The sequence below is a fragment of the Lepisma saccharinum genome, chromosome 11, assembly GCF_977018435.1.
Source record: "Lepisma saccharinum chromosome 11, izLepSacc3.1, whole genome shotgun sequence".
Classification (NCBI taxonomy): domain Eukaryota; kingdom Metazoa; phylum Arthropoda; class Insecta; order Zygentoma; family Lepismatidae; genus Lepisma; species Lepisma saccharinum.
This window is the reverse complement of record NC_139239.1, coordinates 75,812,816-75,884,904: the sequence shown is the minus strand read 5'-3', so window position 1 is coordinate 75,884,904 and position 72,089 is coordinate 75,812,816. Positions and strand designations below refer to the sequence as shown.

Sequence of the window (72,089 nt, the reverse complement as noted above, 5' to 3'; positions counted from 1 at the left end):
AACAACAACAACAAGATTCAACAACTACATCAAAACAAAAACAACAACAATAATAATAATACTAATAATAATAGTAATAATAAAGTTTGTGGGTACAGTTTTACTTAAAAGTACTTCTTCCTTAGTGATTAGAGAAATTTTTTAAATAAAGAACAAAACTCAAAGTTAAGAATTAATAAATATAAGATACAAAAGGCAATAAATAGAAAAATTAATAAAAGAAGTTGAAAAAATTATCTTTGCAAGTCTAAACTGGAATAAACACTCCTGCCAGAATAGATGAAATTGTGATATTAGAGTAAAAATGGAAATAAACTTTTAAAATAACAAGTTAAAAGTTGAAAAATGTCTTTGTGAGTCCAAAATTTAATAAAAAATGTTGCCTGAATAGAAGAAATTGTGATATTAGAGTAAAAAATGGAAATAAACTTTTAAAATAACAAGTTAAAAGTTGAAAAATGTCTTTGTGAGTCCAAAATTTAATAAAAAATGTTGTCTGAATAGAAGAAATTGTGATATTAGAGTAAAAAATGGAAATAAACTTTTAAAATAACAAGTTAAAAGTTGAAAAATGTCTTTGTGAGTCCAAAATTTAATAAAAAATGTTGTCTGAATAGAAGAAATTGTGATATTAGAGTAAAAAATAAACCTAAATTTCAGCTAAAGTTGAAGAAACACAGTTTGTGTGTCTAAATTGCCATGCGAACTCTTGCTTGAATCGTTCAAATAGCGTTTTCTGAGTAAAAATACACAAAAAATGCGAAATATTGTCCCTAACAGTAAAAACATCTGGTCAATTTTACGTGAATCCTGATGTATATAACCCAATAATCAAAAGGGCAGTGGTTCGCAACCCAGAAATAAGGGCAAATAGTGGATGCCATCCACTTTAACTTGTAGATACTGGAACTGAATGTTCCTAGTTCAGCCAAATTCCTTACGGTTTTGGTCAAATAGTCTTTGCAATGTTACGAAAGGCGGCAGAAATACCGCGTAGATTACTTCCACCAAATAAAATTGGAACCTCAAAGAAAATCAATACTCGTGTGTAAAAATTTGGCGACACTTGCCTTCCATTCAACTTCGGAAGAAGACCAAGCGAAGGGGACCGTAACAATGGCGACCCTTTCTTCCCCACGCGTATCCATGAACGCGCGCGGTTTGGGGGTGCCGATCAATGCAAGCACATAACAGGTTCTTCCGTAACAGGTTAATATTATTAACATGGATTCCGCTCGCATACTTCGTTTGCATATAGGATACATCGTTCAATTTCTTCGCCTTTAAAGCGAACATGTGTTATAATATCTTCTACCTCCGATCGAACGCGTCGGCACCGGTTGAATACGGGTAAATCCGGATCCTTAATTATACCAAATATGACTCACCACCGACGCCAAAATGGCCGGAATAGACCGAAAATGTCTTTTGTACCTTAATGGAAAAACCATTAATTCCAAGTTCCCACGTGTGCATAAAGCACCCCTGACTCATATCCGGCAGAAACGCATTAATAAAATACAACAAAAGTGTTAGAATAGTCCGAAAACGAACTCCACAATAGTGTCTTTTGTACCTTAATGGAAAAACCATTAATTCCAAACTCCAACGTCTGTATAAATCATCTGTGACTCATATCCGGCAGAAACGCATATATAATATACAACAAAAGGTTAGCTTAGGTCAAAAACGGAATACATAATAGTATCTTTTGTGCACTAATGGAAAACCATTAATTTCAAACTCACACGTGTGCATGAGTCATCGATGACTCATCTCCTCCTCCACCCCCGACACGTGTCGCCACGTGGCGCTAGATTAAATAACAATAGCGTCACCCCTCGAAAATGAATAAAAAAGCCATTAATGTCAATTAAAATGATGATTTATTGCTTTCATCTCGGATACCATCTACTATCACATATTTGTGAAATCGATGGTTTATTTTCCACACAGCTGTTTGCCCTTTAACAGTTAAATTACGTGTGAATAACAGACATTGGTACATATTCGTCTTAGCCTATTTCTTCCCTTCTCTCGGAATCGTTGGTAACGTATGTTAACCCCCAGAGCCATGAGTTACGCCATGGGGGTGCGAAGGGGTGCTCGCAAATCCCTTGATTTTCTTCCGCACCCCCTTCAGCACCCCTTTTTCGTAACCAATTTTTAGCTAAAAATACTGTGAAGTCTGCACAGAAAAGTTTGGAATAACAAAATAAATATATAAATATATAAATAGGTTCTAGAAAACAAACATGTGTTTCGGCCCACGTAGCGGAGTGGTTAGCACATCGGCTTCGACGCCATGGGTCCCGGGATCGAATCCCGGCCTGGGCACGGATGTTTTTAAGTATCCATTCGTCAATTTCATCACATGATCACTCATCGCATCTTCGCAAATTAGCCAAAAGTGGCATAAGAAGTTAAGCAAAATGAAGCAAATCAACCAATCAATCAAACCAAACATTTGTTTAAACAGATGATAAATAAATGGCATAATTATTCCAGTACTAAATGCTCTTTAGTATAGTGCATATTTGCTTTTTGCTTTGAGTTACCAAAGAATTTGTTCAGAATTAGCAAATTTAGTAAATGCTATTATTTTCTTCCGTTTAGTTACCATAAAGTGTTTTGTTAAGTCAACCGAAAATACTCAAGTCGTTTACAGTGTCATGTTACACTATGACTTGCAAATACCATATCGTCATACAAAACGCAGAATGTTAGGACTGAAGAAAGACAACCATTATTGTACACTACAGAAAGCCTATTTACAAGCAGGGAAGAAAGATGAAAATCGTTTCTGGTGAATTTGGCAAATTTTCATAGAAACCTACTGAAAGTTCATTGGTATTTAATGTAGTGGCTAAAGCATATATGCGCTCCATTTTTACATTGTTGTAAAGGGCCTACACAAACATCCATGGACAGAATAACCCAAGCTCCTGCCGCACAGAGGATTATACTGGGAAAAAAATCGGTGGAATCTATCAGAAAAACAGTAGTGCAATTGAATCGTTTATTTCCAAAAATAACGTTTGTGAGAAAACAATAAAAAACATGTGGTTTTCAGCGCAGTATAGCCCAGTCAATGAAGGACAAAAAAGGCCAATGTTGGGAATAATTCCATAAAAGCTTAATTTTGTTAAGTTCTTAGAACACTATTGGTAGTGTAAAATTCCAATGTTCGCGATGTTTCCTTCCAGCAACCCCCCCCAAGAAAACATCAATTTCGCAGACTCTCAGTTATTGGCCAATATCTCCGTAACCAATCGTCCAATCGTCGTAGGCAGGTCATCGTTTTTTAGTCTTAATCCTCACTAGATGAGCTACAAAAAGAAGTGTGATTAGTTTTTCGGAGGTTTTGCTGTAATTTAAAATAATCTTAAAAGAGTGAAAATTTTCTAGTACTTTTCAAAGTTTTTGCCTTATAACTTTTGAAGAAAGTAAATAACAATAAATAGTTCGAATAAAAGTTGCACCCTATTTTATAAGCTTTAAAATGATATACATTTTAAATAAGAGTACACCATAAAATGTGTCTCCGAATGGAGGATAGTACCAAAACAAGTGATTATCACAGCCCGGCGGTAAAGTCCGGAATCATTGACTTTTCACTAATAACGAAAAAAATTGGTAGAATTAGTTGCTGTACCGCATAATATATGTTCAGTCAAGTAGCCAATCGCCACTTGCGTTCTGACGGCAGCCATCTTGAAAAGAGTCCACCATATTGGATATTTTTGATTTGATAGAGCTATCTCTGGAACGGTGGCACATATCAACTTCCGTTGTTTTGTTCTTTTCAGAAATATTACAAATAGTGCAAATTATCATAATATATCAGTAGCCCTAAATGTTTTTCTAAAAATAAAAATTGTAGTTTTGTAGAAAAACTCACTACTATTTATAATACTTTATGTGAATAACGGCAAGTTGAAAGTCTTAATAATTCTCGAACTAAACAATAGTATTTTATATCTTGTAAGGTTACGAGATGTTTGTTATGTAGAAGACTTTAGACGAACTGAACTCCTAACATACGATTTTTATATTTAAATATTTATATTTAATAACATTTTAAAGAGAAATACAATTTATATACAACCGAATTTGATTTCTAGAAATAGATTGAAATAAATTCTCCATTAGAAATCAGCAGGTCAGGGTTGACGACAAGGCCACTTACAACAAAGATAACAGCCCTATGGTTATAAGTGCTGGAGGTTCTTTCATGATACAGAAATTTTATTATTCGAACATTCTCATGTTGACAAAAGTGGATCAAAATAGCCCATTCTAACCGTCAAAACGAGTACCCTAGATTGGGATGTTTCCCAATACCTATACATTTCCGGAAAGCCTTAAGATCAGAACACTATTCTCTTCATAAACTTTTATTCTCTCGTATAATATTTAAGATACTAAAAGTTAAAATATACAAAACAGTAAGTTTGCCTATAGTATAATGGATGTTAAACGTGGTCCCTTACATTAAAAGAGGAACATAAATTAAGAGTCTTTGAAAATAAAACCCTTAGAACAATATTTGGACCTAAAAGGAACGAGGAGACAAGTGAATAACATGCATTCATGTTCAGATGTTATTAGAATAATTAAATGAAGAAGATTTAGGTGGGCAGACCATGTGGCACGAGTGGGAGAGGAAAGAAAAGTTTCCTGTTGAGAAACCTGAGTGTAAGAGACCTGTAAGAAATCGGTAAGGATGGGAAAGATTGATCTTGCCCAGGATAGGGACAGATTGAAGGCTTGTGTTGCTGCAGCCATAAACTTTCGGGTTTAAGAATGCTAGAGAGTGACTGAGTGACTTAAGCTCAGAACATTTCAGCCTTCAAGATCGGATGAGTTAAGATCTTGAAAGCAAAAAAAAAAAAACGCCTGGTGTTGCCATGTTATGTAAAAGCAGTAAAACTGAAATCAGAACAGTTCCAATTAATGAATGCGATCAACAAAATATTTAAAATATCGAACTGGATTCATTGGTTCTAGGCTGACTACAACTATATGGAGACGATGAGAGAGCCATCATATTGGGAGGCTCCACGTCGAATTTGATTTTGAATTTAATTTGAATTTAAAATTTTGGGTGCGTCAGCACTAAGGCTATTTTGCATCCGTCACATTATACGGGGTCCAGCCCCTTATCGTTACACAGAACAACTCTAACGTTGCATACCTAAAATCATAAAATATTAAAATCTTCTGATTTTCGTTAAAAGCTGAGGCTGTAAAGGAGCACTCAGCACAAATAAGGACAAAACACAGGACAACACAAACAAAATTATACTGGCTATGGGGCCAGTCGCCAGAGCCTCGTTAGTCCAGTCCAGGGTGTACTACGTGGAAGTGAGGTTGACGATTGGGTGCACTACATGGAAGGAGCACCCCTTACACCCAAGCTCCACTTTGAAGTGGCCGTGTTAAAATGAATGGTGGTGTTCTTTCTTGCTGGAAGAAGCTAGATATAAACCAAAATACTTCTGACAAGGGTTTCATTTCGTAAAGCTTGACTTGTGAGAAACTACAGCAAGTACTCATCAGACTTCAACCTGTGCACTCTACCAACTGCATAAGGATGTATACCTTGTCAATTGTAACGCAGAAGCTGACTCAAGATAGTGCAAGTAAGGAATTAAAAGAGCCCAAAACTCTCAGTGTGACAACTTAAATGAGACAGAACCTCACACTCTTCACCTTCATGAAATAAATCAATCTTTATACCTCAAATCTCTGTGCAATTCCCAGTTCGTTTTTCACGCTCAAGACCATTATAACCAAGCACGAGGTACTCTATTCTGTCCCAGGAATCTATGGAGCAAGCGAACGAACGAAGGTAAGTCTCTGCGCAAGTAGTAACTCGAGAGGGTTCGACCAATGAAAACTTGCGAAAAACGGAATTGCGTGGAGGGGGGAAATGGACTGCATTTACCAGCTGTTTGCATCGGCGTGTACTGCTTTGCTTCGTCTTTTCGTTTCGCTTTCTCCCCTTCTCTGCCGTTATGCGTGGCCTTGCTCCAGAGATTCCCAGGATAGAGTATAGGGGATTGGTGTTGAATGGGAAATCTTGTCTGTACTACTACATTATCCAAAAGTAGGATTTAAATTGAAGACCTGATTAAAAAGGGAACCGATGTAATGAGAAATTTATAAAAACGTCGAAATTCGATTGTCGGGGTTTTATCGTTTCACTGGAACCCGGTACTTTGGTATACGATATCTGGTATAAGGAACTTGGTACGAAACGAAATTTTTGTGGTACATTTCGGTACAAAACGAGTACTATTCGGTGGCAGTATCAGAACCTCAATTTTCGAATTTCGAAAATTCCATTTCACTGGAACCCGGTATTTTGGTATACGATATCTGGTACAGGATTTTGGTACAAAACGAAATTTTTGTGGTACATTTCGGTACAAAATGAGTACAATTCGATGACATCATAAAAACGTCGAATTTCGATTGTCGGGGTTATATCGTTTCACTGGAACCCGGTATTTTGGTATACGATATCTGGTATAAGGAACTTTATACAAAACGAAATTTTTGTGGTACATTTCGGTACAAAACGAGTACTGTTCGGTGGCAGTAACAGAAACTCAATTTTCGAATTTCGAAAATACCATTTCACTGGAACCCGGTACTTTGGTATACGATATCTGGTACAAGGATTTTGGTACAAAACGAAATTTTTGTGGTACATTTCTGTACAAAACGAGTACTGTTCGGTGGCATCATCAAAACGTCGAAATTCGTTTGTCGGGATTTTATCGTTTCACTGGAACCCGGTATTTTGGTACACGATATCTGGTATAAGGAACTTGGTACAAAACGAAATTTTTGTGGTACATTTCGGTACAAAACGAGTACTGTTCGGTGGCAGTAACAGAAACTCAATTTTCGAATTTCGAAAATACCATTTCACTGGAACCCGGAATTTTGGTATACGATATCTGGTATAAGGAACTTGGTACAAAACGAAATTTTTTTGGTACATTTCGGTACAAAACGAGTACTATTCGGTGGCAGTATCAGAACCTCAATTTTCGAATTTCGAAAATACCATTTCACTGGAACCCGGTATTTGGTATACGATATCTGGTATAAGGAACTTGGTACAAAACGAAATTTTTGTGGCACATTTCGGTACAAAACGAGTACTATTCGGTGGCAGTATCAGAACCTCAATTTACGAATTTCGAAAATACCACTTCACTGGAACCCGGTATTTTCGTATACGATATCTGGTACAGGGATTTTGGTACAAAACGAAATTTTTGTGGTACATTTCTGTACAAAACGAGTACTGTTCGGTGGCATCATCAAAACGTCGAAATTCGTTTGTCGGGGTTTTATCGTTTCACTGGAACCCGGTATTTTGGTATACGATATCTGGTATAAGGAACTTGGTACAAAACGAAATTTTTGTGGTACATTTCGGTACAAAATGAGTACTGTTCGGTGGCAGTATCAGAACCTCAATTTTCGAATTTCGAAAATACCACTTCACTGGAACCCGGTATTTTGGTATACGATATCTGGTACAGGGATTTTGGTACAAAACGAAATTTTTGTGGTACATTTCGGTACAAAACGAGTACAATTCGATGACATCATAAAAACGTCGAAATTCGATTGTCGGGGTTTTATCGTTTCACTGGAACCCGGTATTTTGGTATACGATATCTGGTATAAGGAACTTGGTACAAAACGAAATTTTTGTGGTACATTTCGGTACAAAACGAGTACTATTCGGTGGCAGTATCACAACCTCAATTTTCGAATTTCGAAAATACCATTTCACTGGAACCCGGTATTTTGGTATACGATATCTGGTACAAGGATTTTGGTACAAAACGAAATTTTTGTGGTACATTTCGGTACAAAATGAGTACAATTCGATGACATCATAAAAACGTCGAATTTCGATTGTCGGGGTTATATCGTTTCACTGGAACCCGGTATTTTGGTATACGATATCTGGTATAAGGAACTTGGTACAAAACGAAATTTTTGTGGTACATTTCGGTACAAAATGAGTACTGTTCTGTGGCAGTAACAGAAACTCAATTTTCGAATTTCGAAAATACCATTTCACTGGAACCCGGTATTTTGGTATACGATATCTGGTACAAGGATTTTGGTACAAAACGAAATTTTTGTTGTACATTTCGGTACAAAATGAGTACAATTCGATGACATCATAAAAACGTCGAATTACGATTGTCGGGGTTTTATCGTTTCACTGGAACCCGGTATTTTGGTATACGATATCTGGTATAAGGAACATGGTACAAAACGAAATTTTTGTGGTACATTTCACTACAAAACGAGTACTGTTCGGTGGCAATATCAGAATTTCAATTTTCGAATTTCGAAAATACCATTTCACTGGAAATCCGTATTTTGGTATACGATATCTGGTATAAGGAACTTGGTACAAAACGAAATTTTTGTGGTACATTTCGGTACAAAACGAGTACAATTCGATGACATCATAAAAACGTCGAAATTCGATAGTCGGGGTTTTATCGTTTCACTGGAACCCGGTATTTTGGTATACGATATCTGGTATAAGGAACTTGGTACAAAACGAAATTTTTGTGGTACATTTCACTACAAAACGAGTACTATTCGGTGGCAGTATCAGAATTTCAAATTTCGAATTTCGAAAATACCATTTCACTGGAAATCCGTATTTTGATATACGATATCTGGTATAAGGATTTTGGTACAAATCGAAATTTTTGTGGTACATTTCGGTACAAAACGAATGCAATTCGATGGCAATATCAGAAACTCGATTTTCGAATTTCGAAAATACCATTTCACTGGAACCCGATATTTTGGTATACGATATCTGGTATAAGGAACTTGGTACAAAACGAAATTTTTGTGGCACATTTCGGTACAAAACGAGTACTATTCGGTGGCAGTATCAGAACCTCAATTTTCGAATTTCGAAAATACCACTTCACTGGAACCCGGTATTTTGGTATACGATATCTGGTATAAGGATTTTGGTACAAAACGAAATTTTTGTGGTACATTTCGGTACAAAACGAGTACAATTCGATGACATCATAAAAACGTCGAAATTCGATTGTCGGGGTTTTATCGTTTCACTGGAACCCGGTATTTTGGTATACGATATCTGGTATAAGGAACTTGGTACAAAACGAAATTTTTGTGGTACATTTCGGTACAAAACGAGTACTATTCGGTGGCAGTATCACAACCGCAATTTTCGAATTTCGAAAATACCATTTCACTGGAACCCGGTATTTTGGTATACGATATCTGGTACAAGGATTTTGGTACAAAACGAAATTTTTGTGGTACATTTCGGTACAAAATGAGTACAATTCGATGACATCATAAAAACGTCGAAATTCGATTGTCGGGGTTTTATCGTTTCACTGGAACCCGGTATTTTGGTATACGATATCTGGTATAAGGAACTTGGTACAAAACGAAATTTTTGTGGTACATTTCGGTACAAAACGAGTACTGTTCGGTGGCAGTAACAGAAACTCAATTTTCGAATTTCGAAGAAACCATTTCACTGGAACCCGGTACTTTGGTATACGATATCTGGTACAAGGATTTTGGTACAAAACGAAATTTTTGTGGTACATTTCTGTACAAAACGAGTACTGTTCGGTGGCATCATCAAAACGTCGAAATTCGTTTGTCGGGATTTTATCGTTTCACTGGAAACCGGTATTTTGGTACACGATATCTGGTATAAGGAACTTGGTACAAAACGAAATTTTTGTGGTACATTTCGGTACAAAACGAGTACTGTTCGGTGGCAGTAACAGAAACTCAATTTTCGAATTTCGAAAATACCATTTCACTGGAACCCGGTACTTTGGTATACGATATCTGGTACAAGGATTTTGGTACAAAACGAAATTTTTGTGGTACATTTCGGTACAAAACGAGTACTATTCGGTGGCAGTATCAGAACCTCAATTTTCGAATTTCGAAAATACCATTTCACTGGAACCCGGTATTTTGGTATACGATATCTGGTATAAGGAACTTGGTACAAAACGAAATTTTTGTAGTACATTTCGGTACAAAACGAGTACTGTTCGGTGGCAGTAACAGAAACTCAATTTTCGAATTTCGAAAATACCATTTCACTGGAACCCGGTATTTTGGTATACGATATCTGGTATAAGGAACTTGGTACAAAACGAAATTTTTGTGGTACATTTCGGTACAAAACGAGTACTGTTCGGTGGCAGTAACAGAACCTCAATTTTCGAATTTCGAAAATACCATTTCACTGGAACCCGGTATTTGGTATACGATATCTGGTATAAGGAACTTGGTACAAAACCAAATTTTTGTGGTACATTTCGGTACAAAACGAGTACTATTCGGTGGCAGTATCAGAACCTCAATTTTCGAATTTCGAAAATACCATTTCACTGGAACCCGGTATTTGGTATACTATATCTGGTATAAGGAACTTGGTACAAAACGAAATTTTTGTGGTACATTTCGGTACAAAACGAGTACTATTCGGTGGCAGTATCAGAACCTCAATTTTCGAATTTCGAAAATATCACTTCACTGGAACCCGGTATTTTGGTATACGATATCTGGTACAGGGATTTTGGTACAAAACGAAATTTTTGTGGTACATTTCGGTACAAAAGGAGTACAATTCGATGACATCATAAAAACGTCGAAATTCGATTGTCGGGGTTTTATCGTTTCACTGGAACCCGGTATTTTGGTATACGATATCTGGTATAAGGAACTTGGTACAAAACGAAATTTTTGTGGTACATTTCGGTACAAAACGAGTACTATTCGGTGGCAGTATCAGAACCTCAATTTTCGAATTTCGAAAATACCATTTCACTGGAACCCGGTATTTTGGTACACGATATCTGGTACAAGGATTTTGGTACAAAACGAAATTTTTGTAGTACATTTCGGTACAAAACGAGTACAATTCGCTGACATCATAAAAACGTCGAAATTCGATTGTCGGGGTTTTATCGTTTCACTGGAACCCGGTATTTTGGTATACGATATCTGGTATAAGGAACTTGGTACAAAACGAAATTTTTGTGGTACATTTCGGTACAAAACGAGTACTATTCGGTGGCAGTATCAGAACCTCAATTTTCGAATTTCGAAAATTCCATTTCACTGGAACCCGGTATTTTGGTATACGATATCTGGTACAAGGATTTTGGTACAAAACGAAATTTTTGTGGTACATTTCGGTACAAAAGGAGTACAATTCGATGACATCATAAAAACGTCGAAATTCGATTGTCGGGGTTTTATCGTTTCACTGGAACCCGGTATTTTGGTATACGATATCTGGTATAAGGAACTTGGTACAAAACGAAATTTTTGTGGTACATTTCGGTACAAAACGAGTACTATTCGGTGGCAGTATCAGAACCTCAATTTTCGAATTTCGAAAATACCATTTCACTGGAACCCGGTATTTTGGTACACGATATCTGGTACAAGGATTTTGGTACAAAACGAAATTTTTGTAGTACATTTCGGTACAAAACGAGTACAATTCGCTGACATCATAAAAACGTCGAAATTCGATTGTCGGGGTTTTATCGTTTCACTGGAACCCGGTATTTTGGTATACGATATCTGGTATAAGGAACTTGGTACAAAACGAAATTTTTGTGGTACATTTCGGTACAAAACGAGTACTATTCGGTGGCAGTATCAGAACCTCAATTTTCGAATTTCGAAAATTCCATTTCACTGGAACCCGGTATTTTGGTATACGATATCTGGTACAAGGATTTTGGTACAAAACGAAATTTTTGTGGTACATTTCGGTACAAAACGAGTACAATTCGATGACATCATAAAGACGTCGAATTTCGATTGTCGGGGTTATATCGTTTCACTGGAACCCGGTATTTTGGTATACGATATCTGGTATAAGGAACTTGGTACAAAACGAAATTTTTGTGGTACATTTCGGTACAAAACGAGTACAATTCGTGTATATATTTTATTTCGAGTTTCGTTACTGTCGGGTTCCAGTGAAATGATCCCTCCTACAAGCCTCTGTAAGGTTCATATTGCCCTATAAATTGTCACTATACGTGTTAAATGGCCCCTTTAGAGCCTAAGCTTTAATCTTCAGTCAGTGGAATTTAGTCATAATTGTAGTAAAAATAAAACTCGCATAATATAACAGATACAAATAACCCCTGATATTAAGTCTATCACTCAAAAAGTCAGTAATACTTGAAAATTACCCTGAATAAATAAGGCTAAATAGCATGGTAAAAAAAGTTTGGCAGGTGGACTTAAAAGCCACATAGTCATCTGCTAGCATCGTCTTGTCCTGTGATTTGTCATTATATTGTTATATTTAAGGGGGAAAATAAACGTCCAGTTATAGTCCCCTTGATAAAATTAGAGAATAATCCTGTAAACTTGGAAAAAATCTCTGTGTGTGAGTGTGAGTGTGTGTGTGTGTGTGTGTGTGTGTGTGTGTGTGTGTGTGTCTCTTTGCGAGTCTAAAATGTAATAAAAAATGTTGCCTGAATAGATGAAATTGTGTTATTAGAGTAAAAAATAAGCCTGAACTTGTAAATAATAAGTTAAAAATTGAAAATCTCTCTTTGTAAATGCACAATGAAATAAACACTTCTGTCTGAATAGTTAAATTGTGTTATTGGGTTCAGGGGGAAGAAGGCCCTCATTTATCATATGAGGGCCGCTCACCGCCTTCTGCCGGTGCCCCCTCCCTCGTCGCGCCGGAGGCGAAAAGAGGGAACGAAAATGTAACTACAAGTCTTTCCTGAACAGATTGAATTGTGTTATTTTGGTAATAATAACCCTAGACTTGTGAAATAAACAGATAGAAGTTGAGAACACACACTTTGTGTGTCGAAAATGTAACTAAAAGTCTTTCCTGAACAGATTGAATTGTATTATTTTGGTAATAATAAGCCTAAACTTGTGAAATAAACAGATAGAAGTTGAGAACACACACTTTGTGTGTCGAAAATGTAACTAAAAGTCTTTCCTGAACAGATTGAATTGTGTTATTTTGGTAAAATAATAAGTTAAAAGTTGACAAAACACACTTTGTGTGTCCAAAACTTGAAAAATAAACAATTAAAAATTGAAGAACGTAGTTTGTATGTTGAAAATATAATAAAAACTCTTGCTAGAATCGTTTAAATTGTGTTATTTGAATAAAAATAAAAATAAGCTGGGAAAATGTTTGACATAAAGTCAAAGTTTGGTAAAAAAATAAACTCAATATTATGTTAAATAGCACACAGTAACATACATTTACTACCTAAATCAATAATCAAAGGGTCCTAGTTTCGTTACCCCGTGATAAAAGCAAATGGTGAAAACTGTAGGCCCCGTCCCTGATAGCTCTCCCTTCTTCATAGTACAGATAAAAAAACCCTTACGCTTCTTTCTCCTTGTTCAAGGTAAAATTCTCGCTCCAATCTAATTGGGTATCCAAAAATCCTTTTTTTCTTGTGTTCTCGGTAACCTTGGCTTACTTAGACAGAAACCTGTTCTGACATGCAAGCGTTCTAGCTCAAAACCCGTGCTAAAGCGTCCTGAGCCTTGGGGCAACCCTGAGCGGAATATTAATTGGCGGCGGAAACCGGTTCTACAAGCGACGCATAGCTTCAGAGATTTGACCTACATCGCGCATTCTCAGACATCCTTTGTTCTAGTGTTCTAGAAAACCTTGGCCTACTTAGACAGAAACATGTTCTAGCACGCAAGCGACGCACAGTTTCAAAAAATTGACCCTTGCTGCGCATTCCCAGACTTCCTTTGTTGTCTGGATCAAACCCTTCCCATGCCCTACGGCGTTGCATACCTTTCACCTGTTCTTGCATTGTAATTAACCTTGAGAAAACCGGTTCTGACTGGTCAATCGGGTTCTTTCTTTGTTCTGGCGTTCTGACATCATTTGACCTTGACCGCACATCCCCCAAATTTCTTTCTCCTCTACCCTCAGCGCGGAGGTCACCGTCTCCTGTTTCAAACCATCGTCTTTCATAACATAATAACATACATTATTACATACGTAGTATACACTATAGGCCTAACCATTTATTACCGTTACATATCGCGGGTTCGAGTACCGGGACCGTCCTAAATCGTACCATTAACACCTTTCATAGCGGTTCATAAACCGTAAACTCTTATTTTCAATATTATAAACATTAATATTAACATTTTATACATTACATACTTTGCAGTAATGTATATAAAACCATATGCATAGCGTTTAGTACCTCTAATTACCTTTTATATACATATTTTTCATAAAATAAATAATTATATATTCATAAAAAGTTATAAACATGCAAATACATAAATGTAAAGTATTCTAAGTACTTGCAAATGAATTATAAGTACATGCAAATTAATTAAAACCCGTGCAAATTAGTTCTAAGTATGTGCAAATTAATTGTGAATATTAAATAGCGACAGACGTTATCGCGTTTCTATACTACTCAAATGAAATGGTTATTAATCTTTACCTTTTGTTATATGTAATGATCAGAATATTCTTGTAGTTTTTACACAAAATAACGAACTATATCGGACGATATTTTTGGGAAGGAAACTTGAAGGCAAAGTATTACAATTTTTAATAAATTCAATGACGTATTTTTTCCTAATGAAAGAAAAGACATAAAACCATAAAGTACTTCAATTGTTGGATGAATGTTTTGGACCCACTCATTTTCAAATTTAACCCAATTTACTCATAACTAGATTAATAAAATGTGAACAATTATTTTAGAAATGTGTAGGCCTATAGCCCTATAGCCTAGGATTTATTACGAAAATGTTCATTTCTTTGTTTCAGGGAGCGGCCTCATCCCAAAGGAAGAAGTGGAGCCCAGAAAGCATGATAAGGGCTGTAAATTATGTTCGAAGTGGCGAAATGGGTTATATCAAAGCTGCCCGTTATTTCTGCGTCCCCAAAGGAACACTAGAATGTTACATGAAAGACAAAGGGAAGGCACCTGAGGCATTAGTGAGTGTTCGCTTAGGGAGAAAACCAATGCTCACAAACGACCTTGAAGAATTGTTGGTGTAATATTGTGTAGTAATGGACGCTGCAGCAGGTTGTGCCAACTTGAACAGGAACAGGAGCTTGAAAGCAGTCCTATTCAGGCTATGCAGTCTTCAAACAGTACCACCCCTGATGACGATGCCATTGTAATACCAGAAGACATTGAGCCACTTGCACACAATTCGAAGAAATGTAAGAAGGAAGTGAAGAAGAACCTGTTTGGTAGGGATGTTACAGGCACTCACAGTAGGAAGCCTACTGAGGTCCACAAAAAGCAGCAATCAGATTACTCGCGTTCTATCAAAGAAATGTGAAGAATCCACAGACGAGTCGGAAGAATCTTTCTCATTAGCAGAATCGTCTCACAGTTTAGAATTAGATGAAGATGAATGAATATGATACAGAATGTGTATTTTGTGGTTCATCGTATTCCAAAGATCAATGTGGTGAAGAGTGGGTAAAGTACACATGTTGTTAGAAGTGGGTTCATGCTCATTGTGGTGGAGATGACACATTTGTGTGTCCGATGTGCAAAACTCAAAAGTAAACGCATTATGAACTTCGTTTCTACCAGGTAGCTACTTCATGTGTAACACAATGTAGGTCTTTTGACAGTTTCATTTGAAGTGAACCAATTTTGGTGACAACAGGACAGCTACTAGGATAGCGTAGAAGGAATATTTTGTTTTGTATTTTTAACATGGTGAAAATAGTCAGTTTCTTTTCTTAGAATAGCCTAATCATGGTGTAAAAATAATTTCGTTTCACTTATAGTTGGGTAAGAAAATCATTTAGTTCATTTAGTTCAAAAATAACTTAGTTCAAAGATTCAAATGATTTATATAACCGAAACAAGGACGGGGTCTCTTATTCGGTACCCCTATAAAAATAGCTCAGTAGCACTTGTGTTCATTCTTTTGTTTATAATTTATGATTGTTACTTTTTTTCATATTCCAATACCTTGTACCATAAAATAGACTCCCTACAAAATATATTTTTAAAGAAACATAAATTGTTTATGCTTTAATTAACAAGTAAATCGAATTCTACCAAAAGGGTCTCATATTCGGGGTCTTTACGCTATAGATCTTGTTCATTCTTACGGCGGCACTCTACATGCTGGCAAGGGAAGTGGGGAGCGGGGAAGCGACCAATCCAGCACGACAAGAAACGCAGCAGCCTGTAGAACGAGGTGCACGTAGAACTCCCTCCCGCCACATCGTAACTCTCGGCGCCACCGTTGTTGTCTGGTTGGTCTCATGCTTATTCCCCGCTCCCCACTTCCCTTGCCAGCATGTAGAGCGCCTCATTGTCATAGTTATAACCACCTGACTTGTATATTTATATACTATCACCTGCATTATGACCAATGGAAATTTGATTTTTGCAATTCAGGTAATGAACCTTTCACAGCAAAATTGTTATCATGAAATAAATTTAATACTACCAAAGATGACTGCTACCTAAGTATGTGTCAGAAATAATAGTTAAGCACGATGGAAAATTACACGTGGAACAAAGTATGATTTTATTTTATTGACAAATATTATATTTGCTTTATGTTATGATTTTGAATACTACAATGGGTGAAGATCATATTTCAAATTGTAAGACAATACATTGTTAGGAAGACTTCTGAGTGGAAAAGCAAACAAGTCAACAAATATTTTGCACCTGTTAAAATTATTTCTGTGGCCCGTCAATTTCAAGCTCATTGTGTATCTCCTTTCCATGCTGTTGATATTTTCTATTCTATTTCAGTTCCTGTATGAGATGAAACTCTTGTTTGGCAACGAAAAGATGCATGAAATGAAACAAAAACTGGAGGAACTTGCATCATTCATTGTGTCAATTTGTTGTGGACAAACCAGTGATGATTCTGTGAGTACCTACATAATATGTATTTACACGTAAGACCATGCATATTTCATTCTCTTTTTTTTTTTTTTTTTTGGAAACACAGTATTTGACATAATACATTATTAAATTTTGGATTTTTGAAAAGTGAGAGATAAGCAATAATATGATATCAAGGGCAAAAACTGGAATAAATTCCTAAACGCGAAGTTTTAAATTTGTTTACAGGCCCAACAGTTTCTAGAGTCTGCATTTTCCTAAGAATTATGTAAAGCAATGTAACATAGATTCCGAACCAAAATGTGAGATGAAAAAGTCTACAAAAATCCAAGTATGCATGTATGCATGTTGGTAGGAATCGAAAAAAAAAAATCTTCTTTTTCGCTGAACTTCCTGAGAATAATCCAGAACGTTTCTTCAGTGCCATGAAAGCTATTTGAGGTGCTCTATTTAACATTAATTTTGTGTATTTTTTTTAAACCAGATAAACTTAATGTATTGTGCATTTCACAAAGGTGAAGATAAGAATTTCCATTCTAACAGCACATTCATTATCTTGTGTAATAACTGTGTATATTGACCCAAAATTTGAGATTTTTATATTGGAGAGGATAATACAAGTTCATGAACAGAAGATTAGATAGCATGCATTATCTAAATTAATTTAGATTATAATTTCCTCTTTCCTGTCAATATAATTTGCTAATATTACCTTTAACGTGTTGCATTTGGCTGATACAAATAAATTATTAAAAGTAATAATTGTCTGATTAGCTATATAGCAGAGTGGCTGGGGACAGTTGGCAGGAGTCCCTTTTGGCTAAATTCTCTTTGAAATAATACTCATCAATGCAGCAAAACTTGCCAAAATACAAGTCTGGCTGCTAAATAACAAATCATAATATGGCCATATTACCCTTTCCCACTTGGTTTTGGTCTATTGTTTCCTACTCAGGGACTTACAGAACTATCACCTTTGCTACTTTTACAAATGTCATTATTGTTGATTACATTGGCATCATCTGTCCATCAACAATGTCAAAAATATGCTGAATAAAAAAAATGTCTGGTATGTTTCATGGATAATTAATGTTATTTCTTTCTTGTGCAGCAACTACAGATGTTAAATGGGTTTCTGGGCCTGTGGAGAGAAATGCAACACAGAGAAGAATGCCTGCTTCTGCGATGCACAAAGGTGAGTGCATACAAGAAACTTCCAATGTTGTAGTTTGCATTAGTTAGTTGGCACTGCAAACCCAAAATGTTACTAAATTTGCCATTGAACTAAGAAAACATGCCTCCCTGGTGGCTGAGCACTTGATGTTTAATTCACTGTCTTTCTCCCAAGAGTCCTAATTAAATCAAATTTCTAACCATAACTTACGCTTTTGGGTGTTTTTTGTTTCATCCATATTGTATAAGCATGATCACATAAAAAATATAGAGAGTAATGTATGAATCTGGAAAGAAATGAACCTTTGAAGAAGTTTTCATCGACAGAAATTGCTTTCTTTTCATCTTGTTTTATGTAAACACTTTGTGTACGTATATATTTACATATTTATAGTTGCAATCTGTACATTCTTATTGGTTCTTTTTCAATTATACTGCAGCATTATCTTTTTACTGAGTTAGTGTTTATTACTCCCAGTGGTGTTTTATATTGTAACATTATAATGAAGTTTTTTAAAATTAATTTGTTGTCCATTTGAATCACACATAAGCTCTTAAAAGAATTACAGTTAAGTGTAATGTTATTTATATTTTGGAGTACTACTAGTCATTTTTTGGTTGATTTAAATATAACTTAATATTCAAGTAATGTTTTCTATAAGAAACCTGGCATTTATGAATGTTATATGTACATATATTTCCAGGATGTATCAACTTTTCAAAGTGTTTCAAAGGGTTTCGAAAACGAAGCACCCTACCTTGTGCTGCTCATGGAGGGAAAGGAAGTGAAAGATGCAGTCCTCGTTGCAGGTTTCTTCAAATGAGGGACGAAGAAAATCACTCCAGCCTGCTGACATTTTTACTTGCACTTGTTGGTGCATACTACGTTCTTGAAGTAGATTACCCCAAAGCGTGCACCCCTTTCATGGCAGTGTTTGGGTTTATTTTGTTGGGACATAAATACAAAATGTCTCGGAAGGCTACAATTTTCTGCCAAAAGTTTGCAGATTGGCAAAGAGTGAATGTGTAGTTTGTAGCAATGTATGTGTATGTGTGTGTGTGGTGTAGGTGTATGTGTGTGTGTGGTGTAGGTGTATAAACATATAAATGGACAATATAACCTTTGTCTTGTAAAAGAGCTTTTTGTATCATTTGTCTCTATTAATTTCATATAATTACTCATACTTTGTCCATTGTCAAAAGCTTCCACTAATTTTTCAGTGCTGGGTGTATAGTTAAATAATGTGTTTTTTTACCTCCTCCTTGACAGTGTCTTTTCAATTCTGTAGCATCACACAAAATTTAAGGTTCACAGTTGAAAGTTGTTGCTTTTTCCTCCTTCAATTGTCAAGTTAAATGTGAGTCAACTGTATTTTTATGCTAGAAACTAAGTATAAGTACTGAATTGCGATATATCTCATGTTGTGCAAGAAGTGTTTTCACTGTGTTCTGAAAGTGTCGCTCAAGTATTTTCACAAGTGTTACAAATGCGTAAAGTGTACCAGAAGTGATCAAAAGTAGTTTCTGGAGTACACTTCTTACACACTTTTGGGACACCTTTATATTGGAAGCACTTCTTGCACACTTCTACAACACTTCTTTTTGTACCTTCCTGTACACTTTTGAAGCACTTCCTGTACACTTTTGAAACACTTCCAAACACTTCCAAACACATTTAATGTGTACAAGAAGTGATCAAAAGTAGTTTCTAGGAAGTATTCCAAAAGTGTGCAGAAAGTTAATTTTTTTTTTACAGTGTGTGGGCATGCTAACATACCATCATACGGAAGAATAAGTTCAGATTATTTTGTCTCCATGATTATTATTTATTGATCAGGATATTCATTATTGATATCTGGCATGGTTAGGTTTCGCCCTGTGAACATGCTAACATGTTGCCATACCCGATATCAAGTCGATGTCTCTAATATTTTACGAATTATAGCAGTTTGTATTTCTGCATATATCTTGAAGCCAGACCATAATGTCCAATTTATATTAAAATCGGAGTCAATACTTAAAACCTTCACCAGTCACGTCAAAGTTATGCTTCATTATGTCAAGGAGCGTTCATAAAGTTCCAAGCAAGCGCCTGGTCGTCTTTATATAACTGGTATGACAGCTTGATCCATATTATGTAAATAAATTGCAAAAGTCGCGTAGATTTAATTATAAGAAGGAAATCTGTTCTGTCCTTTATTTATGGAGATCTGTAACTAGGATGTAAATTTATAAAAGTATCTTGAAATAAACCATCTTCAGGAAAATAATTGCCCATAAAGAAGTCTACTGGAGGCGCAGACCTTTCTTCGGAAACAGATGTTATTCATTTATAAAATCTCCCTTTTCCATAGCCTATCAAATGATTTAGTACATAACAGTTGAAGCTCCATATCCCACGTACTTCTACTACTATACCCGTCCCTGAGAGGGGTCAGAGTATCCCATTAGCCCACTGAATTAGCCGAGGTGAAGAAACAGATGAAATAGGATATTGAAAGGTGATTGAAGGAAATAGGAAGTTAAAGATGAGGATGGACGCTTTGTCTTTGTGATTTTTTTTACGTAATAACTGTGATTTTATAGTTTTTCGAAGGCGATTTATGCTCGAGGACGCTGACGACAGAGGGTGGCCTAAAGGTTCGAGAGAGGAACTGCCACGGAGTCTAGTTCAGTATGAGAGCAGCCTAAAGTGTCACGATGGATGTTTCCGCTCACATTCTTCGTCTCCTTCGAAGTTTAGAGCTGGCGATCGAGCCCAGGTCTCTCCTCAGCCATGCAGCCAAGCAATGATGATTTCAAAAGGATGGTATTTGTTTTATTTTGATTTTGAGCATTTTCCCTCATCAGTTGTTATGCTTTCCTTCCTAATTTTGCGTAACGCTTTGCGTCGCTCTTCATAGTCATTCACCTGTTGATATGTGCTGATAGGAATATTGGCAGCCCTGAAAGGACTCCCCTGGAATTGGAGGAAAGGAAATGAAGGGAGAGTGAGCACAGCACCTTACAAACTTTACCTTTGCATGTAATATTCTTTTTCGTATAATTCTATCTTGCATAAAATGTAAACAAGCACATTTCAGACATGATCGACTGAAGATAGTATTTTTACTAGCATTAATTATATAAAAAAACTTTGTTCGCCACTTCCCACGGTTACCGACAAAGTTAATAAATTCGAAGTTCTACACTCACATTAGGTGCAAAATCATGACCCTTTATCAGTTTAAGGTCTCCTTTGGTGTAATTGTTTTATTATAGGTGAAAACACTTTAAGTTCATCTTTTAATTCAGTAGCCTTCATGTGTTAACATTCCGGCAAGCTTTCTACACTTTTCAGACAAAAGATCAGATGGCATGTCTTTATGCTTACTAATATCATAAAAGAAATTGAAAAAATCACTATGATGTTTAAGCTGCTCAAATATTTATCTTACAGCTAAAATAATCGTCTAGGACCTGGTAATAAAAATCAACTTTGTACCGTTTTTGTGGATCTTCAACAGTTTCATCATACTGAAACTGCTTGTTCTTTCCATTTCGGCCCTGTACAGTGTTGCCTATTTTTGGATCATCTATATCTAAATTCGATGCCAATGCTTTCTTTATCAACTGGGACTCGAAGGTCGCCGTCCCCAATGCCTCTATGAGTGTAGAAAGAAAGGCCCTACCAGGCTGCCAAGTGACGTCTAAGAAACTTTGAAAATCTTCATCACTCCTGTATTTTTTTCAAAGCACTGATATGTTTGCAATAAATCTTCTAACAGCATCTAACACATCTTAGATTAATGTTTTGAAGACATTTGCTGATTACATTACGTGAAGTAAAAAGTCATACCAGGTAACTAGTGAGCAAAGGAATGTAAAGCCACACAACTGGTTTGCAATACACTGAGCCTCATGTGCGACCATTCGGACAGTCTCATTGTCGCCAATTATTTGAAGGAGCGTATCATAGACCTCTCCCACTTGATATCTCAACGGAGTTGAAGGCATCGAATCTGCTTTCGCCCCTTGTGGCACTCAGTGGTTTTAAATTGAGACTACTGATATGTTCCTTCAAAATGGTGGGTTGGCATATATTAACTTCCAAGTTATATAATATAATAATATAACTTTCAAGTTTTCAATAGGTTTATTTTTTTCTTATCTTCAAATTTTGCCGCCCCGAAAATTTACCGCTCTGGGAGGTGGCACAGTTCGCTCCCCCCAACCCCGCTTCCGCCGGCCCTGGATGAGAATGAACATCCATGCCCAGGCTGGGATTCGATCACGGGACCCCTGGCATCGTAGCATGGTGATCCAACCACTCCGCTACAGAAATAGGCTAAACCTTGTTTCAAGTCCACTGTATGCTAAGTTAAAATCAGGATTGTATTTTCAGTTCAAAGTGGGATGGAACCAATATGCAAATATACCTCTAACAAGATCGAACCTTTATCCCCTTGATTACATTTTCCCTTCCTTATTATATATTAGTATAACATTAGAGCTTGAAAATTCTGCATTAATTATTGGTTTACACTTCTAAACTTCTCTTAAAACATAGTACCTCTAGTTCACAACTTTGTTGCGTGCAGGGTCTCCCCGATGGCGTAGTGGTAACGTCGTCGCCTTGTAATCAAGGGGTCCCGGGTTCGATACCCGGTGGAGGTACTTGGCACAGTGGTTCTGATCCCACTTTAAACTGTAGGTCTAGTCCCGATTAGCCTTCCTGTGCATAAAGTGGACTTAAAACAACAAATCAATTTGTTGCGTGCGACACATTAGAAATAATTTTAAGAATAGATAGATCATCTTAAGAACATCAACTAGGGGCGTAGGCAGGCAATGGCTAGGGAGTGAGCGCTTACATTTTAAACGAATAGCACTCACAGAAATATGTTTTTCTTTTTCAGATTTCCGGGCCGCTCAGCGAGAGGAGAAAAATTTAATACAAGAACAGTCTCTTTTCCTCTTAATCTATTGTTTACAAGAATTAATATAACAAAGATGGGTTTTTTGTCAAGTGTATTAAATAAATAAAATGGATGTTCAATATCGTGCCACCAAACAGATTTGCCGGAATGGAGTTCCGATTCGCTCTGGCCCACTTCAAGCCCTGGCCACAGCCCTTGTGTTGTCGTTTTTTGACAACTCATCAATTTGATTTATAAAGAAGGATGCATTTCTATACATATTCTCGTATTACTACATACTAATTATTCACGAGGCTTTTTACCAAGGAAATCTTTTTCTCATGGAATTTCGACTTTCACAGGTGCTGAAGTCAAAATTATTCGTACTTCATTTCCAAGAAGTAGCGTTTCCCTCTGTCTCTTTCTTTCTATGCGAGAGGAAGAAAGAGACACAAGCAAGAGAGAGAGAGTGTGTGATCTGATCGTAATAGTGTTCTGGAGGGTTACTACTGCATACACTGATATAACTGTATCTTTATGATATGGTATACATGAACATACTATGGGGAAGTTAGTTGAGTGTGTTAACGAAACCACAATAATTTCAGTAACTTTTATTCCAGTAAAAATGAAACATTTTGGATGTACTATGTAATTGTAAAATAAAATATTTTTACATTATTTGTAGCTTAATTTTTAAGCAACACAAATTTAGTTTGTTTACACTTGAATAATAACCCATGGTGCGATAGCCCTCGAAGGGCGACAGGGGTCCCGGGTTCGAATCCCGGCATGGGCATGGATGTTTGCGAGTGTCCATTCATCAATTACATCATATCATCACTCATCATCATCTTCGCAAATTAGCCAAATTAACCAAAGCGAAATGAGACAAAGTAAATCAATCAATCAATCAACTCTCGAAGGGCCTTAGCTTTTTTCCCCAACTGCCTGTCTCTCCCCCAAAATCCTGCCTAGAGGTGGGGAAATCTTCAACCGGTAAAGGGGTGACGTGGGGTCAGCACGTTGAATCCTCAGCCTATGTAGGAGATTCTTATGACCGGGTTAGGCTACTCACTCGTACCTCCCCATTTTCCTCACGATGGTGGGTTGCCACCGGTCCTAAGAAAAGGCCGAGAACTCAGAGACTGAACCCAAGATGACTTGAACCAATGCAAAAGCACAGCACCTTAGATTCTACGACCAAGGAGGAAAACTGTTTACAGTATACATATTATATTTTCCTCTCGAATGAGCTTCACTCCATCAGTACACGTATTTTGTTTCCATGCTTTTCCTTTGAAAGTGTTAAGAGTATCTAATCATTAAATGATTACGAGAGTAATGTACTTCTACCAAAAATGATTCTGGTATCTACAAATTCCTTGCATGGATTATTCCGTAAATTATTTCTTTATCACTGATCCCCCCCCCCCATTAATAGCATGATTTAAATATTGATTTCAATCGCGAAAATCACACTGATTTAATTCAAACCAGCTAGGTTCCAACTAACTTTGACTTCGGCGCTTGAAGTGGGAAATGTTAGCTGAGAGATGTTTGGTCGAGCCTTGGGGTTAGCTGGGAGGGGATGCTCTTTCGGTTTAACATAGTGACAATGATTTATAATTTCACAGCATCCTCCCTCACTTTGGTCACTGGTTCATGTGGAATTATAAATAATATATATTTTTCAGTATCATACTTTGCTATTCTTACAGGAGGCACAAGCAAATTTCAACAAGCAAATAAGTAGCACAGACAAACCTAATCTAATTTTATCTGGCCGTCCTTCGTGGCTGAGTGGTTAGCATATTGCTCTACGATGCCAGGGGTCCCGGGTTCGAATTCTGGCCTAGGCATGGTTGTTTGTGAATGTCCACTCATCAATTTCATCATTTCATCACTCATGCCCATCTTCGCAAATTTGCCAAAAGATGCACAAGAAACGAAGTAAAATAAAGCAAATCATTCAATCAATGAATCAATCTTCTAAATTAGCCAAAAGTGGCAGAAATGCAAAGTAAAATAAACCAAATCAATAAACAATAAAATTTTATCTGATAGTGTTCCGTCTGCAATTTTTTATAGTTTACTCGGTCCGGCTCGAGTACGACTCTTTCTGTTGCTTTGACCCTGAGTTTAGGCTGCTAAAAAAAAACATCGGGTAGTGTGCATGGACGTACGCAGGATTTTTCCATGGAAGGGCAAGCAAGGTAACATTTCCAAGGGAGGGGGGAATGAGGGATATTATCTGCAAAAATCATGTTCTCTCCTTAAAATACATTAATTCTGTTTGAAGTTATCAGTTCCCGCAACGCCATTTTATTTTAAGTTGACATTCACTTTCTGCGATAGGGAGGGCGTGACCCCGCTTACCGCACTGCCAGACCTCAATGTGAGAGTAAGATGAATTAAGTTCTCGACCGAAGCACTCCACCGAAGTTCTCAGGTTTGAGTCCCTGCCTGGGCATAAATGTCCTGTGTGAGTATTCCTCAGAGATGGCTCAAGATAAAAATTTATTTTATCAGTCTAGAAAACCAGTATTGTTTAGTAAGAAGGAACTGCATAGGAAGATATAGTAGATACTTTTACTTGCTGATCAAGATAATGTTTATAGATATAAAACCTTAGCCATGTGAACAAAAAGAAAAGAGTTGTAAACCAAAATGTAATGATTTACTGATTGGAAGTATTGAAGATTAATGTAAACATAAAAAGAGCAGATTAATGGAAACCTGCATATTACTCAACTTATAATTTAAACTATATAAGAGTTGTGAACTTATGAGTTTATTTTTTTCTTTGTTTCCTGATCTGAAGATATACAATTATACAATTCTTAATTCACCATCATGTAGGGGTAGTTAGGTTCTATCCCTTATGCTAGATGGTGGATGCCCCCAAAACTCATTGAAAAGTTTTCCCCCTAGGAAATTAGTATCTGAATACTGAAGTAAAACTAGGGGTTCCATGCATAAGGTGGTATAGCGGCTGTTGATCCTGAAGTGGTTTGGCAAAATAAGGTAAGTTGCAGTCTGATGAAAGGACCTCTCGATTACGTGAAAGAACAAATGGATTGTGACACAAACTTCTTTACACCACATTAAAAAAATTAAACTTTTTGCAAATTATTTATTCCACATTAAATACATGCCAGAACCCAAAAGGCTACACAAGGAATCTTGAATTAATTGGATTGTCAAAATCACTTATTAAATGTTGAATAAAAATTAGGCTTTTGAGCTCTATGAATTTCTGAATGTTGTCTAAGATGCTGCATCCGTGTAAATGACTTCTTACATGTTGAACACACAAAGGGTCTCTCTCCAGTATGAATTCTAAAATGTTTTTGAAGACCTCCCTTCCATGTAAATGATTTGTTACATGTTGGACACACATGGGGTTTCTCTCCAGTATGAATTATCAAATGCTTTTCAAGACATCTCTTTCGTGCAAATGATTTGTTACATGTTGAACACACATGAGGCTTCTCTCCATTATGAATTATTAAATGTTTTCTAAGATCTTCCTTCCGTGCAAATGATTTGTTACATGTTGAACACACGTGGGGCTTCTCTCCAGTATGAATTATTAAATGTTTTTCAAGACCTCTCTTCCGTGCAAATGATTTGTTACATGTTGAACACACATAGGGTTTCTCTCCAGTATGAATTATTAAATGATTTCCAAGACCTTCCTTCCGTCCAAATGATTTGTTACATGTTGAACACACATGAGGCTTCTCTCCATTATGAATTAGTACATGTTTTCTAAGATCTTCCTTCCGTGCAAATGATTTGTTACATGTTGAACACACATGGGGCTTCTCTCCAGTATGAATTATTAAATGTTTTTCAAGACCTCTCTTCCGTGCAAATGATTTGTTACATGTTGAACACACATAGGGCTTCTCTCCAGTATGAATTATTAAATGATTTTCAAGACCTTCCTTCCGTGTAAATGATTTGTTACATGTTGAACACACATGGAGCCTCTCTACAGTATGAATTCCTAAATCATTCCTAGTATGAATTCTTAAATGTTTCCTAAGATTTGACTTGCGTGTAAATGCATTATTACACACAGAACATACAAATGGCTTGTCTCCAGTATGAGAGCTAGAATTTTTTCTAAGATCTTTCTTGCATGCAACATTATGAGTTTTCCAATGCTTTCTAGAACTTTGTTTCAATGCTAGAGGATTGATACAGCTTGAACACAAAAAATACTTTTTACCATGATCTCCTGTATATTCCACGAGACATTTTATATCCCTAAATGATTCTTTGCACTTTGAGCACTCAAAAGATTTTCTTCTAGTATGATTTTGCCCGTGAACCGCAAGTTCACATTCAGCTTTAAACATATTACTTCCATCATTCCAAATGGCAAAACCTTCAGAGTTGAAAGATTTTGTAGATTCTAGATTAGTTCCACTATTCTTTGTCACAGAGCAGAATGCAGTCGCTAGTATCGAGCTGCAAGAAAGAAATACTATTTGAAGTGGTTTGGGATTTTAGTTGAAACATAATTCATTCTAAGACGAATGTATATCATTGTATAAATATTTTTATTGAAGATAACTTTTAATCAATGTATATTTCAGTAACAACCTGGAAGAAGATATACCAGGGTGGCCACTCTAGGACCTTGATAAAATTCAAGTATAATTCCCTGTTGTCAAGGCAAACTTTCCAAAAATTCTAGGGTATAAGCAGATTTTTTTTCTTTTTTTATTCAGCCTTATGTTTTGCCCCCCTCTCGCACCCACCCAGACAGAAATATTAATATTATAAAGGGTCAGTGGAATTCCAATTTATCAAAAATTTTATATCAATTCAATTAAACAGTGTGTATATATATACAAACACACACATACATATTGTTTATACAATTTCACATACTCAGACTCGAAATACAACTTCAAACATAAATCGCAAATGTTATGTGATATTTATCTATGAAAAATTGTTACTTGTATTAGAATTTCAGACTCAAATTTACCTAATCAACTTCCAGATATATTATTTTGCAATAATTTTACTTCTGTCAGATAGATTGTTTTGCAGATATGATCCATATTTTTGTGACTTCACAACTTAAAAAATGTCACTTGCATATTATTTTGTGAAAGAACACATAAATTTTGTGCTATTATATGTAAATTGCACCTTGTTTGTAATGTATATCTCTTCTTTAATATTTATTGTATTTTAAGTTCTATTATGAGTAATTCAATGTATCTTCAAATTTGAGAAAACTGCATTGTGTGAATTTGGAATCTAAACTTGTGTAGATGTCAGCTTTGTTTCTAGTATCTGTTTGTAAATAGCAAGTGATTCATCTGTATTTGATGTGTGATCTTGAAATAGTATAAAAGCGAGGATTTCACATAATAAATTAACACATTCGCAGGAGATCGCTGAAAGATTTTTAACTCAAAAGAACTGCTCGGTTCTGTGCATACATCTAGGTATGGCAATTTGGGGTGCAAGCTAGGTCTATGCGACCATAGGTACTTCAATAGTCATGCATTGATGCTATGTACAATACTACAACCAATATATGTTAATAGATAAAGTCAGCCCAAAAGACAAATTTGGAATAAAGGGCTAATAGCAAATACTGGTTCAGTTATTATTACATGCCTCTTGGTGTGGTAGTCTGGGGCATATCTAGGCCTATGCGACCATAGGTACGCCGATAGCCACGCATTGAGGTTGCGTGTCATAGTTGAGTCAAGACACCATCAAAGCAAAATCCTCACATTCATAAGAAGTATATTTGAGTTGTAATTGCAATAAATAAAGAATAAAACCTTTCATTTTATCTACTGCAGTAATGCAATAAATAAAGAAAAAAACTTTCATTTCATCTACTGCAGTAATATGGTTTTATTCCTCTGTGCTTTGAAGTATCATCGTTGCCTATCACTACCCCTGTACCTGAGTATACTCATTCACCGCTGAGTATTACTAAGTTATTATTATTAAGTATAATACAACGACTGAATACTTTGTTAATAATAAAATGCCTTAAACTTATCAAGTGCACTAACAAAGTAATTGGATTGAGAGAAAATAAGTTTTATTTCCCATGCAGCTTTACTCCATAAAAATAAAAGGTAAACTGTGAAAATAGCCGCATGGCATTTATAAATATGTATAAATTCAATGGGATTTACATTAATGACAGTTGCAATTTTTCACGTGTATGGAGAAAAATTCATGTAGAATTCACGCATAATTCCCAGAATTCAAGAAATTCCCAGTGAGTAGCCACCCTGCATACATTATTAAAGATAATTTATGACAGGATATTTCAGAAAAAAGCGCTACTACCTAACATAGTTTATAAACTTTCTAATACCAATTTCACAATGAAAATTAGATTAGTGGCTATAACCCAATTATTCCAAAATGCTAAAATTATGAAGAATTTCATTTTTTTAAAGTAAAAAAACTATTTGCATAACACTAAAAATAACTTCAAGTACTGTGGAATACCTTATAGAGTGATTCAATAGATGTCCCAAATTTTAATTGACTGTACCATGATCATTGATATATTTTTCGATGGTTAGTATTATCAGTTTACACCATACAGAAAATTATATAAATTAATAATATTTATTGTTTTTTTTAATACTTTGATTTTCTGCCACTTCTGACTAATTACAAAGATGAGTGATGATATGATGAAATTGATGCTCACATACACCCATACCCAGGCCACAATTCGAACCAATAACTCTTGGCATCATAGTGCGATGGGAGATCATCCTGGACATCCAGATAATTTCCTGTCCTGTATATCCAGAGGATCTCCCAATCTGGATATTTATGGGATATGTAGTATTTATGTCCATGTGCTATTACAAAATTGACATAAATGCTTTGGTACCAGTGGAAAGATTCTTTGATAGTGTCTAGTCTCAATTTAGTTATGTTAGGACTCAAATTCTGTGATGTAGTAACAATTCATAACTCGCAAACATGGCTAGAAGGGATTGCACTGTACATAGGCTACTGTTTTACCAAGCGAGTCACGCATGCACATAAGCCCAGGAGAAAGTTTGTTGTATTGAGGGGATAGTTGCAGTGTGCTTGCTCCTGGTAGTGAAGAATGTGAATGTGTGTGCATCCACATACATACATACGTACGTACGTGTGGGTGTGTGTGTGTGTGTGTGTGTGTGGGTGTGTGTGTGTGTGTGGGTGTGTGTGTGTGTGAGAGAGAGAGAGAGAGAGAGAGAGAGGGGAGGGGATTTCTTGTTATTATCATATGTGTAGACGAGGTCTTCGATATGCATAAATCTAGTCAACGAATGTTCCTTTCGATTCCAAAGTATTTGTGAAAAATATCAGGATAATGTCCACATGAGGTCCAATTTTAGCCCAGAATATCGATGCACACAATGAAATAAAAACATCCAGTTAATGCCTCAATCATGGGAACCAAGTGACATTAATGTCCAAAACATGTCCTTCCTGGATACTCCTTGGGTGGACTTATGGATGTTCAGGATATTCAATGTATGTCTACTTGACATTTCCGGATATCCAAAATTTCAGCACGAACATCCAGAAGATACACGTAAGATGTTTTCCGGATATTTTTGTGCGGCTAGGGTAGCAGCATTTGATGTGTTTGGGGTTTGGCGATATTACATGTTAAGTGAAGAAGTGCACATTTTTGGCAATATTGTTAGGTTTGAGTGAGGAATATGGTAATGCAGGTTAGTGCAGGTTAGATGGTGAAGAATCAACATATTTAATAGAAAACTGGACGTTATGACCGAAACATTCATGCACAATGAATCATGCTACAGAAGATTATACACCGACTACATCTGCTTCCAGTCTCTCTTCTTAAAGCCATGAAGGTCAAACCTTGTAGCCATACAGTTAATACCTAGACCGTATCAAATATGTTCTTAGCTGGTAACACTAGCAGGATGAAATTTTGTCACCAGATCAGTCATCATGTACGTAAGTATTGGACACACATCTATATGTAAAATCATAAATCTTAATTTTACACCAAATTTGGTCTTCTGACGCGATACTACGCTTCTCCTGGTTACACTGAATTTGTAACTCGTGTTAATGCACACACACATGATATTATTATGTACTAAATTAGAATACAGTTCATTTATTGTTTATAAAAACGTACATATATATATATATTTTTTTTCAAGGGAAGGTCTTAAATGTTATTTAAATTGGCCTGAAGCATGGGACTTAAGGAGGCAAACAGATTAAAATTTGCAAGGTAATCAAGACAAAACAGAAGTATCCGACGACTTCACTTATGTCCCCACATTTTGGAAAATAATTTTAAAAAAAGTTTGGAAATTTGGAAATTGGGTACATGCCCCTGTCTTATAATTGACACAAAAAATAACAATCCTGTCTCATAGTAGGAACATGTAATTACCATTCACCAAAATTTACCCAACACTTAAATAATAAGGGGCAGCAATGGAAGAAGGAAAGCTTTGTGGTTGGAATAATTTTCTGAAATTTCCGCATTTCTTTCCAGAACATGCTTTCTTCACATTACTAGTTATATGATTTGATCGAGACATTTAATGCCAAAACTGTATTTTTTTAATAGAAAAAGGCATGCAATGGGATTACAAGGAATACACTCTCTTGACGAAATGGTACATCTAGTAGCTGCATGAGCTTTTGCATTCCATGGGTGCTTTCCAAAGTTGCAAGAGTTTAATGTGTCATGGCAACTGGCCTTTCCATAAGTGTTTTCCTGAGTTTTGTGCAAGAATGAATTTATTTCTAAGACGTTGTGCAATAAACAACAATTTACGTAGGTAGTAATGTGAACCACGCAGGTGTTGGGCCAGAGCAAAATATCTGAAACATGTGGTCACTTGTAAGTGAATATCCCACAAGTACTCAAGTTAATGATGAAAATTATTAGGAATTCTTTTTAAAAGAATGTACATTTAAGATTTGGTCGAAATCTGGGTGTGATTATTGCGTTGAAAATTAGAGTGTGATGGCATTGTGCACTTACAAAATGTCTTGGAGTCATTGACAAGTAACCTCTGTGAAATGACTGTTTGTGTTTTGCCCATATTTATGACAAATTCACCAGACAAGTACAGTTTCAATTCCAGGCAGGATCTGTTTTGTTACACCTCATTATTTTCTTGTGACAAAACTATGTTTTTAGTAATGTGTGTGAAATATTTCTTTGTGACGTGTGGGATTTCGGCCAACTCTGACTAGGTAGAATAATTTAAATACAGCATGTGCAATACAAACTGTTTTACTGACAAACTGAAAACATGTAAGAAGTACCTGCCAACCTCAGTAGCAGAGTGGTTAGCACAGTGTGCTACAATGCCAGGGGTCGTAGGTTCGAATCCCAGCCTCGTCATGGGTGTTCTTTGTCATTGTCCCTATATCAATTTCATCATATGACCACTCATCCTCATCATTGCAATTATCTAAAAGTCGCAGGAAAGCAAAGTAAAATAAACCAAATCAATAAATAAATGAACGAAGTACGAACTGTTATGTGTAACAAAATAATTTTGATGTGACATAATACCTAAAATTATAATTTAACTTAACATTTTCGGAATGTTTGTTTACTTAAATTTGATTGAATTTGAACTAGCTACATGAAACTGCAACAGTAGGAGGAGACATTTCTTTTACAATGTTAGTGACTGTGTACACAATTTTGTTCTGAGCAGCTGGCCATTTCCAATATTTTTCAGATGGAATCATGGTGGATACCAATATCTCTTGCAGATCAATGTTGATAGCTGTCACTTCACCTGGGTAAACATTGTCTTCATAAAAGTAGTCGACATGACTATTGTGGGGTATCCTTATGCTGATGAAACTGAAGAGTTGAATAAAAGAGGACTACAATTCCATCCGATGAGATTGAAACAACATTTTTTCATTTGCATGTGCAAGACAACTGTTCTGTGTGTGTGTGTGCGTGTGATGTTATTAGCTGCACGTGCAAAGTCTACAGAAGACTGAATGATAACCTCTGTTCTCTGGCTCATGACTGCCTGACTCACGAGGGATTTTGCTCTTCCACCAATCCTGTCTACTACTCCCTTTCTATGGGATGTATCAGAATTTTTTGAGATAAATGACCTCTTAAACTTATTTAGTAATTTTGCCATGACTTATTTTTAATTTCTGAGGAATCTCTCCAGATTGTCTTGTCTACATTTGGACTTGCACATAGGAAAACCACTTGAAATCAACATGAAGAGGAAACAAAAGCCAATTTATGGTGAAAATATTCAACCATGATGGATAGTACACTTTCCCTTTTCACAGTACTGTAGCTCAAATAGATGTGGATGAAAGAAACTGCATGCAAGCTAAAAACTTAATTAACTAAGGTCTAAATCACCAACCCTGAGACCTTCTGTAAACCAACGGTCTCACCGATTCGATGTATCACTCCGCGTCAGCTGATCCATGACCGCAATCATCTGCTGTTACACTCAAAGTTCGCCGCACCTATTCATTTTATATAAGAGCCTCTGAATGTGAGAACCCATTCTCAAAACATCAGACGAATATGCAGCCGCATACATTGTTACTCTCCCGGTCATTCTCTCTTTCATAACCCTTAAAACTGCAGACACTGACACACCACTGCACTGGGATACCAACTTAACCACTTCATTTACTGGTTTCTCAGGATACTACTGACAGAACGTTACATAAATATTGAGTAGAATCTGTTTCTCACCCCTTTTCAAAGGCTGTCCTTGCTGGTGTTTTGAAAAAAAAGCTCAGAGTAAACGGAGACTTTCCCTCATGCATAGAACTCGGCATGTTATTTTTCTAAGGCTAAGTCAGGCAATATTACTAAGTTGCACTACTTCCTTGCTGTTCACATGATTATTTTTAGAAAATAACCAATGTTATAAAATATCATTATGTACACAAATCTCTAAGCTCATTGAAAGTTATATTACTATAAAATGTTCACACTTATCTTGCCTTGCCATGTCACCAAGTTATTTTACGAAGTGCACTATATTTGGCGGAACAAAAATCGTTATTAGGATGCTTGTCAAAGTTTCCAACCGCAATAAATTTACGAACTTTTTGTCTTGTTTTGATCATCATCAATATATTTATTGGACTTACAGTAATGCATATGGCTGTTTATGCCCATCATATATTTTATTTACATAAGATACAATTTACATAAAATGTACAAACAAATTTCAAATACACTCCTATCTATATCAAACCTTATAAATATACATTACCATATTATATCATTTTGTCTAAAAAATGTAAGTAAAATATATTCAAAGAAAGAAGCCAAATTTATGGGAAATGATTACTGGTGCAAAGAGTTAACCATAAAGGTGAAGCAATAAGTAAAAAAAGAAAGAGCATTGGGTTTAAAGTGAGACGTCATTTGCGGCAGCGTATCCCATACTACAAATTTGCCATTGTTTTACCTTACGTAATGAATCCTGTAACAATACTGGATTTTCATGTGGATTATTTTACTTCTATGAGTTTGCAATGCTTTCTGCATGCAGGTGGTTTTGTTTACAGAAGGTGTCAGGGTTTGTGATTTGAACTATACATACATTACAAGTGTTAGAAGTCAATTCTACGTATTGTAGTAAACTCTAGCAGTAAGATTCCTACATCATAGTGTGACGAATAGTTAATGGAATTCCAAGAAATGGCTTGCACTGTACTTCTGTGCCCAATAATTTCTCAAGTGTGCTTCACACACATTACTGTGATATGCGACAGAAGTTTCCACTACTTCCAGAAATGTAAAAGAACTATTTGTGCTTCCCTGTTCTATGCATATAGGTCAGGCCCCTACACTTTCTTGATTGATTGACTAAGTTGGTGTTTTAAGTCCACTTTATGTACATTAAGGCTAATTGGGACAGGACCTACAGTTTGAAGTGGGACCCGAATCACTATGTGCCTCCACCGGGTATCGAACCCAGGACCCCTTGATTACAAGGCAACGATGCTGCCACTGTGCCATTGGAGAAGCCTCCCCCATTTTCTTGATCACGAAGGTGGGGGTGATGTGATCAGCACCATGACCCTGGCAACCTTTACCCCCCCCCCCAGAGTTTCCTCCAGGTACCAACTTTATACGATGCTGGGTGGGTGCCAGAGCCACTTGAACAGGTGGAAAAAATCCCGATTCTCCCCCACCAATAAACAAACCTGGGTGTCTCGCATGGTAGTCAGATGCCCTAATGACTGAGCTACCGCGACTTATAAATTTTTGTTACATATGTGAAAATAGCAGTATAGTAAAAAATAAACCGAACTTTGGCCACCACAATAATTTTTGTGAATCTATGTCTGAAAAAGACCCTGTTAGAGGGTGGAAACGTTACGATTTAGTGTATAATTTTCTCTACAATAAATTTGCCTTTCTCAACATTTGATTGTTTTATTACAAAAATAAGCATTTCAACATATGGATGATAGAACTACAGGGTGGGCGAGAAGTAACTAGGCATTGGAAATTTGCTGTACTATTTGTAATATTTAAGCAATCTGAATGAAACTTTATGTACATATACATTATGGAATAGGATTGCATATGTGCATACAAATTTTGCAATACGATTATATTAGCCTATTTATGTTAAACTTTATATGGTTTAGCAATCTGGAAAGGTTATCATCGAATTATTGCTATTTGATGTTGCTGGAAATTTTTTTTTTTGTTCGTTGCAGTTTCAAATATCATCCCTTTTCTGATACTTATATCTTTTGGGGGAAGGGAAAAAAGTGCCTCTGCATACCCTGCTATATCTGTCAATGCGACATAATGTATTAAAAATTTGCCCCCTCTAGGATTGACTTCGCCCCCGCAATTCTGAAAATAACAAAATATTCAAGTTGACGATATTTTGAAGAGGTATGACCAAAGTATTGTGGTACTTGCTTTCATTAACTTGAAATACTTCATGCACTCACCTTTCTGTCTCTGTAGATAGACCTTCATGTTCAATTGTGAGTTCACTCTTCACATCTTCAGGCTTTACATAAACATTGTCTCTCTCATCACTTTTGCATCCAACAGCACCAAACTGTGCAATGTCATCACTCGTATCCAAATCATTACCATCCTCCTGTAAGAATTCATTCATCCCAGCACCAGAGTTCAAGCAGATGTGAAAGGAGCTACCAGCAACATCCCCTGGCTCTTCAACTTTCATTTGTTCCTCCTTTGGTTCAGATTTAAAAACTGATGCGGTTAGCTCCTCATTTGGTTCACTCTTGATTGAACAACTCACGAAGTCAGGCTCTACCTTCAGGTGGTTGGACAATGAGAGAATCTCCATGTGTGATGAGGATAAGGCACTTGCCATCTGAAAAGACATTTTACACACAAACATCAGATGGTGCTCAAATTGAAGACAATATACAATACATACATGAATATGTATACATACACTGAAGTGCCAAAAGTCATGGGATACCTACCTAATAACGAGCGGGACCCCCTCGAGCACGGCAAAGTGCAGCAATTCAACGTGGCAAGGATGCAACAAGTCACTGGTAGTCTGCTGGAGGGATGTGCAACCATGCAGTCTCGATTGCTGTCCACAATTTGGTCATTGTTCCAGGTGGAGGATCCTGGGCACGAATTGTCCGTTCGATGACATACCACATGTGCTCGATAGGGTTCATGTCCGGCGATCTAAGAGGCCAATTCATGCGTAGGAAGTTGCAAGAATGTCTCTCACACCAGTCTCGCACCATTGCGACTTCGTGTAATGGCACATTGTCATCCTGGAAAATCCCAAAGTCCAGAAAGGGTATGAGATGGGAGGACCAGAGGACTAGAACCATGAAAAGTAAAAATGCTCTAAACCATGACGGAGCCACCACCAGCTTGCACAGTGACTTGTTGACAACTTGGTTCCATGGGGTCTGTGCCACACCCGGACCCTACATCCACGCGTACCAATTGGAAACATGACTCATCTGACCACGCTACACGTTGCCAGTCCTCTAAGGCCCAATGCATGTGTTCCAGAGCAAATGCGCATCGCCGTCGCCGATGGACAGCGGTTAGTACCGGCACACGTGTCGGTCTTCGGTTGCGATACCCCATGGAGACCAAATTGCGTTGCACTGACCTCTGAGACACATTTCTGGGACATCCTGCACTGATTCCTGCTGTCAGATCACGCACTGTTGCTTGTCTGTTTGCCCGGACGAGTCTGCCCAGAAACGAATATTGTTATGATTGATGTGGAGGGCAATGGTTAAGTCCAGGTTGTGGGTGGAGTGTCAGTTGTTGATCCTGTGGTTGAGGGTCGTGGATGATTCCCATAGGAAAAAGCCACCACAGATGATGCAGGTGAGGACATAGAGAAGGTTCGAGGTATGGCAGGTCCCTTTGGGATACATCATGTGTCTCTTTGTGTTGCAAAGATATACGATCTTTTGACATTGTGCAAGGTGAAGGATTCATAGAATACTCTCAGATATTGGTTAAAATAGGTTCCCAACATGGTAATGTGAACATAAAAGAATTGCTCCCCCACCCTACCACAGTGTCACGTAATGTAGTGAAAGATGCTGAAATCCTCCGAAATTCGCTGGCTCATACGGTGCAAACAATGATTGAGAGGCGGGAGTGTGCTGCTACTACTGATATGTGGAGTGATGATTTTAAACACATTTCTTACATAACTCTTACTGTTCATTTCGTTAATGAGAAATGGAGGTTGTGTAGTAAAGTGCTCTTCACAGCAGAATTTACACCTGACCGGAAAACAGGAATGAACATAAAAAGAGAATTAAATCGAAAAGCAGTTTCAGTGGGTCTTGAACAAGGCAGCCTTTCTCAAATTGTTTTTGTAACGGACCAGAGAAGTAACATCATGAGTGCCCTTCAGGCGTACATCAGATTAAACTGTTCTTCCCATCTACTTAACACAACACAGAGGAACTTATTCCAGAAACTCTCGGCGGAAGTTCATTTATCGTATATAGACACACTGACAACAGAGGTAAAGGACATAGTGCGGTACATGAAACACACAGGTCTTACACAACATTTGAAAACTACCCTATATCAAGAATGTGAAACTCGATGGTACAGTAGGATTGACATGTACAAATCTTTTGATGTCAACTACAATGACATTGAAAATATTCTTATCGAACACCAGGAAGAAGGGAGAATGGCACACGTTCAACGAGATATCCTGAGAATGCTTATCGAGTTTCTGGAACCATTCAAAGATGCTTCTCTGCAATTAGAAGCAGATACATACCCCACACTACCACTTGTGCTTCCTTTGCGATTCAATTTAATACATCACCTTAAAGAACAGAATCTCTCAGATCCAGAGGATCTGTTGCAGTTAAAACAAATTGCATTAAATTTACTCGCAGAAAAGTTTGTTTTGCACAAATTTCATAAGATTGCTTGCTTCTTGTGGCCTAATTTCCGTCAGTTGAGAATGCTTGAAAATACAGAGAAAGAGGAGACAAGACTCGATGTGTGTTCCTTAATATGGGATCTAAAGAGCAAAGAGCCAGAATCCCAATGTAAAGATCATTCTCAGCGAAATAGTTCTTCTGTCCCTTCTGTCCCTGCCAAAAGACTAAAAATACTGGATTTCACGTGTATCGAAGATGAAAATATTGATGCCCGAAGTGAAAACAAGGCCGAAGAAATTGAAAAATATTTAAATCATAGTTATGGTTCGGTTGACATTAAAGACCTACTGGAATGGTGGGAAGATCACGAACAGGAGTTACCGTATTTATCGCGGCTTGCCAGACAATTCCTATGTATACCAGCTTCAAGTGCTAGCAGTGAATGGAATTTTAGTACAGCTGGGTTGCTGATCCAACAGAGACGAACCAGCCTCAGTTCTCGAAGTGTGGACTCTGTACTTTTTCTGCACAGTAACATGGGACACTAACCAGTAGGCCTACATCTTTTTTTTTTTTTTTTTTTTTTAAAGTAGCGCATGTTTTGTTAATATTTGTTTCACCAATAGTAGATGTAGCAAAAGTAACAGTATTTTTTTTCTCATCGATTGTTTACATTTTCTTATAACAGCTAGTTAACGAAGTACAACAGTGCCCATTTTTTTTTCAAATGCTGAATTGGAAAGTAATTTTAATTATGTTTTCGGGCTCGGGCCGGGCTCATGTTTACTTATTATCGGACTCGGGTTGGGTTCGGGTTTCTTTCCTCGGGCCAGGCCGGACTCGGGCCTTACAATTTAGGCCCGTGCAGACCTCTAATGTATGTGTGTTTTTAAATGACCATTCTCAATGTGCACATGCAATTTGGTTGGTAGAAAGGTTCCAGATGAACTTGATGGAGCAGAAGTGGTAGACTTGGACCAGGAAAGTGGATAGGGATGGTTCTCCATTTGTCCAGAGCATGAAGATTTGTCTATAAAATGGCACTTTAGGAGAGAATTTAAGGGTTGGGTCTCTAGGAACTCTTGCCCATGAACAGGTTGGTACAGGGTACCCATGGCTGTGCATCTGACATGTGGGTCATGTTGGTCTTCAAAAGTGAAGCTGTTGCATGAGGACAAGGTGGGCTAGGTGGATCATGAAGTTAGCGTTGGGGTTTTGGTCTTCTGCTGAGAGAACGTCAGGGAGCGAAAGTTGAGGGCTTTGATTGATTGATGGATTTGGTTTATTTTACTTCATTTTTCAGTCATATTTGGTTAATCTCGACAATGGGAATGAATGATAATATGTTGAAATTGATGAAGGGACAATCACAAAGAACATCCATGAACAAGCATGGATTCAAACCCAGGACCCTTGGCATGAGAGTGCAATGTGCTAACAACTCCACCATGAAGGACAGAAGAAGCCGTGGGAAAGAGGGATGTTGGTGTAAAGGGAAGTTACCTCGATGGTAGCAAGGATGAATGTTGGGGACAATGGTGTAAGGATATTGATTTTTCTTGAGAAAATGGTTGGTGTCACGAAGGTAGGATGGTAGAGCGTTAACAAGAGGCACAAGATGGAAGCAGGCCCGTAGCTAGGCAGGGGCCAGGGGGGGCTGAGCCCCCATTGGCATTGTTGTCAGCCCCCCTGGTATTAGGTAAAACTATTGCATAATTTGTTTGCCATGACAAGTGAAAATGTAGAGTGTGGATATTATTTGCTCATAATTTGATAGGATAAATTCACAGAACATGAAGAGCAGCTATCACATTTGTTCATCTTGTTTATAAACCGAAGTTTAATTAACGGGAAGTATTTAGAAGGTTCTCTTAAGTTCTTCCACAGGGGATCTATGCACCTTCGCTTCCCCTCTTTCGGCTTTCCCTTGTAGCAGGTCCTTTCCATCTGCATCAAAGGTCATCGGCTCCCAAGTTTTGCAAAGGGGAGTTTTATTGCCCAGGCGGGGGTGGAATATAAGGGCTTGCCCATGCCCTGTCGGGGAAAAACCTTGACAAAGACACTTTGTTGAGTTCTTCATTCGTGTAAAGAAGGTTTCGCGTTTGTGCGGGTGTTATTGTGTTTCATATCTTCGTAAAACTGATTCATGTGATAGTGAGCGGTTTTAGTGACGAATAATATAACCATGTTTCGTCCTTGGTGTGTAGTGTTGTGATATTTTAACGATTCCCCAGCACCATGGATACATTTATAATTCGTAAAAACACATCTGATTCTTTGACCACGGCGACCACCGTACCTACTCTTTCCCCATCTACGGCTGCCTCCAATCAAGAAGAGGATTTCTTGCCTACAGAAGTAAAGGACATTTCCAAACAAGGTGAGGAAATTAAACAGCTAAAACTCAAACATTAACCCCGAAATGCTGATGGACGGTGTTTTCAAAGTGACTGGTTTAAAAGGTTCAAATGGTTAGAGTATTCACAATTTCTAGATGCAGCATTCTGCTATGCTTGTAGACAATATCGGCCTTTCGGATGCAAAAAAAGTAGCCTTTACATCTAAAGGCTTTAAGAACTGGAAGGCAGCTCTCGATAAAACCAAAGCAGGGCTAGTGAAACATGATGCGACACTTACACACATAGAAGCAATGTCAAGGTGGGCAGAAAAGCAAAACCGTTCGTTGGTGGGAAAATCTATTTCTACATTAGTCAATCAGAATGTTCTTGAAAAGAATCAATATTATATCAAGAGCATTGCTGAAGTTATTCAGTTCCTTGCAATAAACGAATTGCCTCTTAGGGGAACGTACCACTTAGAAGAACATGAGGAACAAAGTCTGTTTCGAAATCTTTTCGAGTTCACGCTTCGAAAAGATGAGAAACTGGCAGACTGTTTTAAGCAGGTGCCTAAAAACGCATCTTACTTGTCCCCTGAAATTCAAAATGACATTATTGAAATAATGGCTGACATCGTACATGAAAACATTGTTGGTGACATTAATAGTGCAGATGTTCCTATGTATACTTTGCTTGAAGATGGTACACGAGATAAAAACAACAGAGAAAACGTAGCCATAGGAATCTGCTATGTAAAGAATGGGACAGTCATGGAATCAATTCTGTGCATAGAAACACTGTCAGCTTTTGATGCAGAGTCTTTTGCAGATCTAACACTAAATATTTTTCAGAAATATGGTTTGGATAGTGCGAAATTGCTCAGCCAGTGTTTTGACGGGGCTTCAGTTGTGAGTGGGAAAAAATGGGGTGTGCAAGCTTTAATCCAGCAACGGCTTGGGCATCTAATTCCTTACGTTCATTGTTTTAACCATCGGTTACATCTGGTAATTGTTAAATGTGTGGATGAAATTTCTCCAATTAAACACTTTTTCGAACAGAGTTCCATGTTGCACAATTTTCTAAAAAGGGAAAATTTGCCATGTTATACGAGGGGAGAAGTCTTTCCCGACTTTTAGAACAACGTTGGTCAGGACATTTAAAAATGACTAGAACAATATTTGAAAAATACAGAGATATAATTCACGTTTTGCAGTTGGTGAAAAATGGAAATTTTAACGGGGATGACGTAGCAGCAAGTGTTGGTTTGCTTGTAGTCATTAGCAAACCTCAGTTTCGGTTTTGCTTAGTGTTCATGAAAAAGATCCTTGAAATATTAAGCTCAGTTGATAAAATGCTTCAAGCACGTAATGTTCATTTGGATGCTGGTAGAAAGATCATTGAAGCTGCCACAGAAACATTAAGGAGCATGCAGCAGGAAAATGTGTACGAAGCCATTCTGCAAGAAAGTAATGCACTGCTAGAAGAGGATGGAATTCAGTACGAGATTGTTGAGCACCCCACAAGAAAGAGAAAACGAAATACACAGTTGCAAGACTTCGTTATTACTGACGTCCTAGGAGAGGAAAAGCACACATCTCTCACACAAATATTCTACGAATGTTTAGATCTTGTGCTAACAGAAATAAATAGACGTTTTACCAATAACAACGACATATTGGAGGCTATATCATCGGCTGAGTCCCTTCAATTTAGCAATATTGAATATTTATCAGCCTTTGGAATCACCATTCCGTCAAAAGAGGAACTAACTGTTGCCAATGCATATCTCAAGAAACTTGATTCCCCTGATACTTTTGAAGAACTGTACAAAACTAGAATGGCCTACGAAGATACTTATGCTCTACTTGCTGGCATAAGAACTTTTGCATGCAGTGCAGTGTTGTGTGAATCCACTTTCCCTGTGTTAACCTGCATCAATAGCCCTGTGTTAGCCTGCATCAATGTGCAGCAAGTGCCTGGCAAATCTTGTTTTTTTGGCATTTGAGAAGAAACGAGCATCGAACATAGATATGTCGAGACTGGTTCTTCACAGGTTCAACAACATGAAGAATCGCCGACTCCAACTTTTTTAAGGCAGAGGTATGTACTGTAGTCACTATTATTGAATATTGTGCATTTTTCATATGGGATACAAATATTTGTGTAATCAAAAGTGTATGAAGTGTTTAGTAAGGAATGAGGTCAGTAGCATTCAATTAACACTTCGAGAGATGACCGCATTTTAGAAGATATTGAAAAAGAAGGCATTATTTGCATTATATTTCTATTTCTTTAATGTTTTATATTAACTTAATGACACCCTTAACACACACAAAATAGCTAACCTTTATTTAATGTGGAACGTTTTTTTTTTAAAAGTCACCTGATAAACCGTGAGCCCCCCCTAGAGATCAATTCTAGCTACAGGCCTGGATGGAAGTCCGTACAGGACAAAAAAAATTTGGTGGATGAGTTGTAGCTGGAACATAAATCTTGATCTGTGCAGGCTTTAACATGTTACAATCTTCTCAAGAAAGGCTTATGAATACCACTTAGTGTAGTCTTCACTCTTTCATTAATATGTAAGGTAATGGAGGTGCAAATGAAAATGACTGGAAACCAATCACAGGATGGGCACCTACTGAGCTCGTTAAAAGTAAGATGTATTGTCAAAATAAAAGCTCCCTGTAGGTACATATGTACACATCACCTGCTGCAAGAAGAGGAAGGTTTTGTAGAAACAATTGCAAAACCTCTTCATTGCAGTCATCTATTGGTGATATTTCTGCCATATTACCAGATGCTAGAGTAAGTACATTGTGTTACTGTACCATATTGTTAATATCACTGTGTTTGAACACATTACAAAGAACAATTGGGACAATATGTATGAGAATGACATATGAATTGTATTTTGAATTGTTTCCATTAGATGCCTAATAAATTGAAGACTTATTGCCATTTTCCTCTTTAATGATGATTACATTGTTCCAATTACTTGTAAGAATTACATGCACACCGCGATGACATTTTTGCAACATCACTTAATTTCTAAAAAAAATATATTCCACCCATGTAATATATAGAAATGCAAAATAACGATCTTGCACAAAATAAAAGTAATTTTAGTTGTTTTTCTGTAAGATGTTGTCCTGCTGCAACCAGTTAATGAAACTATAGCATTTTATAATATTTCAAGTATGTTATATGGTGATAGAGTAGGTTCACCACGAAATAAAATGTTGCACATGGCATGATTTGTAAAGTGAGTGAACTCTTCATAGAAAGATTTTAAAGGCAATTGTGAAACTACCTCTAAGTTGTAGTAGTTGCAGGCTGAGGATATTAAACCACTCCCTCAAATTTACAAATTTAAAATGATATCAGAACTTTTGGGGGGTATGGAAAGGACATTTGTAGAGTTACAGGCATTAGAATGTATTCAAAGACTGTATTTTCTTATGACGACGGGACTGTAAAAATTAATTTTTTACTATAATCTTTGTATAATTTTACCACTTGGCACTAAATCTTGACTGAAATCGCTTTTATGTTAGACATTCAAGGCAGAGTCACAGCCTATCGTAACAACAGCACCAACAAAAGTGGTTGAAAGTACTTTCCGTTCATTCCCTAGACAGTGGTGAGAGATACATTTTTTTGCAGCAAAAATGTTAGAAGTAATGTGTAGGTGGGAGTTTGGTATTCATGGTTGCCAGAGTCTACCATTAGTTTTAAGGGGGAGAATATTATTTCCTAGTTAACAAAAGCTAATCGACAGAATGTACTCAAGGTGGTTCAACTACCTTATGTTACATGGGTAGCATGAAGTTAGTGAATGCATGAAAAACTTTTAGTGGAAAATAATAGAACCCAAAAAACCAGAATTGTTGGAACAACTAGAGCTTTGTATGTGCGAAAGGTTTCTAAATCAAAGTTGGTCTTATTTTAGGCCAACAGTTAATGACAATCATGCAAAGGTGAGTCAAAATGAGTTTAAAAAATACGTTGTCCTGTCCAGACAACTATGTAGAGTCTGCTGCCATCTCTAGATTGTAAAATAAATTACATGTAGCATTGTTTCTTTCTGAATATTTCATTCTGAGCACATGAAGAACATATATTTTGTTAATGGGAGTAGAAGCTGAACGTACCTTGTCACTCACTTTTGTCAGCTGCCATGGATAAAGGATATTTCTTGTTGGGAATTGCTTAAGGTTTGCCTGTTAAGCTGTAGCAGAGCAAGAACATTCTTTCAGGTATTCTAACGAGAGTGATTCATTACAAAATTAACAATGCTATGTGTAGACTAAATTCCTTGAAATGTGTAAAACTGAGTAAACTCTAGAAGTTTTTGGGCTACCACTTGAAGTACCTTGAAAACAATGATACCACATGAAGGAGAAAGTGTTGCGTAAATCACAATTATATATATATTACAACACAAACCTACCAAACTTTAGTTTCCAGTACGTTGGCCCAAAGTAGAAACCACAGATAAAATCATCATTCCCCAATTGTATGTTCTCACATTTAGCCAACCACTTTTGATTGATATGATTGAGTTGTGCTTTAAGTCCACTTTATGAACAGTAAGCCTAATTGGGAATGGACCTACAGTTTAAAGTGGGATTAGAACAACTATGTGCCTCCACTGGATATCGAATACAGGACCCCTTGATTACAAGATGACGATGCTACCACTGCACCACCGGGCAGGGACCAACCACATTTGATTACTTGCGAAGTTTCCTTGTTGAAGAATTTGTAACAGTTTTCTGAAATAATAATATTGTAGGTGCTAGAAGCTCTGACTTTTCACATGGAGCTACCAGATGGTTACAGGACAACAGGAAGAGCACATGCTTGTATACGGTACATTTTAGGTATTATTTTGGCCTATAGATTGTACTATTTGGCACTCCAAACAGTAGTAATTACTTTCACCAAGGTTCGAGTTTACTGTAACAAATATTTTTGCAAAACTACAAATAAACATTCGGAACTGTTACTGATCTCACTCAAAGATGGATCTTTAGTCATGCTTCACTGCAATTTTGGTCTATCCAATGTCAATGTACCACTGAAACATACTACATATTTTTTTTTCATTGATTCTATTGTGGTTGCTATGGGAACATGCTGTATACCAACTTCTTTTAAAATTCATTTGTGTTCTTCTACTTCCTTTAAGTTTCATTATTAAGAGGAACAAAGTATAAATTGCATTTGCACTAAAAACCCTGTTGGCAAAGAAACAAAAGAAAATCATCTCTCTATGAAAATGAGTTCTCGAGATACTTTTTTCCCCCCTTCCTTATTTTAGTTCATCACAGCATCTTTGAAAATTGCACACTTAAGAAGTTAAAGTTGGAAGAGATTAGACATGTGTACAGATGTGTCTGTACAATGATCCACTTGACGATTAAGAGGGGAATTTTGAAGGATAAGGGTTATTGCCATGTGTATATGTTTATTAATATGAGTTGTTCCTTGGGCTTTTACACATAAAAAATATGATTTTTTTAAAATGTAGCTAGAAAATTGTTGTACATAACTACTGATATAATTCTGCAAATTTTTTAATAAATTGTGAGCATTTAACTAGTCATGTTTTGTTTAACAGAAGTATTTAACTTTGGTTATCCAATAGATTTTCTTCCACTGAGCTAAAAGGTCAAGATGTATCCCTTTTGCATTTTAACCTCTTAACTGGGTAATTTCCTCGTCGAAAGCCCAATCTGCCCTGGGAATTTTTGTTGATAAATTGATGAATTTCGTAAACCAATATTTGAGTTAATATTTCTGTGCTCCATGGCATACCATTTAGGTATTGTTTATTCTTTTATTGGTCCTTCTTGTACTTTTTACAATATGCGAGATTTACAACTACAATATATCTCGGATTTCCTCAGCAGGAAAAACACGCCGTCGCTTCCGATTTGCCTGAGCCATTATTGCATACGCGATAGAACTGAACGTCGGGCTGTGTTCGTTGCTTCCCGCTAACTCTAACGGTTACAACAGTCTGGAAGTCAGAGCCATCTGGTGAAACAAAGAAGAAAGTAATTGTACGAAGTATCTCGTCATACACAACAGATATCAGCAGTAAGAACATGAGAACGTAGTATCCCGTCATGCCCATTATAAATCAGTAGAGCCAGAACGGAGTATTACGTCATACCCAGTTAAGAGGTTAATTAATTGGAGAAACTAGAGAAGTAATGGAATATACTTCCCCGGACTTTATCCTTTCCACAATATTTACCCTGTACCATAAACTGAAGTTAAATATGTCTCCATCAGGTAGAACACTTTGCTGTTACAATAGTTTTCACATAAAAAAAATCATTTAATCAAGTTTTATATTCCACACTTTCCAGTCAGGAATCGGATTTGATGCGAGCAAAGTAAAACACCCGTTCTGGTCGCCAATCAGCTAGGATACGATCGCCGTATTTCAGTTGCATTTAAATGTATTTGCCCGAACCTTATGCAATTATCGTTGCACATGCTTGGAGATAGTTCTATTTTTCACCACCAGAGAGCATCTGATGCTGGTTGTGTAAAGGCTTACCGTTATTTCATTGCTTTTTTGATAACATGCACAGTGCATGTTTATGCTGACTTTTCAAAAATACATAATTTTTCAATAAATATTGCAATGTGTAAATTGTAAAAATGTAACATCTAATTGAATTATCTATTAGAACAGAATCTATGCTTTCAGTTGATATATAATACATTGTGATATTATTAATAGTGTATTTTTCTGGATTTTTTAAAAAAAATGTCCTAAAACGTTCGGCCACAGGTAAAATACATGTGAAAACCGTCAGACTGGAAAGTGTTAAAGAGTATGTGTTCCTCTGTTACATCGATTCAGGAATGGATACACATCAGCAGGTTTTGCTCTATTACATTACAATAGAGGCTAATGATAGATTTGAAAACGAAACAATCCTGCCACTGATTAAAACTATTTATAACTACATAGAGGGGAGCAAAATGGCATTTTCCTATTACTACATCAACCCTGTGTACAATAGTGGGTAACAGTTTCGTATATCAGAGACACATTACAATCGGATATTTTGTGTTTTGCGTGGTTCGTACTTACCAATTGTGTATTGTGGAACACAGTTCAAGGTGTTAGTGTCAGAGCTAATTTACAATGCAGGAAGCATCTTCAATTGCTTTCAAATTCAGCATACTCACTACTAATTTTGGCCTCGTAATCACGAATCTGCAGTTAAGATTTGGCGGTCACGTCTAGAAATTGCAAAATAAGCCGAAATAAGTGATTCCATGAACGGAGTAAGCAGCCTTGATTTATTAAGAAATAACTATTTTTTGCAATGATTAGCGTTTCAAAACTACGTTTATGATTTCCCTGAATTTTAACTATGCTTGCCTAACCTAACACAACCTAACCATACCATGAATGGTTTGTGGGGCAAACATTTTTTCCACCTTATGCAAGATGACAATTTCCCAGACAGCGTAATGAATAGCTAACTTCACTTGTTCACATCATCAAACATGGTTACCATATTAGTGTATCCGTTCGGGCGATATCGCATATTTACCCTTTTTTTATTCCTTTCTTTGCTTCCAGAACACACAATATGGTGGGCACATCTTGACTCACCTTGTGGGTACGCAGTGTTTCAACCTTCTGCACCGAAAAATACCTACTATCACCAGTGGAAATTATACATTATGTACGAGTAGCTGACGGATAGCCCCACAAACCATCATGGATAGACCCACAAACCATTTCCAATAAGGTTAGGTTAGGCAAGCATAGTAAAAAATAAAAAGGGGGTGTAAACACTGACAGGGGCTTACGTCATCAAACGTACGCAGCATGTGGTTGTTGTAGGGCAAGCAAATGGAAGCAATGGCAATTTTGTGTCGGTGCATGGCCGTATTTTGAACCCTAGAACCCCCCCCCCCCCGAAACTTCTGACATGTTGGATTAATGGAAGTTCATAAACCAAAATCTGTAACTCATTTTCAATTTTCAACTCATCTCAAAAATACAAGGAGACAATGTTGAAACGATCCATCTAGAATTTTCATACATTTGGAATTCTGAAATTTGAGTGAAACATAGGGTGACCAGATATTTGTTGACCAAAAAGAGTATAGTCTATAGGTTGAAGATGCGCATGCACAAAACATAAAAAGAAAACGAAAATAAGGGTGGCTATTTGTTATTGCTTCTATTATAGCCCCTATAAAATAGGCCTACACTCTACAGATTCAAATTACTTATGGGTCTAATGTAATTAGCTAATTACAAATATTTACTCACCAATGGGCACCATCATTCATACTTCTGGGATGATTTTGCTTTCTTCAGTATGTTTAAATCGTACTTTATTGCCAGTCCAAACTATTCACAGGTCATGTCCATATTGAATTTCACTTTCATTACTTGTTCGAGTGTTGACACCAGGAGTGTACTTTTTTCATCTTGCCAATAAGTTTTAATAACACTGAAGAGTCTTTCACAACCAACATTTGTACCACGCAGAGTAAACAAGAATTTTATAAGAGGCACAATCACTTTTAAATTTGACCCAACCTGTACTAAACCTTTGCACACTGACCTCCACTTACCCACCATTGTTTCTTTTCTTCAATCCAATCTTCAAGATGTTTTTCAACGGCTTTTGAAATTGCACAGTAAGTTTAAAAAATAACATTATTAGGACTGAGCCGATACCGATGCCGATGTATCGGTATCGGCCGATACCAGTGGTATCGGTATCGGAAAGTATCGGTTGGAATTCAGCTACCGATACCAGCCGATACTTTCCGGCATTTTGGTCTTTCACGGGGTCCGCAAAATCTTGACAGTCTAATTATCCTGGAAATTATGCAAAATTAAAACTTCCTTTTCATTTTACACTAATTTTGCACGAAAAACTATATTTTGTGACTACATAATATCCATTTTCATATTCTGATGCAATTCTTGAATATTCTAAAGCAAATTTCTTGGTATGTTGATGCATATAATTGGAGGAGAGTGATGGAGGAGAGTGATATTACTGGCGCGATAAATGATGAGCCCCCCTCAGACTGATTTGGCTACACTTAAAAGTATGTCAAGATGTCCATATGAGCTTACTGCTCAAGTGTGCCACTCTGTCTAACCCAAGACTTTTGTAAAAAAAGCCCTCGGGAATTTCCCGTGAAAGGATGACCCCCCTCAGATTGATTTGGATACACTTACAAAAGCCACATCTGACAAATTGTTGTCCATAAGCTTGTTAAAAATATGGCCCTCTTGATATTGTTTTTGCTACACTTATAATTAGGCCAAGATGCTCATAAAACCCACACCCACTTCCGGTCTACTTCCGGTTTACTTGCCACACCTGTGGGTTTCTCCAATTTTTTTTAGCACACTGCTGAACCTGATATTTTGTATTAAGTATAGAGTTTTGATTTGAACCCCAAGAAATGTTATATAATAAACCAACAACAAATCTAAACATATTAACACATTTAGTATACTCACTAAGTATACAAAGCACACTGCTGAACCCAACTGATATTTTGTATTAAGTATAGTTTTGATTTGAACCCCAAGAAATCTTATATAATAAACCAACAACAAAAATGCCAAATCAGAAATATTGTAATCAATGGAATAAGAATATATCCAGCCCTAATTGGGCTAGGCACCAAAGGAATTGTGATCCAGAAAAATGCAGAACACCCACAAAAATATGCCCAAAATGCCATAGAAAATATAGCATGGAATACTTCACATATAAGCATATAGATACTTGTTATGTACAGCCTTCTACTTCATCTCAGCCATCTACATCTTCATTTGGTCTAAAAAGGAAGCTTGAAACATCTGATAATGCTAGACCAGCAAAGCAGCCACGCTATGCACCCATCCATAGCAGTTTTGCTGGCCAACTAAGGGATTACTGTTTTGTATCAGAGCCAAAATGTGATATTAAGAATTTTTTGAACAGTATAAATCCTGATGTGCAGGCTATTCTAAATGCACAAAATGGCTCTTATAAGCTGTCCCTCAAATTGTTTACACAATATAAGAAATCAAATGGCACAAAATTTACACAGCCCCACATAACAGAAACTGAACCTGTATACTCAAATATAAACTCAGACAAAATACTAAGCAGGTTGATAGATCAATTGCTTATCTTGACTCTGAATTTGCTGCAAAAGAATCAGGATGGAGTTTATGTGGAACTCCACACAAGTTATATATTAATATTTCTAAATTTAACCCATTACAAGGATCTACATATCTGCCATTACCTCCCAATATTAAAAACAAAAAAGCTGTGGTTAACATAGAAAATAATGATGAAAAATGCTTTCTGTGGTGTATTTTAGCTGCTTTGTTTCCAGTTTTAAGGGATCCAGAAAGAATAAGTTATTATAAACAGCATGAACAGAATTTTGATGATGCAATGGAGGGCTTATAATATCCAATGTCTGTTCAGAATATTGATAAATTTGAAAAAAAGGCCAGAGATATCAATGGTAGGCCATTATCTATTAATGTATTTATTTGTTCTACTGGTCGTGGCAATTGCCTGATAGAACCTCTCAGAATCAGTACACTTGATGATGATTTTGCTGTCTCAATTGATTTGCTCTTAATTGAAGGGGATGGGACATACCATTACACTTTGATACATAGTCTTGAAGCTTTAGTCAGAAAACAACAAGGCAAATCTAATACAATATTCAAGTTGTGTAGAAGATGTTTGACTGTATTTGATGGTAGAAAAATGGAAAATGGTGTTTGTGAACAGAATACAGAAATTGCTAAAAATAAGTTAGTTGAATATTTAAAATACTGTGGCAACCATAAACCTGTTTATATGGTTATGCCTAAGCCAAATGAATATGTAAAATTTAAAAAAATTGAAGCTTTGTTGGAACACCCAGCATATATAGTCTGTGATTTTGAATCAAACCTCAAACCCCTTGCATTTTGCAGCCCAGATCCTGATGAATCTTCAAGTACATCATACCAGATTCATGAACCTTCTATTATGTGATTGTACAGGATGGTGTTGTTAGTAAAGAATATTTATACATGGGACCAAATACTATCAAAGAATTTGCACATAGAATAGAAAATGAGTGCCATTACATAGCATCTAATATCTTATTAAAATCAAAACCTATGATGCCTTTAACAAAAAATCAGATTGAAAATTTCAATAATGCAGAAAAATGCCCGGTATGTGATCTTAATTTTCAAATACAAATATTAAGGTGAAACACCATTCCCATACAGATGGTAAATTCAAAATGGCTCTGTGTAATAGCTGTAATATTAAGATCCAGAGACCAAAATTTGTCCCAATATTTTGTCACGGGGCATCCAATTATGATTTTCATCATCTGATCAGGTACAAGGGGTTTGACAAGCAGGATTTAAATATTTTAGCAGAAAATGATGAGAAATATATAGCTATTAGCAAAATAATTAAAGTGAATGGTGTTCCTATTTACCTAAGATTTCTAGATTCATACAGAATTCTGTCGGCTAGCCTTGCCACTCTAGCCAGTCAATTATCTGATGATCAATTCAAAATCACATGTGCTATGTTTCCAAATCAGGACCTGAAATTAATTAGGCGGAAGGGTGTATACCCATATGACTATGTTACTGATTTTTCTAAATTTTATGAGTGTGCTCTGCCATCACAACAAGAGTTCTACAGTAAACTCAGGGCATCCGGAATCACTGATGAAGATTATCACCATGCCAAGTTGATGTGGGACAACTTAAAATGCCAGACACTTGGTGATTATCATAAGGTATACTTGAAACTTGATGTGACTCTCTTAGCCGATATACTTCAGGTATTTAGAAAATCATCGATGGAAAATTATAAACTGGATCCAATCTATTTCTAGAGTGCTCCAGGCCTAGCATGATCTGCCATGTTTTTAAACACTAAAATGCAATTGGATCTAATCCACGATCAGGACATGTATCTGTTTATGGAACAATGTATAAGAGGAGGCATGGTGCAATGCTGTCAGAGATATGCCAGAGCCAACAACAAATATATTCCCGATTATGATCCATCACGGCCATCAAACTATATACTTTATGTGGATGCCAACAGCCTGTATGGTCATGCTATGATGGACAAACTGCCATATGCAGGGCTTGAGTGGGTCGAAGATTTCAACATTGAGGATCTTCAGGACTTTGATGACAGTGACTATGGCCTGTTCTTAGAAGTTGATCTGAGAATTCCTGAAGATTTACACAACAAGTTTTCTGATCTGCCCCCCATTCCTGAGGTTGAGTGTTCACCTGGCTCTAAACAGAAGAAGCTAATGATGACTCTAGAGCCAAAACAGGGTTATGTCATATATTACCAAAACCTTCAGTTCCTGATGCATCATGGTGTTCAAGTGACCAAAGTTGGCAAAGTCTTAAGGTTCAGGCACTCAAGATGGTTGAAGCCATATATTGATACAAACACAGAGCTTCGAACATGTGCAATAAGCCAATTTGATAAGACCTTGTTTAAATTGATGGTCAATTCAGTGTATGGCAAAACCATAGAAAATGTCAGAAAACATACTGATGTTAAATTAGTTACTGACCCCAGCCGGAGCAAAAAATTGATAGCAAAGCCTAATTTCAACTACAGAAGAATTTATGATGACAATATGGCACTCTTCAACATGAAAAAAACAAAGATTAAGTTTGATAAGCCTATTTATGTAGGGGCTGTGATATTAGAATTGGCCAAATTACACATGCTAGAGCTCTATTATGATGTGCTGAAGCCTTTTTATGGTGATCGTGTAAAATTGATGTACATGGACACAGATAGTTTTATCCTTGATATTCAGACAGAAGATGTCTATCAAGATATATCACAGCCTGCATTGCTTAAATATTTTGATACTAGTGAACATACAAAAATTCAACCCCACAATGAAAAGGTGCCTGGCAAGTTAAAAGATGAGACACTTGGTGATGTTATTGTAGGATTTGCTGGGTTAAGGGCCAAGATGTATAGTTTTGAAACATGTAGTGGTGTTGTTGCCAAAAAAGCCAAGGGCATTGGTAGAGTAACTGTGGACAAAGAGCTCCAATTTAAAGATTATGAAGATTGTCTCAAATCACAGAGTTTAATTAGAACATCAGAATGCAGAATTCAGAGTGTGGATCACTTGTTGACCACAAATATTGTAAGAAAAGTGGCTCTGGACCCACATGATGATAAGAGATGCATTTTATCATGTGGCATACATACTCTACCATGGGGTCATTGTGACTTGATAAGTGGCAATCAATGCCCAATCACAGAGCATGATTTGAAATAACTTGTGTTGTTCAAAAAACCCTCGATTCTCTGATTTTTCCATCCCTTGAATCATTTTACAAATTAATCTCTTAATTTAAGATCATCAACAATTGGTCGTTTCATTGTTGTTTATATACGTCTCTACGTCTAGAAAATCGTTGAAGTGACCGGAAGTGACCGAAAGTAGACCGGAAATGGATCGGAAGTAGACCGGAAGTAAATATGTGTGGGTGTGGGTTTTATGAGCATTTTTGGCTTAGTTTTAAGTGTAGCCATAACAATATCAAGAAGACTATATCTTTAGCAGGCTTACAGACAACAGACTGACAGATTCAGCTTTTGCATACATGGCCAAATCAGTCTGTTGAGGCTTCTTCATTTGTACACTAGAATTCAGGATTCTTGGGATTTGACAGCATAACACACTTGGGGCAATTGACCCATATGGGCATCTTGACATAGTTTTAAGTATAGCCAAATCGGTCTGTTAATCATATGAGCTCTTCATTTCTATGATTTTTTGAGCCAGTAATATCACAAATACCACTACTGAGGAGAATATTTACACACCAATATTGATCAATATTTTGAACAAATTTTAATTATTGCAATTCTCAAGTATCGGTATTGGTGGGAATCGGTAAGAGTATCGGTATCGGTTCAAAGTGGTATCGGCTCAGCCCTAATCATTATAATTAAATTGCAATGAATTTGAAATATGTTTTGCTTGTTGATGGAATATGAAAATGACACTTGAAATTGTTCATAGGAAATTCTTGAGTCAAGGAGTAAATACTTCAGTTTGTTGACATCTTGTAGTTTTCCGTTCTGTGGATTTTAAGGACTTTTTACACGTAAAATAATGAATGAAATTAAATAGCAAGGAAAAGAGTATATTTGGGGATTTTTGCAAATTGAAAAGAGTATAGAGTATATGAACCTCTAAAAGAGTATAATACTCTTAAAAAGAGTATGTCTGGTCACCCTAGTGAAACAGGATTTATTCTCGAAATCGCAGCCCACCGGCGACTCCTCCATTTTCACTTGTGCTGTCCTCTTTCCAGTGTTCCTGCATCACAAGGAATATAGACTGAAAATATCCTCACGATTGTCCCAAAATTCCCTTTCCAACTTTTAAATTCCCTGTCCGATAAAGTCGAAAATCCACCTTGATAGGAGTTCAAACGTAGGATCTCCACTTTCGTAGCGAATTACATTCGAGACTGAGGTTATACAATCCATGCACCAGGCTAAGTTTTTAAAAAGAATAATTGGTTCCACACTTTTCAAAATTCCAAAAATTAAGTTTTAAGGTCAAACAACAAAAACTTTGACTAAAATGTCTATCTAACTTTTAAAGCTTTTTCTAAAAGGTATCTAAAATTTAATAACAAGGTAAACGGACAAACGGATTTCTTCAAATTTACAGGAGAAATTACTTACCGAATGCAGTTTCTTTAGACTTGTGGAAGTTCGGGGAAGTGTTTTCTTGCATCGTTCATTGAATTTTGTCGGTAAATCATCTATTTTTCGATATAAATGTGTGACCGATGCACGAAAGCTCTTGCATCCATTTACTTCCAGGTGGATGTAGCCTGTCTCTGATGACGTAATCCCGGTCAGTGTTTCCAAACACGTGTTTTTGTAACTGAAGAAGGTACGTTTCTGCAAATGGTTTGTGGGGCTATGTGTCAATGGTTCGTGGGGCTATGTGTCAATGGTTCGTGGGGCTATGCGTCAATGGTTCGTGGGGCTATGCGAGAATGGTGTGTGGGGCTACGCATATTTTTTTCGAAACCAATTTTTCACTAGTGTAACCTATAGTGACCCTACCTAACCTAACATTACCGGAAATGGTTCGTGGGGCTATGTATGAATGGTTGGTGGGGCTATGCATCAATGGTTTGTGGGGCTACATAGGTATTTTTGGGTGCAGTGGGGTGGAAACACTGCATGCCGAGTACGGTAGTGAAACTGTGACCGCCATTTTGCGTGTTACCAAAGGCAAAAAGAAACGAAGAAAACTTACTCGATATGTCGCAAATAGAGCTTATTTCCGTGAAATAAGCGAAATGCCACCTTCAGCAATGTTTCTCAATGCAGAATACGTAAGTACGAATACTCAAATTAAATGAACTAGCAAATTTCAGCCGTTTGTCCGATACGAGAAATTTACCATTATTTCTATTATTCAAATTTCTGGCAACACCCATGAGAACAATTATGAATGAACCCCTCCCGAAATTTTTTCCTGCCTACGGCCATGCGTCGGTGACATATTTCTCTTGAAAAATACCTGATTTCCCGGTCAAATATATTCCACGATGAAAGAAAATACCTCGACGAACGTTGTAAACTACCGTAGTTTCTTCTGTAAAATTGAAGAAATGTCTCTTCGATGTATGAAACTGTTACCGAAAAATTATACACAAGTAAGACCACTTCATTCTCACTTTCTTGCTGATGGGTGACGCAAACTGTGACTTCTTAAAACGCGAATCAGACACCATGTATTTAAAAGCAATTTTTAACACATTTGGCCTGACTCAAATAATCGACAAACCCACTCGAATCACAGCAAATAGTAGGACACTCTTAGACTTCATAGCAATAGATAATACTGAACTTGTTCACAGGTCGAATGTTGAAAACCCTATAGGCACCTCTGATCACTGTCTCACATATGTATCGTTGGTTTGTGAGAAGCCCATAAAGCAGGTGAAATACATTACATATCGTGACTTTTCTAATTTTGATAGTGATAAATTCGAAAATGATATGAAAGCCGTAGATTGGGAATTGCTGAAACCTATCCATGATATTGAAGACAAAATAAACTATTTTAATTCAAAAATCATCAGCGTCTTTGAAATTCATGCACCTACTAAAACGGCAAGGGTAGGTAAAAAATATACTCCATGGATCACAGATAATGTAAAACTAGTAATGAAACTCAGGGATAATGCCTTACGTAAATTTAAACGAACAAATAACCCACACGACTGGCTACAATACAAGGACCTGCGTAACTTCACAACGTCAATTACAAGGCAGGAAAAGAAAGCATATTTCATATCCCATATAAACAGCAGAAATATGAACACACGTGGTACCTGGCAAAAATTAAAAGATTTAGGTATTGTTGATAAAACTACAAATAATATTGATGCCCTTCCATCTAATCTTAGGGATGCAGATGTTATAAACAACCATTTTGTTAGTGTAACACAGAATCTGAATTTTTCTGAAACACTTATCCAAGAACAGTACAATTACTTCATGACAAACAGGAATGAGAATACCACAGATTTATGTTTCGCAATTAAAACAATAACAGAACTTGACATATATAAGGCAATACATAGTATACACTCAAATGCAGCTGGAGCTGATAAAATCACAGTTAAAATGTTAAAGTTATCGCTTCCCTTTGTACTACCTGCACTAACACAAATCATCAATTTCTCTATTTGCACTGGAGAATTTCCCTCCATATGGAAGGAAGCTCATGTAATCCCACTAGCAAAGAAGAAGAATATTCAAAGTCTTGATGACCTCAGACCAATAAGCTTGTTGCCTGTTGTCTCCAAAATTATTGAAAAAGTAGTGTGTCAGCAACTCACCAAATTTGTTGATGCGAACAATATTTTACCAAAATTACAGTCAGGTTTTCGCAGTAAACATAGTACAGCCACTGCACTCACAAAAGTAGTAGATGACTTCCTTCATTTCATGGATGAACGGTGTGCAGTTATACTAGTCCTCTTAGACCTCAGCAAAGCCTTCGATAGTGTACGGCATGATCTACTTTTAGCTAAACTCAGATATTATAACTTCAGCCCATTAGCAATCAAGTGGTTCAACTCTTATCTTACAGACAGACACCAGAAAGTACAAATGCCTGGCACTCCACTATCATTTTCAAAATCTGTGCCAATAAAAACTGGGGTGCCTCAGGGATCAATATTGGGGCCACTACTGTTTACTTTATACACAGCAGACCTATCGAGAGCAATACAAACATGTACATACCATTTCTATGCTGATGACACACAGATATACCTACCTACCACGCCAATTACAGTTAGACGTGATGTTATGGTCCTCAACAATGAATTAAAAAGAATTTCCACCTGGTGTGACTCCAATGCACTGATATTAAATCCCAAAAAATCCACATACATGTTACTGGGGAACAGACAAACAATTACAAACGACAAGTATAACGACATAGTCTTGAAGATACGTGGGACGTGCATACCGCATAAAACAACATCTAAAAACCTGGGTTTGGTGATTGATAGTTCTCTCACTTGGACAGAACACATCAATGGACTGTGTAGAAAATCATTCTACATTCTCAGAAATTTATATAGGTCTCAAAATTATCTAACGGAAAAAGTTAAACTGAAGCTAGTTGAGCTCTTATTGTGGTCACTCTTTGATTACTGTGATGTAGTTTATGGTCCTGGGGTCTCAGTCAGAGATAAAAGGAAAATTCAGGTGATGCAAAATTCTTGTATACGATTTGCATTGAACATAAGGAAATATGAACATATCCTGCCTCATTTGAACACAAAGAAAATATTAACAATGGACAGAAGAAGGCATCTGCACTATATCACCTTCATAAACAAAATTTTGAAAGTAAGTAAACCAGATTATCTATTTAGAAAAGTTAAAGTAGGCACTCAAATACACTCACACTTCACGCGAGGGCATAACAAACTTTTTACATATCATCACAGTACCGCCTCCTTCAAATCATCATTCTCGGTAAATGCAGTTTCAACCTGGAATAAATTGCCCATAACAATAACTAACCAATCAACACTGCATGCTCTTAAATCCACAGCAAAGGACTATCTACTATGTAAACAGTTTGAATCTAGAAGCACACACGAATAAAAATACATCCCACAATGTATTAATGTCAATGTAAGAATTTGATATTACTTCATGTCAAATATTTCTATTCTTGCACCATCAAACATTACCAAATATGCATTTATGTGTACATGTGTGTGTGCCTATATATATATATATATATACTTAAAATTGTATTTAGAATTTAGTTTTATGTATTTTTTTCTTTTTGTGTATACATATACTCATTAATTGTATCTTTACAGTTCTTATTTGATTTGAATTTTTTTTTTTATCTTTCTTACTTATTTACTATTATTTGTATTATTATTATTATTGTTTTTCTTTCTTTTTTTCTTATTGGATATATATACCGTTTGTAACTGTAGACTGTATTCTGACAAGGGTTAGGTGGGAGAACAGCGTACGCTGAACCTCGCCCGCTCAATAAAGATATATTATTATTATTATTATTATTCTGGAATACATGTTAATATAACTTACAGTTGAGTACTTTTCATATGTCTTTTGTAGTTCTTGATATTCATAGGCTTCAATTTCTAGATGTCACTTCTTTAGCGTTTACATAATGTTTTGCTACAGCGCCTTGAATTCAAGGCACGTAGTTTTGCAATTGTTGGGGTTATCTTGTTAATATTTGTGTTTCCACGCGTAGATTAAGCTGTGTGTACATTTCAAATGGCAACAGAAAGATTTTCCCCCTTGTGACCATAAGAACTGTGCTTTGTTTTTGTTTACGTTTCTTCTCGGTATAGGAAATGTAGGCAGATCATCACTTGCTTCTTCTTCTTCTTCTTTATGCCCCTCACTGCTTGAATGACAGCAGTCTTGGGCCGTGTCCGGATTGGCAAGCCCTCCGTCCCGTTCTCTCCCGTTGCTCTCGCGTGCCGTCGAAGTCACATCCAAGTCGTCCGAATCTACATGTCCCCTTGTAGTGCGGTTGTCACTTTTCCCGCCAGGTGTCAGCCCGAACTTCACCCACCGCGTTCTCGGGCGCAGGCGCACCGCACGGAAGCAGAAGACAGACGCCAAACGAACATCACAATGATTTCCACCTATTTACTACTCATATTAAAAATGTAACATGCTATTTCATCATTTATAATTTTTCTACAGTCAGTATTATCGATAAAATGTTAAAGTATCACTGAGTTTTACATCGTCTAATCAGTAAATGTTGTCTGTACAAAGTGAAAGTTAGAATATGGCTGCCAAGCGCAGGGTCACAGCGAGTTCAAGCGTGCATCTGTCGCGCCTCTCTGCTCTCCCCTCGGACTCCACGTCTGCCGCGAATTCGGACAACGGAGGTTGGCTGAGTCCCCGGATGCAACGGTGCTCTAGGTGTCATCTGCTACCGATTCGGACGCGGCCTTGGGCAACGGTCTGAGAACATTGAGGGCTAGTAGTTCGCGCACTAAGATGAACAGCACAATATTGTGTTACACTTCACTTCACTGTCACTATAATACAGTAATGATGAGGGCTGGAATCAAAAGCGAAGTTCGCACTGTCGAGCAAATCCATAGAGAATCCACATAGTAGAGGGGGAAGGAGATGAAAGTAGAGTGGGCAAGGAGAAAGGAGAAGCAACCTTTTGTCGAAGGAGTCTGTGGAAAAGTGCCTGGCGTTGTGTGTTCCATAGCGGGCATTGGAAAAATAAGTGGGTGGGGGTTTGTTTATGTTCTCCGCAGTTACAATTGGGAGAGGGAGTTTGGTGAATGCGTGCCAGATGCTCGTTTGTGGTCACGTGTCCCGTTCTAAGGCGTAGGATACAGGTGATCACTTCACGAGGCATTTTTAAATGGTGAAACCAAGGTCGAATAGGGAGTGTATCATAAAACCATTTGTAAGTAGTGGTTTTTGCCACTGCGTCATGAACCCAATTTTCCCACTGAGAGTGAATTTTTTTTTGACCCGTGGGAGAAGATCAGTATAGGCGAGTCGGATTGGAGAGGGGAAAGGAACGTCCACAGCTGTTTTGGCATAATGATCCACAAGGTCTTGGTGGGGATTAAGATTGCTATGCGCTTTGACATAGGTAAACTGTACGTGTTGGGCTTTGTTTTGGAGGCAGGCCCGTAGCTAGAGGGGGGGCAGGGGGGCAACTGCCCCCCCTGAGACCATGCCTTGCCCCCCCTGTGAAAAATATAGAACACATTCCCATTTTTATCTGGAATTCTCACTGTTCTTTACAATTATATCCTATATTGGTCTAGAAACTTAACAAAGACACTTATGGATTTGGTGATTCATTAAGGAACGCGTGTTGGATTCCATAATGTCGTACCAGAATTGGGAAAAAAATTCTTTCCAGATTCAGATTTCGGAAAATGATTTCACGATTTTCAGTATCTAGACATTCTGAGTGGCCTTATATTATTATATTATTAAAGATGCGTAATGTGTTTGAATATGTTTTCTTGAATGTATTTCTATGGAGTTTGAACTGCTCAATTTTTTGTTTCCCACATCTACCTTTTGCTAATCGTGATGCATGTGGGAGGGAGAGAGAGAGAGAGAGAGGATATTTTATTTTATTTACTTAACGTCTCTTTTCTGCCACTTCTAGTTAATCGTGACTATGAGAACGAGTGATGATATGAAATTTATTTAGGGGCACTCATAAACAACATCCATGCCCAGGCTGGGGTTTGCACTGCGACCGACCCCTGACGTCGCAGTGCGTTGTATAACCACCCCACCATGGAAGTCGGCTAGTGAAAGATGTAGGACAGATTACTGGGTCAGTTATCATACATGACGAAAATGTGATAGTGTTTCACATTTATTATTTCTGTTAGAAATCAATAAAAATTGTAGTATGATGTCGGTTACATCAGGTATCTTTTGGAGTGTAAATAGAAAAGGTTCTAGGAAAGTTTTGCAATACACCTCTCATTTTCAAAATCTTTGAAAATACTTTCCACCACTTCTTCAATCTTCAAAACCATTCGTCGAACCAACTCTTCCATATTTCCTGAGGGAAGTGGGTACACTCGTCATCCCACGGCCTTAGAAGATTCTCTTCATTGGAAAACCTATTCCTTTTAGCCTGTTATTGACGCGAGGAAACAGTGCAGAGTCGCATGGCGAGGTCTGCACCGTAGGCAGGATACTCCAGCACTTTCAGTCCCGTAGGTGCCAAATACTTGATGCCAACTAAGCGTCTGCCTTCGAGCGTGGACGAGTGTTTTTGAGAGCTTGAACTAGTTGGGCAGGCACTCCTCGGTGTACCACTTCGCGGTGACGGTCTTCTGTGTTAATAGCACCACGTGCTCCACAAGTCCACTTACAGTAAAGGCGACCACCATCCTCTTCTTTACTGATCGAGATTCTTGCACAGACCTTCTGATTAGAAGGGGCAAAAGCCTTGATGCAAGTTCAGTCGGGAAAGAAAATCCTCATTTTATTCTCTGTTTAGTTTCATTGCATTGGTGGGTATATATAATGCAGTAACATAGAGGCACCATAACGAATAAATAAATTATCTGTGAAATATGCTGGCATCCTTTTCAATCAAATAATTGTGTTCATACATTTAAGACAAAATAGTTTAGCAGTAAGAGTGTGAAGTACTTAGTTGTAACTTCCTTCTCTGGTAATTTACAATGCATTAGAGAAAATAATAAAATTGCGGGGCCTCCCCCATGGCGCAGTGGTAGCGTCATTACCTTGTAATCGAGGGGTCCCGGGTTCGATACCCGGTGGAAGCACAAGTGGTTCGGATCCCACTTTAAACTGTAGGTCCAGTCCCGATTAGCCTTACTGTGCATAAAGTGGACTTAAAACACCAACTCAAACCAAATAAAATTGCGAGCAAGAAATCTTTTACATCCAAATTTTTGCAAACTGAAAACAATATTGATTTAATATGGCACTAAAAATTCCCCTGGGGCGCCATGGCATTCTCTTTTACATTTTTTTTTTCATTTAGATCGTTCGGCACCCAGGACCAACTCCCGCCGCCCACTAGCTACGGCTCTGAACTTGACAAAACTGCAATAAAAGCAGAAAATTTTACGAATTGTATTTTTATCTCTATAAAATTTGATATCGAGGGGGCAATTGCCCCTTTGTGTCCACCGGCAGGTGCTCTTGGCCGCCTGGAAGAAATAATGTAAGAAAGAGTATCTTGAGTATAATTTTGTCCTGTTACTCTTAGATTGTCCTAGTCTTGCTTTCTTTAATCTCAATGTTTGTCCCCCTAGAATTTTTTCTGTCGAAGGTTGGGGAGGGGCAATGCTCTGTGGTTGCGCCACTGCACCCCCTTCCCCCGTAGTGCTTTGAACTTTAACCGCTTGAAAATACTTGATTTTCTTTAAGAGTCTAATGTCGTCTAAGATCGGTGATAAGATTCCTCTACATTAAATTTCTAGGTGAAAGTATAATAATGTAGGGACACGGAAGGGGGGGGGGGGCAAAGCCACCCCTCCCCCTTAGAAATCAAATGTCAACCTTAAATAATATATTTAACACGTCTAATTTGATTTTTCATAGCAATTTACATTAATGCGATGATTTCAAATGCAAATGATGTTTTTTGGGGGGCAAATATGATAAGCAAAATGGGTGTGTGATATGATAAATGTATTTTATAAAGGAAAGGGTAAGTGTTGACTTCCTGTTGGCATGCTATCATTTCCATAGTATTCTATTGCTTTTAGAATTTTTAGCGGCAGTAAAAATAAATGCCATTTGCAACCGTGAAGCTAATTGAGATTGCATACATTAAGGATGGCAGATGATGCCATTTTTCGATGGCTTGTATTGTAGCATTGAAACAAGAACTGGAAGAGCAAATGTAAGAAAAGTTGTTCGCCTTGATGTCCTCAACACACTGTGAAAATTGCCCTGCGTATATAGGTTCAAAAAAGAAGACGCTGCGTTGCCAGATGTCCCGGGTTCGAATCCCGGTTTGGACATGGATGTTTGTGTTTGTCCAAAAATGTAAAAAAATGACAACCTGAGAGAAAGTGAATAACAGGGCATACTACCGCTTAGGGGTATTCCTTTAAAAAATAAGAAAAGTCGGTACGGCGTTTGTATGCCACGTGGGAGACCGGGGTTCAATTCCTGGGGTGGGTGATCTAAGATCGGAATTTTTCCGGTCTTGTCCGGCATAAAACAGCTCTGGGGCTCATCCAGCCTCAAATCAATGGGTACCTGGGGGTAACTCTGGGGTGTCAAGGCTGCCGGAGCATGGTGCTGATCACATCACCTTCAATGTTTGGGAATCTATCCCCACATCCCCTAAATGTGTCTTCATGGCACGGTGCTATATACAGGAGACCTTGCCTTTTTTATAACCTAATTTTTTGCCAAAACATTCTGTCAACTCTTCTGCTGTGGAGTGGATTTTCCTAATTTTACTCATCTTAAGCCATTCTGTTTTTCACAGAAACCAGTATCAGTATTAAAAAAACCTGATATTTGGGGTTTGTACGCTTTGGTGGTGACAGGTATCCGTGAGACCTCATGCAGCAAGGATAGAGTAAGGTGAAGGAGGCCCCTTATACACTGTATAGTTGATTTCATATTATAGTCATAAAGGAACATTTTTATTATAATGTAAAGAGGATACAAAATTCCCCTGTAAACAAATTAGTATGAAATGACACCGTAATTCAAGAAGTCATTGATCAATCAAGGGGTTCCCATTTGTTTGTCGGGTGTCAAAGAAATGTGTTTTCAACAATAAAATAATACAATTCACACAATATTTTGCAAATTGGTTAACGTAACCAGTAAGCCAACATTTTCTGTAGTGATGTAAGAGTCTCCCCTTTGAAGCAAATAGGATCCGTGGTAGTCCTAAGAGACCCATATTTTAATGTACAAAAAATGTAACAGACGTTGTACGTTACAAATTTTTACAGTATCCATCAAAGTGTAGATAATATGTAACCACTATTATTCATTTTATTCGAATTTTATTGCTTAAGACAACACATTGGTGTTATTGAATTTTTGTTAGATCCGTTTATACGTAAAAATCTTGCATACTGGAAACTAGAGGGAAAACTTATGAAGCACGATTTATAAAGTTGGTACGTGTTAATCGACTATTAACATTATCGACCTGCAATCTAGTTGCCTCAGATTCGATTTTCGGTGACAGCACACTTAAATTTCAAGTAGACACAGTCCGGATTAGCCTATTTATCTTAAATTTTATACATATTTGATGTTAGACTTTTTTTCTTTTGTTCGTTGGAGTTTCACAATATCATCCCTTTCCGGTTAGTAATTGCTTTGTGTGTGTGGGGGGGGGGGCAACGCGTCCTCCTATGTACCCCACTATATAGGCTATGCCAATGCGAAATAATATATTAAAAAATTGCCCCCTCAAGAATTGACTTTGCCCCCTCAAGAATTGACTTTGCCCCCCCTACTAAGAATTCCTGGCTACGGGCCTGTTTGGAGGTGAAAGTACTCTTGTAAAATTAAGATGGGAAAGAGTTGCAACCGATAAGCATCCTTACCGCAACGAGCGATCGTGAATAATACGCTGAGGGCATCTGTGAGAATTAAAGTTTGCGTGTATTGTGCTTCACGAACGTGGATCAAGGCCTGATAAATGGCATAGCACTCTGCCGAATAGATAGACGCTTCTGACGATAGGGAAAATTGTCGTACAACATTGTATTGGGGGACATAAAAGGCACATCCAACTCGGTCGGCATTTTTGGACCCGTCTGTGTAGATAAAAGTATGGTCGGGCCAGAGTTCTTTGTAATATTCATGTCGACCGAAATCAGTAAAGTTAATATTAGGGAGAGGGGCGATGAGTATTGGGAGAGTGTATATCAAAGGGGATGTAAATGTAAAGCTGAGATGGTAGGCGTCGCTATCGATATTATAACAAGATAAAAAGAAAAGCCGAGGGCGAGAGCGATCGAGGTTTAGAGTTGTGTTCAGTTGGCGTTGAATAGCGAATACGGTATTGAAGGGGTGAGGGTGTCGTTCCCATGTTTTCAATATGTATTTCGTGGTAGAATATTGGTATCGGAAGGAGAGAGGCAGTTCGGTACTCTCTCCATAAACGCTCACATTGGGACTAGATGCCATTAGTCCGAGGCAAAGTCGGAGTGCCTGTCGCTGTAAGATATCCATTTTTTGGAGCCAGCGATCAGACATCCCTCCCAGTACGGGCGCCGAGTAGTCGAAAAGTGAGCGGAAGCAATTCTTATAAAATAATAACATAATGGAGGGGTGGGCCCCCCATTTGGTAGTGGCAAGCCCTTTCAAAATGTTGATCAATTTTTTCCCTCTTGTGTGCAAATATGTAAGATGCGGTTGCCAAGTTAATTTACGGTCGAAATGGATACCTAAGTATTTACAGGTTTGGACCACCGGAATTTGATGTAAATGAGTTAATGTATTGGGATAGCGGGTAAGCGTGTACGGATTGAAAATAATGATCTGTGATTTCTCCGGGGAAAATGATAAACCGCGGAGCGCTAATTGATCACGTAATTGTATGATAAATTTGCGTAGGTCTAAGATGCCTCGAGTGGCATCTGATGTGCTATTGTAAAAACAGAAATCGTCAGCATATTGCAGTATATGATGATTAGAATTTAGTGTTTGATGCAAGTATTGTGTGTATATATTAAAAAGAATTGGGCTGAGTGGGGAGTCTTGGGGGACACCACTCCGAATTAATCGGGGTCCCGTAACGTTATGGGAGAACCAAAAAAACCAATATTCGTTCGTGATATAAGTGCCATATTAATTGAGCTACCCCCGGATGAATGTGAAGAGTAGCAAGTATTTGGTATAATATGGGAATGTGGACCGAATCGTAGGCGTGAGCAATATCTATGAATAAACTAAAGCAATATCGACGCAAGATTTGGCTATTCTGAATTGCCACTGTAAGGGTACAGATAGCATCTTGGCTGCCGAGTCCGGTTCGAAAACCCATTTGAGAGGGAGGAAAAAAGTTTCGTTTCTCTAAATTCCAAGTTATTCGGTGTTGTAAAGTTTTTTCGAATAATTTAGCCATTACTGGTATAAGAACAATAGGACGGTAAGACGTCGCATGGGTAGCTGGTTTCGTCGGTTTTAATATTGGAATGACAACATGTTGGGTCCAACCTCGCGGGATTTTACCCCTACGGTAAACAGAGTTGAAGATTGCCGTGAGGATATTGAGTCCTTGTTCTGGGAGGTGTTTGAGGGTGTCGTAAGTGATGCCATCATATCCTGGGACAGTAGAGGGGGTATTCTCTAGGATATGTTGAAGTTCCGAGATTGTAACAGCAGGGAAATCTGCTGTAAAGGAAAAGTTTGTCGGGGCTAGGGATGGGGGAGGTAAGGTAACCGTAGGGGGTGTGAGGAGGTCCATAAATTCCGCTTCCCAGGCATTATTGAGCGGTCGGGGGCGGGGAATATGGGGGTGTCGTAATGAGTTGAATTTACGCCAAATGTTTCCTATGGGGAGAGTCACATCGAGGGACTGGCAGAAGAGTTTCCATGCCAGTCGTTTGGCTTTAGTATATGTATTTTTTGCGAGCGTCTGTAGTTTGTGGAGCTCCTGCCATGTTTCGGGCGTGGGGTGTTTGGCATAAAATTTTGTGAGTGCGTTTTTTTTTTTGATGGCGGCACACTGATTGTTCCACCAATGAATCTTAGGGAATCGGTCAATGGAAAAGAATTTTTGGCGCGTACCGCTCCGATCAAGCGCTAACGTAATCATTTGGAGGAATTTGGTATACGTCATTGTCCGGTGAGAGGGTATATCATCCGTATAGTATAATTTAAGGAAATATGAACGAAAGGTATTCCAATTAATAGACTCGCGTGTCCATCGACGGACAGGGATGTCAGTCACGCCTGTAGTCGGAAAGGTATTTGGTAAACAAATAAATATCGGCGTGTGATCACTCCCTCGTAAGTCTAAATCGTTTGTCCAGTTGATATGGGAAAAGAGGTTTGGGGACACTATTGTTAAATCGATGGCAGTCGGGCAGGAACCATTGTGTGGGTAGTGGGTGGGGGTACCGTCATTCATTATAATAAAATCGTTCTCAAAGATCCAATTTTCAATGTTGTAGCCTAATCTATCGGTCTGGACATTGCCCCACATTCGGTTATGGCTATTGAAATCTCCGGTTATGAGATAGGGCCCTGGGAGTAGGGCGAGGAGGTCTGTGAGGGTGGATGAAGGGATATTCTGCGAAGAATGATGGGGAGGAATATAGAGGGAGAGGAGTGTGAATAGGTGTTGGTGGAACTGGATGCGTACAGCAACAAGTTCGACATTGAACTGTTGAATTAACGGAAGGGAGGAGGGGATAGGGAGGGGGGAATGTGGAATATTTTCATGGACGTAAATGGCAACACCTCGTTGTGTTGCGGGGAAAGGGGGACCGTAGGAGATGAAATGTGGGAGTCTGTAGTTCTCGTATCGAGTTCCTTTCACCTCTTGTAGGCTAAGAAGATGCGGTTTATAATCCGCCACAAGTTTCTGTAATTCACATTTTCTGGCCGAAAAGCTGCGGACGTTCCATTGAATAATAACAGGAAATGACATGGAGGGGGAGGAAGGAAGGAAAAAAAACGAAGAGGAAAGAGAAACAAAAATGGATAGGTAATCAGCCTTCTATTATTGATAACAGTTGGGTCGTGAGGGCTTGTATTTGCTGGATGAGAATCTTTTGTTCGCGTATGTTTGATATTTGGAGCACTGATGTCCATAAGGTTGTTATGAGGTCCAAGAGTGATTTGTAGATCGTTTGTTGGTCGGAGTGATGAACTTGCAGTGGTTCCGAAGGCGGCGATGATGCCGGGTCCGGGGGGGCCCTCCGGGCCGGATGAGCGTTACGCCCGATGGGGGGAGAGGGGGTGAATTCATCTTCTGATGTCGATGAACTAGAAGTTATTCTTGTTTTTTCAACGTTGGTGCTGGATGCCTTGACTTGTAGATCTGCATGTTGGTCCTTCGAGGAGGAATGGGGCACAGGAGTATTAGACTTGCCAGTCCAGCGGCGGGGGTGAATTTTGTTTTTGGAGCGAACTGTTTCCACTGCCTGCGGCGTGGCGGTCTGACGACCACTTGGGGTGGGAGGTTCAGATGCAAAGTGCTTCTGTAATGTATGAAAGGGATTATCCCAAGCGCCGAGTTGGCGTGTTCCATTCGAGGGGGTCGAGTTGGGTGTGGGAGACAATTTGGGGAAGTCACGCTTGTTGAGCATGGGATTCAAAATATCTTCCCGAGTTAGGGGTGGGTGGAAGGTGCCGAAGTGTTTGGCCTTTGCTTCATAATAGGAAATATTTTCTTCCGCCATGCGAGTTTGAATGGTTTGTTCTCTTTGCCAGAAATCGCATTTGCGGTCACGTGCCCCATGGGGGCCCTTGCAGTTGCTACAGTGAGGGGGGTTGGAGCATCCTTCCCCGTGTCTTTCTTGACCACAGTTAGCACATTGTGGTTTAGACCGGCATTGAACCTGAGAATGATTATAACGGAAACAGCCAGAGCATTGTAAAACCGATCGTACTCGCGGTTTGACTGTTAAGATTTCCTTATTTATCAGCACTTTCTCGGGTAAATGTTTGCCGTGGAAGGTAAGGCAGATCAACTTGGTGTCCACGAGTTGGAAAGTGCCATCCTCTCGCCAGATTTTTTTCTTTAGGCGTTTAGCGCAAGTAACCCGAAATGGTGAGTCGATGCCGTCTAGGATGTCTTGTTCTGTCACGTCAAATTCAAGCCCATACACTAGCCCTTCCCTTTGGATCAAGCTGTGTGGTATTTTGGCTCGGACCCCAAGGGAGTCCAGAAAGGTCCCGTTCCGAACAAAAGCGTTTGCTGTATCTGCTGTTTTAAAGGTGGCCCGTCCCCTGTTTTTGCCACATTGTTCCACTAAACACACGGGGATGTTGGCCTTCCGGAATTTATTGCCCAAACTGCCACTAGAAAGTTTACCGATATTTTGGTTCTGTCCTTCTAAGAGGACCACAAATGGGCCGGTGGTGTCTGTCGAATACCAAAGAGTTGGGGGTCGTTGGTCCGGTTGAGTGGGGCGGAACATTTTCTCTTGATTGCGCTCGGTTTTACTCACCTCGTCCAGTGTCCTTTTACCTGAGCGTTGTACAGAGTCTGTCATGGGAACGTCATCATCATGTTGGTTTAATGGAAACTCCTTTGTGGCCAGGTCGACTAATCCTTCCGCAGCCGTCCTCTCTCTCGGGTCCAACATTTCGGCATCCTGGGTGGGAACCGGCTGCCCGCCGGAAGCCACGGTGATCTAATGGGTCGCTGTCTAGGTTACACACCAAGGGGAAAAAATACACTGAATCGTTGCACTACACACTATAAGCAAGTAACGTTGACAATAAAGTCGTCGAAATTGATCCAATCGCTCGCGAATTGCTGCTCCTTCGGATATGTACCGCTTTTTGCTAGTGAACCTATCGCCACGAGCGCTTGTACGCGAATCTCATCACTTGCTAATTGCTATCTTGAGTGAGGGTTTCACCACAGGTTTCACTAAATGTCCTCCACCACATCTCAAATATAATTTTCTCTTTCGCGGAAAAATGTCAGCGTGGCAGCAGTAAGAATAATCTTCAAATTTGCTCCTGCCACGTAATTCGTCTGCTAAAAGGATGTTACAAATCTTAAGAACAGATTGAGACGAGAGAAATGCAAGTTTATGATTAGTGGGAATGAATGTACAGGTAATTTAGAACCTTTTTCTTTAGAAAACATTTAGCGATATATTTTTAATGCTAACAGAACGCCAGGTGGGCAGGGGCGGGCGCCCTCTAGTCAGACACTTCGCCCCATGATAGTTTAGTTTAGTTTAGTTTATTTGCGTCCAAGGACTACCGGTGTGTACAAATTACAGTACATGGTAATATAGGACATGTCAATACTTACATTACAATACAATATTACATTAATAGATTTTACAAATACAAAATATATAGCCATCACTTTTCCTGCTGCTTATAATACCAACTTGACTAACAAATATTAATTTGTTTTAGTATATATATATATATATATATATATATGTGTGTGTGTGTGTGTGTGTGTGTGTGTGTGTGTGTGTGTGTAAGCCCCGTGGCTAGATAATATAATTCCCTTACTCCCTCCTCAATACCAAACACCCTTTTATGTGCTTTCTTCAATATTTTCTTCTTATTCTATGGTTGGTGATATTTATATCCTATAAATTTTGAAATGAGGAAACCAAGAAAAACTCATTAGAAAATAATATAGGTTATATTTAAAGATTCATAGTTTGCATTTCTGATTTAAAATAGAAGTATACCATATTTAAAACAATTTTTCTAAGCTCTGAAGAACATATTTTGAAACGTACTGTTACTACAACTTTGAAAAACACTACATCACATTCTAAATATACGACACACATGTAGGACTACAACTTGAAATAAAATTTCTGTTTCCTTTAGTTCATGGTGATAATTAAAACTTTACGATGCCTCCTCGTAAATAACCATCATTAAAAATTCATTAAATTTTCATATGACTGGCTTCCTTTTGCACTTTAGAATGCAAACTTTAATATGCATTTTGAGGACATTCGAGTTCAATTTTCATAAACTCTCGCAGCTCTTAATACGTGGATTTTAGCTGCAATAACCTCTAATTCAAACATTTAATCAAGGAGTAATAGAACAGAGATATCGGCGTGTTTAATCTTAAATGTGGTAGTTTACTGAAGGCTATGAATGTTCTGGTATAGTCTATTCTGTTCTATTTATTTTCTAATGAACTTCATGTAAATCATCTATTAATTAAATAAATTATCTACCAATTACCCTGGGATTGCATGGATCTCTGAGATTCAAAGATGAAAATGCTGCCCACAGGGAGAATCAAGTGGGGGGTGGGGGCACTTGCCGCCCTAGAATAACAAGAGATTACCTACTTTACTCTTCTCTCTCTCTCTCTCTCTATTTTTCCTGTAACCCCTTTTCTCTACTTCTTTTCCTTGTATCTTCTTTCTAGTTTTCACCGGCCTCTGTTGCGGAGTGGTTAGCACACTACACTACTACGCCAGAGGTCCCGGGTTCGAATCCCGTGTCCCT

At 37.7% G+C, this 72,089-nt stretch overlaps 1 protein-coding gene across 2 annotated transcripts; it reads right to left on the bottom strand.

Moving 5' to 3' along the window:
* Positions 1-26,185: 26,185 nt before the first annotated feature.
* On the bottom strand, positions 26,186-59,752 carry LOC145994929 (uncharacterized). 2 transcript variants are annotated; one of them, XM_083131431.1, is made up of 3 exons: positions 59,508-59,752; positions 36,026-36,420; positions 26,186-27,511 (listed from the first exon to the last, which is right to left on the bottom strand). In XM_083131431.1, exons 2-3 carry the CDS (start codon positions 36,418-36,420, stop codon positions 26,239-26,241), a joined length of 1,668 nt encoding a protein of 555 aa, XP_082987557.1. In that variant the 5' UTR covers positions 59,508-59,752; the 3' UTR covers positions 26,186-26,238. The 2 variants fall into 2 exon arrangements, with proteins under 2 accessions (XP_082987557.1, XP_082987558.1); XM_083131432.1 differs by lacking the exon at positions 26,186-27,511 and having other exon boundaries at positions 35,431-36,420.
* Positions 59,753-72,089: the final 12,337 nt, after the last annotated feature.

Coding starts and splice junctions, on each gene's coding strand:
- LOC145994929 (XM_083131431.1), bottom strand. CDS start 36,420: ATGGCAAGTGCCTTATCCTCATCACACATGGAGATTCTCTCATTGTCC. Junction 27,512..36,025: donor CTATCTACAGAGACAGAAAG/GTGAGTGCATGA, acceptor TCTTTCTTGCAG/CTCGATACTAGCGACTGCAT.